At 38.6% G+C, this 72089-nt stretch overlaps 4 protein-coding genes across 5 annotated transcripts; 2 read left to right on the forward strand and 2 right to left on the reverse strand.

Annotated features, from left to right (window-relative positions):
* Positions 1–1134: 1134 nt before the first annotated feature.
* On the forward strand, positions 1135–9055 carry LOC119798627. 2 transcript variants are annotated; one of them, XM_038308181.1, is made up of 6 exons: positions 1135–1409; positions 2795–3130; positions 4064–4159; positions 6120–6446; positions 6563–6892; positions 7498–9055. In XM_038308181.1, the coding sequence occupies exons 1-6, from the start codon at positions 1337–1339 to the stop codon at positions 7566–7568; spliced, it is 1233 nt and encodes a 410-aa protein (XP_038164109.1). In that variant the 5' UTR covers positions 1135–1336; the 3' UTR covers positions 7569–9055. The 2 variants fall into 2 exon arrangements, with proteins under 2 accessions (XP_038164109.1, XP_038164108.1); XM_038308180.1 differs by having other exon boundaries at positions 1137–1409; positions 7495–9055.
* A 5015-nt stretch (positions 9056–14070) lies between these two features.
* On the reverse strand, positions 14071–19086 carry LOC119798630 (low affinity immunoglobulin gamma Fc region receptor II-like). The gene is made up of 7 exons (XM_038308184.1): positions 19051–19086; positions 15675–15710; positions 15178–15441; positions 14853–15098; positions 14617–14778; positions 14439–14513; positions 14071–14185 (listed from the first exon to the last, which is right to left on the reverse strand). The coding sequence occupies exons 1-7, from the start codon at positions 19070–19072 to the stop codon at positions 14142–14144; spliced, it is 849 nt and encodes a 282-aa protein (XP_038164112.1). The 5' UTR covers positions 19073–19086; the 3' UTR covers positions 14071–14141.
* A 943-nt stretch (positions 19087–20029) lies between these two features.
* On the forward strand, positions 20030–26410 carry LOC119798639 (programmed cell death 1 ligand 1-like). Its single transcript, XM_038308192.1, has 3 exons — positions 20030–20272; positions 25445–25813; positions 25954–26410. Exons 1-3 carry the CDS (start codon positions 20239–20241, stop codon positions 26064–26066), a joined length of 516 nt encoding a protein of 171 aa, XP_038164120.1. The 5' UTR covers positions 20030–20238; the 3' UTR covers positions 26067–26410.
* Positions 26411–52793: 26383 nt separating this feature from the next.
* Positions 52794–58167, reverse strand: LOC119798645 (coxsackievirus and adenovirus receptor-like). The gene is made up of 3 exons (XM_038308202.1): positions 58161–58167; positions 53966–54313; positions 52794–53788 (listed from the first exon to the last, which is right to left on the reverse strand). The coding sequence occupies exons 1-3, from the start codon at positions 58165–58167 to the stop codon at positions 53637–53639; spliced, it is 507 nt and encodes a 168-aa protein (XP_038164130.1). The 3' UTR covers positions 52794–53636.
* Positions 58168–72089: the final 13922 nt, after the last annotated feature.

Consider the following 72089-nt stretch of genomic DNA (forward strand, 5'->3'; position numbering starts at 1 on the left):
TATTGTCTACTGTCATTTTTACACACAGGGTGAAGAAAGTTTTAGTAGCTTTTCACACAGTAAACAAATTTTTAAAGTAGACTCTTGGTGTCAGGGTTCCTGTGTGTGAGTTCTGCATCTCCTCAGGAGAGGATCTTTGTGGTGAACCTGGTTAGTCTACCAGATGGATCTCATCAGCCTCATCAGCGCTGGGATTTAAAGAGCAGCAGAGCCTTCACTCAGTGCTGGTTTCTTGTTGTTTTCTTGCTTCCTCGTCTCTTGCTCCTCTGACTTTTATTGGATTTTGTTTTGTTCAATATTTTTCATGGATTTTTGCCTCAGTTGCTTGTGAGACTTTATAAAATCAGTAAAACTCAAAGCTTCTACCAAATCTGACACTTTGGTTTCATTTAAGCACTTTCTTTACGGCCTGTTGGCATTAAGAACAAATAAAAACCATCAAAATAATTTGCTTCATCTGGACAATTTCTTTATCTGGAACACGTTGTTGGCCACATACAGAAATAAATAGTTTTTTTAAGTTGATGCAAAGTTACCATTAGTTATTAAACTAGGAAAAACAAGTATAATGCAGATATGATACAGAATTGTAGAAAAATGTTCCTTAATTAGGGTAGAGCAGTAACCAGCATGAGGTTTAAAGCATCTATTTAACATTTTTTCCTGCATTACTTTAACTTTAATGCTTTAAGTAGTTTTAAACTAGACTAAAAAGCTTAAGTTGACTCTCAAACTTACAAAAAGGTGTTTTTAGAAAGTAGGATTTCTACTACTGGAGGAATAAACATGGAAACATTTGACACCTCTCCTGTTTACTGGATGTTTATCTGATATTAGTTCAAATTACAGAGAAAAGTCAGAGATTTTACTCAAGCAGGAGAAGCGAGACTTAACAAGAATATTACTCAAGTAAAAATCAAAACTATGGAACAGTAGAAGTACTCCTAATGTTTTATGTATTTATTATTTTCAAAATGTTATTGAAGTAACTGACTTAATGTAATCAGTAATTATCCACCTCTGTCCTTATTCTCTCTTATCCTCTGTGGTTTATAGGTGTGTTCACATTACCTGCATCAGATGTCAGGATTTCAAATCAGTCTATTTCCAGTTTCCCTTCAGCTGATGGTGTAAAAATAGAAACAGACTCAGAGGAGCTCCACCTTTTTCAGCTCTTATTCTGCTGAAGCTCGCAGTGAAACACAGATCCGCTCCTTTGGGTCTGATCCGATTCAGCTCGGAGGTTTTAATTCAACTTTAATGATTTTTCTTTATGTTTTCTCTGTTGTGGATGTTTGAATGAAGCTTCAGAGAAACAGATCGGCTCAAAGCGGAAATGAATCCCTTACTGACTGCTTCATTGTGGGCTCTGCTGTCTGCCGCCTGCTTCTTCCAGGCTGCTTCTACAGGTGAGACTCAGACAGGTCAACTGTTCACAGTTATTTACAGACAGGAAGAATGTTTGCCTTAAAATGACTTTATTCTGTCGATAACAACCATTTACCACGATCCCGCCGCCATATTGCGAGTGGCACGCGTAACCTTCCTGAAAAACAAACCCTGTCTCTCTGCTGGCCACCTGATGAGAAACTGTCTAAATCTATAAATCCTTAATAAATGAAACCTGAACCTCACGCTTCTGTTTCTTTAGTCTTTTCTTTTTTCCAAAATTTTTTACTCTTTACAAGAGTGACATCTTTAGAAATTATTATTGTTTTACTCTTCAAAGGAGGTAAATATAACATAAAGCGTCCTGGATTCTCATATTTTGTCCTACTTTCAATGTTATTATAACAATTATATGCATCATTCAAACCAGTTCAGTTCAAAAATGCTTTATCAATTTCAGAGGGAAATTAATCAACTTAAGAATGATCAATTAAATATTGATATCCACTCAGTATCAATAAAATATATATTTAGAGTAAAACTTTATGCTATATAAAGTGGTTTATATAATATTGCATATGATACATTCTGTCAAATTAATTGATTAATGGAACTTTTATGATCAATCGCTACGATTCATTGTAGATCTGTTTAAAAAAAAAATATATATAGTCACATATGTATGTATTTATATTTTTATCTTTATTGTGGAAAGTTGTTTTTATGATCAATAGCTACGATTCATTTGTTTTCTTTTTTGTTTTTTTAGATCTTTAAAAAAAAAGAAAATATATATATATATATATATATATATATATATATATATATATATATATATATATACACATATATATATGTATATATATATATATATATATATATATATATATATATATATATATATATATATATATATATATATATATATATATATATATGTCTTTGTGTTGTATTTTATTTCTTTAGATGATGAACGTGTGTATTATGTAGTTTGTATATCTGGAGCGTGTAGCGAAGATAATGTCCCTCTGGGATCATTAAAGTATTTCTGATTCGGATTTAATGCTGCAGTTTTGAACCCCGGAGCTGTAAAATGAGAATAAGTGCAGAGAATATGCAAAAGAAGAGGGAGACCCCTTTTTTTAACCTTCTGCTTTGTTTTACTGGCTATAATTTTCTGCAGTTTATTGAACTTTTCTATTGGTCAAAATGCAGAATTGGATGAGCTGCAGGGATGAGAGGCAATGTGTTGACCTCAGGGATATTTTAGTCAGTTAAGATCCTCTAAAGGTTTCAGTTTTTGCTGATGTGTCGTTTTCACATTGACCTAGCTTTGGTCAGGAAGCAGAGCGGTCCACTTTGACCTCTTGTATCTTTCTGCTCTGTGTTGTTTTCTCTACTGCAGATCAGAGAACCATCAAAATCACAGCTGAACTTGGAAAGAACATCATTCTGCCATGTAGAGCTCATGGGAACAGGAGCATCATAGCCGTGGAGTGGAGCAGAGTGGATCTGGGCTCAGAATATATCCTGGTGTACAAACATGATCGGATTGATCCACAAAGCCAGCGTTGTTACTTTAAGAACGGAGTAGCTCTGCAGGAGAGAAAGATTACAGATGGAGACGTTTCTCTGGTTCTGAAGAACGTGAGGACTGATGACAGAGGAACGTACCAGTGCAGAATAGCTAAAGAAAAACTTGTCCACACCGTCCAGCTAGATGTAGCTCCTCCTCCTCCAGGTGAGTCTGTTTACGTTTGGGTCAGACCCTCCATCAGCTTCCTGGTTCTTGATGTGACAGATAAACATCTCAGATTAGAGTTGAGAGGATAATGTGGGACAGAACCGAGCTGGTACCAGTTTAGACCTCAAAAACTGACCAAGTTCTCATGGTATCGAATTTACAATGTCGTGGAAACCTTTAAATTAAATTAGAATTAAAGAGTTTCAGGTGTTCTATTTATTATGGATTGGTTCGATAAAATGACATTTTTAATGTGCCATAATGTTACTGATCTGATTCATCTACTGTAGTTAGTGTAGCGCACAGTGTCATTGGGACCTTTATGATAGCCTTTAGAAAAAAGTTTAATATTTTATGGTTAATATGAATTAAATGCATGTTCCTGTTGGGAACATGCATTTAATTCCAGTTGCCCAGGTGACCCTGCTGTTCCCTCCCTGTGCTGTTTTCCTGGATCTAGTCGGCTGTGTGTGGTTGGACCGCAGTTATGTCTGCAACCTGTCAATAATATCAGGGTTTCTGAGAACATCAGTCAAGGGGAGTTTTCAGAAGAAACTTGAATTAATCCAGATGGATGGAATCATTTCCACTAATCAGATCAGATTATAGCATCTGAAAATATTGAATCCACCAGGTCAGTTAATGAGACCGTTCTTCTGAAACATCAAGATCTGGAAGCAGAAGAGAAATTATTTAGCATCTGTCCATTCATTCATTCAATTATTCATTCATTCCGTAAAAGTAAAAAAAAATAGCGAAAAAAATAGCGAGGTAGTGAAACGTCTTCAAATCTTGGAAACCAAGTCCAGTGAATTTTTTTTTTAACTTTTACAGAATGACTATGACCTGGATGACTGAGAATCTTCATCAGCATATTCATTCATTCATACATCCATCTATCCATCCATTTTTCTTCTTTTGTCTCCACAGATCTTTTTGCATCCTGGGCTGTAGCTCTGCTGGTTTTCCTTGGTCTAAGTTCAATTGCACTTCTCTTATATCATTTTCGGCACTATTACTTGTCCGGTGAGTCTGAAAAACTACATTACCCATAATACTCATGATCATAGCCTGATGTTCTGTCTTTACCTTAATCGTCTCCATCAGGATCTTAGGCTCTATAGTTCATCTCTTTATTTCTGAAGAACCTTTTGCTGGATCTCAGTAGATCCATATATCTTCGTCTGGTTGAGGACACAAAGAAACTAACTTAATTAACTTCAGTTTGTTAAAATCACAGAAAATCACATCAAATGTCTTCACAGGTCAGTTTACAGAGATCATTCAATGGAGTCATACAGCCAGACTGGTTAGAAATGTTCTAACTATGGAAAACCAGTGGATTACATCCAGTCATTGACTTTACAACATTTGTTCCTCCTGGATGAGCATGTGGAGCAGGTAGATATCAGTTTGGCGGAAGCAGACATATAATAGGAACATAGGAGCACCGTTCAATAAACAGTTTCTATGTTAGAAAAAATAACACTAAATTAGATCTGAAAAATAAACCTTTAAGCAGATGATCTCTTACCCAGGTTTGAGGTCAAAGAGATTAAAAGAGAACAGAGTTAGTCACAGACAAAGACGATCCTATGGCTACTTCTAGTAGAGAAACAGGACTAAACTCTGAAACACAGGTCAGATTCCATTATCCATGGTTGAAGTTGTTGATCACAGCAGCTCAATTAATATTTTTCTCCAGGATGGAGTCACAGCCAAACAGGAAAAGACCAGATGAAGCTACTATGATGAGAAAAAGCAGATGTCTTACTATCATTTAAGGCTATATGTGATTAATTTTTATTTTTACATCAGGTTGATGATGTAATCCAAACAAATAAAGTGATGCTTTAATGTATTTAGCTGAGTTTTAGTACTTTGTTGTTTCTTATATTGCAATCAAAAAAGTTTGAATAATTGTAGTATATCTTTACAGCTGGTCTTAAGTATGCCTGAATTACCCGCTTTCTTTCTGAGCGTATGAATCCTTTCTATCATAAAACAGGACCAATGGGCCCAGTATTCAGGCGAGTCAGACAGTGGGAAGTTTCAAAATGTTTAATGACAATAAACCTGTTAAATGATAACACAAAATAGAAACGGAACGCAGAGCTGTGAATCAGGGGACATGCAGCGACTGCGAGTGGCGCAGGGCACAATCCATCACTGGCACTCTGGTTCAGGGAGAAACACAGGTAAGGGACCACAATAATCTGACAGAAGATGATTATTGGTGTGAGTCACTCACCTGGTTTAACAGTTCAGTTCATCCTCTTGGGAGAGGCAGGATCCAGCCAATGTACTGCCAACGAGATGCGGCGCTGAGCCATCCAGAGTGTCCCTAATGAAGCAAACCCAGTGGACAAGCAGAGGACCGATCCAGGTCAGGGAAACAGTTCAGAACAGGACCATTCTGAGATCCAGGAGTCCGTAGCCTGAACCAGGGGTTCCAAAACAAACAGGAACAGACAGATCCATGGCTCCAGTAATTCGCAGAGCGTGAAAGCAGGTTCAGAGTTCCAATGAGTCCAGCAGCTAGCTCAGATGGAAATAGGCAGGCCCAGTGGTGGAGAGGGACAGAGACAAGACATGGCACCAGGATAATTGCAGAACTTTAAACAGTACTCCTCCTAGAAGCCAGGATTATGGGAATTTAAAGGGAGTTCCCCCGCACTCCGAGCTAAAACCAGAGGGCTATGTGGAGCAGAGCTGGGACACGAACATGAGACAGGAGACAAACACTAACACCCTCTCGACACGCGGGCACCCAAGAGTCAGGACATGGAACAACAAACAAACATAAAAAACTAACATGAAAAATTGAGAATAATGATCTGTCCCCCATAGCTGGGCTGAGTCCTGTATAAAGCACCTGGAGCTGGTGAATAAGATGAATGATAATTAGAGCGTGGGAACACCAACATGAGACAGAGACATGTATGTGACCATCAGAGCTTCTGTCTGTCCTTTTTTCTCCTCTCAGAATACAGGGTGGTGGTGGATTCAAAGGAGGAGTCTATCCTGCTGCCCTGTAAGACCAGACCATTACTGCCTGCAGACGCTAGAGTGGAGTGGATAGACGGAAGCAACACCAAGGTCCATGTGTATGAGAATGGATCTGATCAGCTTGAAGAACAGTACTGCCTCTACAGAACCAGAACCAAGATGAATAAAGACCCACTGAGAACCGGAGACCTCAGTCTGACTCTGAGACACCCCACAGATGGAGACAGCTGGACCTACAGCTGCAGCGTCTACAGCAGGGAGGGAAGCATCCTGATGGAGAAACAGATCCATCTCCACGTCAAAGGTCAGAGAGTCTGTCATGGAGTTTGGTTCGGCAGCAGATAAACTAAAGATGACAAAACCAAAGGATCCAGGCTCTGATTCCTCACCTTGCCTCATCTTCTTTTGTCGTTCTCTCAGTCCATCAGGTGGTGGTGAAGGAGGGGGCGGAGTATGTTCAGCTGCCATTCATAACAACGCCTGGGCTGCCAGGAGATGCTGAAGTGATTTGGTTGGACAAAGAGAGCAGGATTGCCCATGTGTATAAGAATGGTTCTGATCAACCTGGAGAACAGCATGATTTCTACAGGAGAAGAAACAAAACCAAGATGAATAACGACCCACTAAGAACCGGAGACCTGAGTCTGACATTGAAACGTCCCACAATGAGAGACTGTGGAGAGTATGGATGTTCAGTCACAAAGGATTTATACGTCCTGAGAGTTAAAAAAGTCCAACTTATTGTCAAAGGTTTCTTTGTTCATAGTTGGAGTATTAGATGGTACAGATTTGAAAAAATGTTTTAAAAAATGTATACAAATCAGGAAACTGCTGAAGGCGAAAAATAGGTTTTGAGGGTTTTCAGTGACCTATGCCAGACATTTAGACTTTGGTTTTTGGGTCCATCATAGTTGATTTAGTCCAGAAATAGTTGTTCTAAATTGAACTGTGTTTAATCAGTCTGATTTCGTCCCATTTTAGTCCAAAAAAAGTCATTGACACCAAAAAAACAGGCCTGACTCTGTCGTCTATAAACAAAGGTGTTGGTGGCAGCAGCACAGCTGATATTTCTCTCCAGGATGGAGTCACAGCCAAACAGGAACAGATCAGATGAAGCTACTGCATAATTTGAAAATAGAGATAGAATGAAGCAGAATGGTGAAAAATGGGTCCCTATGTCCTCCAGCAGCCTAAGCCTATAGCAGCACAACTATAGATATAGCTGAGTCACTCTAACTATAAGCTTTATCAAAAAGGAAAGTTTTAAACCTAGCCTTAAAATGTGACACTCGATAAAATGAAGTCTTTCCAAAGCCCTAAGCTCTAACATCTTCTGTATTCTGTCTCCTCAGCAGGGACAGCTCAGTCCAGGACCAACCAGAGGACATCAGGACCAGAAGCATCTCCATTGATCGATGTCATATGATAGCTGATCAGTTTGTTGATCTGTCTTTGATTAATGATCCAATCTGAGTTTTGGATGAAGAGAGGACAATGGATCCAGACTGCAGACTCTTTATTAATCAGTACCAATAAAGAGGATTCAAAGCATTTTCAGTCAGAAGGATCAGACCAGAAATTTTAATGGGTAAAAACTGTCCCCGCTTATAAAGACACCATCATTAGGTCATACTGCCTCGGCTCCACTTTAACAGACAATTCTGCTGCCTTTATGGAAACTGAGACTTTAATGTTTCTAAACCTTGGGATTGTAGAAGCAATTTATAGGGAAGATGCATTTATGGTTAAACCAACAGTAGAAACTCTTCAGTTTCCCCCCAAAAACTGAAGAGTTGCTTAAACGGGGTCTGAGTTTACCAACCAAAAGCTCCTGTTTCTGCTGGAGTGGAACAACCATCACATTCTTTAGTCATCTGTGAGAAACCTCTGCAATTCACTGGAATTTCACTGGACTCTGTGGTTCTGAGTTTTAAGCTGATGATTCAGATGAAGAAGAACCCAAGTTCTTCCACATGGTCCAACACATACCTGCCCTCAGCTTCCACATGGACACACAGCTGCAGATGAACCTGAGGCTGTCTGTGGAGAACAGAACTCGGCCAGCTGAAGGTCTAATGTGTTTATGTTCCAAAAAAAACCTAGGGAATTATTAGCACTGCATTAAGAACAGATTCACTATCTGAGCCCAATGGGACCCAGAACCAATCTTCACCTCCTGAGGAACAACCATCATTATTTTATCAGCAACTGAAATCCAGATGCATAAAAATATGAACACTTTTATCAGTTCATTTTTAAAGATTCAGATCTTTAGAGTGCCTTACACTCTACAAGAACACTAAACCGGTAAAAACCTGCGTTTTCAGGCTGTAAGCTGATGTTCTTCCAGGTCATGTTTAAGGGACGAGCCTTCGAGGACGTCCTTGGAACCCCTGGGGTTCCTCTATATTAAAACCCTGTTTTCGAAGTCAAAGGCCTCTTTTTCCAGAGACTCCACATAGGTCTGAATAATGTCTGACCCTGCAGGCAACAGATGACATTCTTCCAGTCTGATCGAGCTGATCAACAGCAGCTCACATCTTCAATCATCAGTCAGCCATTAGCCAGACTCTGAAGTGTTTCCTTATCAGGGCATTTAGATTTGTTTACGATCTTGGAGTTTTCTGATATTATTTTTCCACATTGCTTTTGGAGTTTTTGTTAAAACAACTCACTGTTTTATGCCGATGTCCGGATCTGATATTGATATCTGCCATTAAAAAAAAGACTGGATTATAATGGTCCGCAATTTAAATTCACTGCGAATGTATTAGTTTTAGGTATAAATAATGATCCATTGATTATTCCTTGCTGACCGGACTTTTCCTTTAAAACCACATTTCTATAGTGATTTTTCAAACCTGTGATGGTTTTAATGGAGAAAATAAAATGTGATGAATGTTGGAACATTAAGGAGCAGCTCTTCAAAGGAAGATCCACCATCTAACCTATCCTACAGAATAATATCTGCAGACTGAGTGTGTTTTTCACGCTCCTCCTGACATCACGATGTCATCCAGATGAACAGGTTTGTTTGGTCTCTGTGGGTCAAAGTTGACTCACAGCTTTCTTAAAATGCTCTCCTTCAAAACAGTGAAGTGACTGCTGGACCGGTTCTAAACAAACAAAAGCTGATCCCTTCGTCACAATAATCCTGAAGTTTAGAGCAGTCGTTTAAAGACTTTATCTGTCAAGGAAGGTAAGGACCTCAAACAGATAAAACACTGTTTGAAACCAACTTTGGTTTATGTAGAAGTTTCTGTAATTAACAGAAAGTCAAGAATATACCATTCATAGGCCTTATTAAGCAGACACTCTGTCTAATTTTAATGCAACCCTGAAAACTCTCCTTTTTTTTTATAAAGCTTATAGTTAAAGTGGATTTCAATCCTTAGAGAGTCACAGTGGCCAGCTTTACCCTCCAGACCAGGTTAGCTCTACCCCCACTCCCTGAGCGCCTTCCATCTTTGTTTTTCTGTTTTATTTGTGGCATCACTTTCTCCTAAACACTGGCTTAATCAGACGCAGGTTCTGATGCTTTTATTTGATCCAGAAGAAGTTTGCTTGAGCTTTTAGCTAGATGTTGTATTGTTTTATTTATTAATAATGATTATTCTAATTTCCTATATTCAATCTCTAAAACTGTCCTATGTAAAAAATAATTTACTATTTATCTCATTTAAAGATGTTTTTCTTCTATTTAGTTCTGGGTGCAGTACTGAGCTGCTCAACAAACCAAGGTTGGTGACCGTCCCTTTCTTTGGGAATCTGTCAGCATCACCATGTTAATATTCTTTTACATTCCCAAGTATCAAGTCACCCTTAGTCACAGATTTACAAGGGAATCACATGCTTTATTTGCCTCGTTAACATTGGGTATGGGTGTGATGGATCCATCCATCCATCCATCCATCCATCCATCCATCCATCCATCCATCCATCCATCCATCCATCCATCCATCCATCCATCCATCCATCCATTTTCTTCTGCTTATCCAGGGCCGGGTCGTGGAAGCAGCAGTCTAAGGAGAAATGCCTAGACAATAGTCCCTCCAGCGTGTCCTGGGCCTCCCGCGAGGCCTCCTCCCTATAGGACATCCTCCCGGGTAACTGAGCTCCTCACCCGATCTCGAAGGATGCACCCAGCCACTCTGGGAAGGAAACTCATTTGGACTGTTTGTATTCGTGATCTTGTCCCTTCGGTCATTACCCAGATCTCATGACTATAGGTGAGGGTGGGAACATAGATTATTAAAGATTAAAGAAGCCAAACCAAGACTAATAACCAGGGGCCACAGAAGCTCCTTCTGTTGTGGCCCTCAGCTCTGAAACAGGCTGGCTTTAGAGTTTACACCCAGTCAGGCAGCTGATCAATTGAAGTTTCTCTTTTATCTCAATGTTCCTAGCCTTTTCTTATGCAGGACATCCATGTGTGTATATTGCTACAGTCGGCCTCTTTAGTGTTTCTGTAGATATCTATAAGGAGTGTTAATTACATGCTGAACAGTTTATAAGGCATCATGTTTCTGTATATGATGGAATCCTGCAGCTGCTTCATGGTATGAAAAATTCACTCATCTGTGATTAACTGCATCATTTGCAGCTTTAATCCATACGGTAGTAAAGTTTTTATTTTCAGAACTGATTAAAGTCTCCCTCTCTGCTGAGAGCTGTCGGACCCTTTCGGTCGTATTCAGTTATTGGCTCTGAGGTCAGCATTTGTTTCCTGTTTCAGATGGAGGCATGGTGCTAAACTAAAGAATGATGCTAAGAGCAGGTGTGTGGATCATGTTTTGTTGTTGCATTTCGGTTGGTGATTCTCTTTGTTTCAGTTTGGGTTTCTGTTTCTGAAAAACATCCAGCAATTATATTGTTGCACCAAAACCTCCAACAGCTTGAATGCTCCAGATAACATTTCTCATAACATAGTTTAAAAAGTGACCACTCCTTTTTTTTGGAGATGTAAACGTTTACATGTTCTCAGTCTGATCGCAGCTGTTAAAAGGCCCACATGATAAGACCACAGGTCATGTTCCTGCTCAGTGATGACCTATTGTCTGCTTTATGTGTACAAAATTTATCTGCATTCAAAAGAGTTTACGATGTCATGCACATCAGAGTTGTCTGAGGATTAGAAATAAGCCCACAGCACCATGGATCCTCCACTGCTATTTGGGCCTGACGTATTTTTTTGCTAAAAGTTTTACTTGAAATCTTTGCTTTGAGAGCTCGGATGTCAGCTGACTCACTCCATCAATCTTGTTCTAATAAACTGAGTGGCTAATTTAAAGGTGGCTCAGTTATCTGATCTCTTGAATGTATTAAATAGTAAAAATAAAGCTTTTATTCTTTTTCATTTTCAACATACAAATCTCACAAACAGGTCAGCTCATTTTGAAGTATTTCTCCATGAATAAGTTGACCTCTCTGTATTTGTCTATTTAATGACCCCCTGAACATCCAGGGCTGTTAAAACTGAGAATATGTGGAGTTTATGAAGCTGCTGCTCCTTCTATCACCAGGAGGAGGAATAATGGATGCATGTGCCTCTAAACCAACGTTTTGCTGCCAGCTAGTGGTGGAAATGTGACATTACAACACAATATACATATGTTTGGGGGAGGCTTTGACCTTTTCCTTTAGTTTTAGAGGTGCAGATAGGACGATGAGGGGACTAGAGAGAAAGAAATAGAGCCAGAAAATGGTAGGAGAGAAGATAGAGAAAACAAAGTGGTGGTGAAGCACTTTTAACATCATCAATGTTAATCAGGAGAGTTAAATATTTGCTAGAGGAATCCCTCACATTTAAGAGCAGAAAAAAAGTCTTATATGGGTTTCACCTTTAATGAAAACCACTAACCCTTCTGAGCCACTAATTTGCAAAGGAGGAATAGATATAAATTTAATAATGTGTTTGGAGGAAATCCTACACTGCAAAAAATCTGAATCTAGATACCGGTAAGTCATTTTTTCTTAAAATAAGTGCATTTGTTCTTGGATTGAGGAGGTAAAAGAGACATTTTGCCAATGGAACAAGACAATTTACACTTAAAATAAGAAAACACAATTGCATTGTCTTATTTCAAGTGCATATTATCTAATTTTCTTATTTTAAGAGTAAAATTACTCATTCCATATCTATCTCATGTACCTACACAAATTAAGGGTGAATACACTTAATTTAAGAAATTTTTACTTATTTATAGATAGTTTTTGCAGTGTATGAATGGGCTCTATGCACAACTCCACTAGTTCCTGAACTTAATGCAGCTCTTTTGTTTCCTGCCTTTCATTACTAGATGAACTGATTAATCCAGAGTGTTGCCATGGTTACTGAGGTCAGGCTCACCAGGATTAATCAGTTATTCCAGTAGAAAAAAGACAGGAAACAAAAGAGCTGCCTTACTTACAGGAAGTAGCGGAGCTGTGCAAAGAACCCACTTAATAGTTCTTCATGTATTTACCTGTTTTAAACACTAGATGGCCTCAGCTGTTTCCCTAACCCCACTCCCTCCTCTGATTGACCTCAGGCAACATTTTTTTTCTCTTTGTTTCTCCTCTTCAGACTGAATTTTATCTGAAACTTCTGCCCTGATCTGGTTCTTATTGTCTTGACTAAAATAAATGGATCAATCATTTCTGTTGTGGGGATTCTTTAACTTACAGCAGCTTTGTCTTTCCTCTTTAAACCTGGTGGACTTTTACAAAAAGAGACCCTCTGCTTTTTTCACATGTTGTTTGACAATTACACTGGGAGTTTGAGCTGGAAAAATGTCATGATCACTCTGGTTGAATTTTTTTTAATTATTTACCTAGCAAAACAATACGTTAAAATGTACAAGATGATTCATACCTATACACAGAAAACTGAAAACTTCCCCTCTTTAACAGACATTTAAACAGGAAATGTCATCAGAAGATCAAAGTTTGGTTACCGTTAACCTGTGGGTGTGGTGTGCTGTTGACAAGGACAACAACACAGAAGTGGGTGACATCATTCACACAATTGTTCCAATAACAACCACACATGAGACTTGCGCAACAATCTGTCAGTTGGGGTCTGGGTCACTGACAGAAATCCTACTGTGTTTATAATCAGCACAACAATTGCACAGGACTGAGGATACATCCCTGTGGAGTTCCCATGCCCAGTTAGATGTTGGATGTGGATGTCAAGTCTTGAGACAATACATTACATGTATGTTCCTAACAGAGCACTTCGCTCTCAATCTGCAGGTTTACTAGTGGTTCCTAGAATTTCTAAAAGTAGAATGGGAGGCAGATCTTTTAGTTCTCAGGCTCCTCTCCTGTGGAACCAACTACCAGTTTTAGTCCGTGAGGTAGACACCCTGTCTACTTTTAAGGCTAGGCTTAAAACTTTCCTTTTTGATAAAGCTTCTAGTTAGAGTGGCTCAGGTTATCCTGAGCTATCTCTATAGTTATGCTGCTATAGCCTTAGAGTGCTGGAGGACATAGGGACCCCTTTTCATCATCCTTTTTGGCTATGACAGCATCATGGAGAGAAATATCCTCCTAATAAAGCTCCTTGAAATGACTTGTGATTTGGCACTATGTTGGAACTGATTGAACTGGATGGATGGATGGATGGATGGATGGATGGATGGATGGATGGATGGATGGATGGATGGATGGATGGATGGATGGTTTGGTGACTAAACCCTTGTGTTTCAACTCAGACAGGTCGACCTTCTCATGTCTAGAAAATAGAACAGCCTCTCTTCTCTTCTTCCTGTTGGGAAATCTTTGGCCTGGTTAAACTTCCTGTAGACTGATGACTTCTCACTGTTTTTTTTTCAATCTGAAGCTTCTTTTTTCTGACTCTTGTATTTTTATCTAAGTATATATATATATATACATCATGACATAGACTTAAACAGATTAAAGCATTAAAAGGATCAAAGTCTTGTTTAGCCACTGTTTACATAATGTGTTGCACTGGTTGGACCATCAGCTGGACATATGTGGTTTGATTAGCGAACTATCTCGGTGAGGAGTAGATGACTTCTGGTTCAGATTGACGATCTGTAAAACAAACAGATCAGGAGAAAAGATGCATTATTATTATTTTTAAATTGTTATCTTAAACATGTATTTCTGGACACAAACAATGTTAAAATACTGAAAGCTTCATCCAGGAAAAAATAGAAGAAGAATAAACGTTCTTTATATTATGAAGAAAAGACTAAAACTCATCTAATAAAATAATGTTTGAACTTTAGTCTGATTTGATACAGTGGCTGAACCTTATGAAGATAAAATATCAAATATTACATACATCCACTGCAGCTCACAGGTTGTTGTCGACCATGGAAAACGCTGACCACACTATACAAAATATCACCTGCAGGATCTACAGTAAACATAAAGAATCAGTTACTGCATTTGAATCAAGACAGAAAAACGTTCATAATAATGAAGAGAAGTGAGAATCCTTCCATGAAGGAATATTTTACCTTCATGTTTCCTCTGGATTTGTCGTCTCACCACTATAACCAGTAACAGCAGCATAAGTACAAAGAGCACAGCTGCAAGGCTAGGGAAGATAATGGCAGAAAGAGACGATGTAGGACTAATAGAAGAGTAGAGTGGAGGTGTAGGAGTGGTGGTGGCTTTCCCTAAAATAAACCAAACATATTAGTTTAGTTTTTGTCTCATTATGAAGGTTGAAGCAGAGAGAGAAGCTGCTGACCTTCAACAGAGATCCAGCTGGATGGAGACTCTCCATGACCACTGATGTTACACCTGTAGAGGCCTTCATCAGAGCTGGTCACATGGTGGAGGGTCATGTGACCTTTGGGCTCAGTCCTGATGAGGGAGCCATCTTTATAGAAAGCAGCTGGGAGGTTGGAGGGAGTGGTCTTTGTTAGACAGCTCAGAGTGACGTCATCTCCCTCCATCACAGGGAGGACAGGACTCTGCAGGATCACTGATCCACCTCAACACAGAGACAAACTACAGCATTTCATCCATTTCCACACAGCTTCATCAACACTAACTCCACAGTCTGATCTTACCAGTGACAGTGAGCTGGATGCTGCTGCTGGCTGCTCCCTCTCTGGACCAACACCAGTAAACTCCAGTATCCAACAGGAACATCAAGCTGATGTTACAGGTAGATCCAGCTCGTCTCCCCCATTCCTTTCCACACTGAGTCCTGGTTTCTCTGGTTGTGTTCCTCCATACAGTCCATCCAGCAGAGCTGTTGTTCTCCTCACAGCTCAGAGACACAGACTCTAACTGAAAGAACTGGGATCTGCTGGGACTCACAGTCAGAGCAGCTAGGGGGAATTATGAATTAAAAGGAATAAGGCTTTATTTTTGTTATTATATATTGTTACATATAATCTAAGTTTCAGGGCTAATGGAACATTTATATCTTACTGTTACTCTGTAGGTAACATTTCCATTTTTTTGTTTTGGCCAATGACTTAATTTTGTGAGGTTCTATATCAAAGCATATATATTCTGTAGAAATTTGTCAAAGTTTTAATCCCAAACAAAATGCACTAACCTTGATTTGTTAGACTCCACAACAGAGAGTTGAGAACTGCAGAGAAAACAGACATCTGGTGAAGAATAGAAGATTACCAAACAGGTTAAAGCTCTCATTGACCAGTGCTTATGCCATGGAGTTAGTAATGTAAAGTATAATCTGCTATCATAAACTGAATTTTTTAAAAACATGCTGGGTTAGAGGTGAAAGAAAGGCCCATTCCCCCATCCATCAATGGATCATGAAAGTCCTTTAGATTTTGGTACTTTTTTTGAAAACAACAAATAGAACAACAGTTATTCATCAAAAAAACAAATAATGTAAAGTAAAACACACTTCTGCTGAACAATTATAACTTAAATTTAATATCCATTTAAAACATCAAACCCCTAACTCCATATTGACAAGGGTTCAGGGGTGGATGAGATCCACCATGAGAACCTTAGATCTCTGGATGTTGTCAGGCTGTCATGGCTGACACACCTCTTAAACATCTGGTGAAGTTTGGGGACAGTGCCTCTGGACTGGCAGGCCGGGAGTGTTGGACTAGATCACACTTCTTGGCCTTCATAGGAGGGCCCATACCAGGGTGCTAGGGAGTAAAGTCTGGTTGGTTGTCAAACCTCAGCTTCAGGAGCAGAGTACTTTTTGTCCTGGTAGTGGAACAGTGGACCAGCTTTGCACTATCTGCATGGTGGTAGAGGGTTTAATGGAAATTTACCCAATCATTCCACATGTGGTTTGTGGACCTGGAGGTTAAATTATGTCTTTCCTGCCGATACAGGAGTACGGATTCAGGGGCCCTTTACAAGGCACCATCAGGTTGCTGAACAAGCCAAGTGAGAGTTTGTTCTGCATTGCCAGCATTATGTCAGACATGTTCCTGGTACATTTTAGACTCTGGCAGGGCTACCTGCTATGAACAGGATTTCTAGGTGCAGCCAAGGGCCAGAAGAGTTCGAAGACCAACAGATTTAGCCCTGATATCACATCCCTGCAACTGAGTGTCCTTAAGCAGCCAACTCCATTCAACTGTCTCTTGCCTGTGGCTCTTGGGCCTTGAAAGGATAGACACAAGCCGGTTTTCAGCTAAGGCTATGCCATACCCACCAAAACCCCTCCATTGAAGCGTCTATGTTCACTGGCCAAATCAGACTGCATCTTGCCTACAATTAACAAGGACCTGAACGTAGTGAGTTTGTTCTTCCTGCGTGCCATTCAGATTGAACACAGGGTTTTGTGAACCTGCCTGATAAAGCAGGTGGGAAACTCTTCAGGTCTGGTCTACACAAAGAACAGTCAGGCCCAATTGTTGTTCTGACAAGGAGCAAAATATGCTGCCATAGCTGCAGCTTAGTATTTAGTATTAGCACGTACCCGTGAACACTTGAAACCAAACTCCTGTGGTATGTATGCATGAGCATGCTTATAAGGATTTAGAAAGCTTCTTGAAAAGTAAAATATGCTCAATAGCAGGTGTGAGCGGCCCCAGAGTCGCCCGAAAGGGCCCAGGATGAAAACACGAAAGATATCCAAAGGCAACCCTATCACTGGGACACAAGTAGGGCCATATGGAGCACTGCAGCCACTACGGAAAGGCTAAGGAGAGCACCTAGAGCCCGGCCCCCGAGGAGCCAAATCCCAAAGGGGCAAAGTCCCTGAGGAGCCTGACCTCAGAAGCCATAGTACCGAGGTTCCATGGGGCTGTGGCAGCGAGACCATTGGACCTTTTCATTATAGCCATGGGACATCAGCCTACAAGTCTGATACCTGGGGGTGCATCACCCCCTAGTAGAGACCCCATAGTGCCAGGAGGCGCAGGCCCAACCTGACAGCAACCAGGAAAGAGGCAGCTCCCAACCAGGCCCCAATGCCGTATCTAGACAGCCATCAGCGTGGCAGCAGTTTAACCGATTTTATTACATACCTTTCTGTTCTTTTTTGAAATTCTCCCTTTGTCTAAAAGCAGAATGATTGATGCATATTAGATAAATTATGATGTTTTTGTTGCTGAGAAATCTGCAGCTATTTTTTTTTTTACCACTAACATTTCTCTGGTTACTCTTCAATGACTTTTATGGTAAAATGTTCTGCTGGTAAGGTAATCAATTACTTAACCATAAGTATTACGAAATTTGCTAGCCAAAATGTTCTGTTAGCAACAGTCTGTTAGATCTGCTGCCTTGTTCAGATGCACAAGCAAAGATGTCGCATGCATTGAATGCGTGAGATTAAACCACCATTTTAACTGCAAACCACCACAAAACATAACACTTCAATCTAATCATATTAAGAATATTCTTCTCACTTATTTGGTTAGAAAACAACCTGGAACTTTACAGATCTAGATGGGAGTGCAAATCTAATCAGTGTTGAAATAATGGTCATGAAACAAAAACAAATCCACTTCAACTGTTTGAACTATGTTTTGATTTTGAATCAATATGTTTCATACACCAACATTATTTTAACAACATTCATGTTTAACTCAAATGCCTTTTAGCTGAATTTCAAATAGGACATCAGGAGGAGTTTGAACATTAGACATGGCACAGACTGTTCAATATTTCTGAACATGTTGATTGGTTTTAATGATGATCACACAAAACTGTCTACTAAGAACACGGAGCAGCAGCATTGTGGACAGTAATGGGTTCTGGTGTTCTTGATCAGAGCACAATGGACAGACTGGTTCAGGATAAAACAATAAGTCATATAACATCTGGTTGCAACCACAGAAGGATGAACATCATCTCTGAAGTGGAACCTTGAGGTAATTTGGGCCACAGCAGCTAATCACCACTACTACTCTCAGAAAAGAACAAGAAAATTAACTTATAATGTCCAAATGCTAATTAAAACTGGACAATAGAATAATGGAGCAACCTTAAATAGTCAAATTAATTTCCATCTAAGCTCCAATGTTCAGATGGTCGTGTCAGAATTTGGGAGCGCATGGATCCATGTCAGGCTGCTGCTGCCCTACATGTCCCTCTATGACCCCTGGGACACTACTGTGCTATTCTGGGGATTCAGACTTGGTGAATTTATACTACAATTAAGACAATAAATGGATTTCTTTAGATAAGAAAGTTCATAACAGTATTAAGGGTAGTAAGATGAAACAAACTGGTTGAGTTTTTATCCTAATTAGAAACTAGAAAACTTATTTTAAATGCTGTTAATAGAAAATTATAAACATATGATCACATTTTCATGTAGTTATTAAGATTAATATAATGGTATTAATGGATCATGGTATAATCTGCTGCTTTTCTCTCACTGTTAATCCTGACCTAGCTGGAGTTTAAACCTGTTTCTGCTTCCTTAGATAAAATCCAATCAGAAAGTAAAAGAATAAAAAAGGTAAAGTTTGAACCGAGTTCCTACTCACAGAGCAGACCCTGCAGAGACATTTCCTTCTTCTGTGGTCTTAATGATTGTCTGAGTGACTGTTGATGCTCTGAACCCTCCCACTCTGCATCAATGCAGCTCACTTCTTTTTCCTGCTTCCTTGTTTGAACTTTTAAAAACTTATTTGCACAAATATAAATCTTAAATCCATCATCCAGTTTTACTCAGACACATCACTGATTAATTGTTGATTTACAAATAATTTATTTTTTTTAGGGGGAAAAAAGAAAACAAAAAAACATTTGCTTGCGTCTTTGTACATGGTGTATGACATCTTACCACTAGAGGGGGGTGTTGTGAATCTAATCATGATTATATCTCCCTGATGAGGAGGGTTTTATTATTATATATTAAAGGTGAAAATATATTATTTTTTTCCCTTAACAGAAGCAGCAGAGGCTGTGTTCATAAACCAACTTTCTTTAATATTGGCACAAAAATAGGAAAAACTTTTTTTTTCTGTTTGTTTTGTTCTAAAATCTGCAAAACATAAGACATTAAAACAACTAATTAATTATATATGTGTATAGTTTGCATTAAATGCTTTTCAATTTAATTTCTCACATATTTTGTTGTTTTTATTAATTTTAGTTCCTCAGAGTGTATATATACAACACCCTGAAATGTTGTAACTGTAACTATACAGTTGTATGTTTACATCTATTTTGCACTTAAAAAAAAAAAAAACTCTAGAGAGCTGTACTAAACGAAATTTCTTTTTGTATACAGTTATGTGTACAAAATTACAAAATAAAATCTCGCTAAGTCTAGTTTGAAATATGCAAAAAACTTTCTTTCTGCTCATTGGTTTTGTTCACAGCCAGTCAAAAATGATGCCAGTTGGTAGAAACTGGCAGTTTTATATGAAATAGATTCCTAAAAATGGGGAACAGCAGTTTATAGCAAAGGAGGAGTCATAGTGTTTAGTCATGATCAAGTAAAAACCAGCTTCCTCTCAGGGAAGGACTCACTGTACTGTAGAGCTGTTAGTCATCCTGGGAGAACAAAGGAGGAATCGGCACACATGCCTTACTTAACAGTGAGCTAAAACATGAGGATCTTCTTAGTTTCACAGATTTAGAGGATTTTCTATTTAGATTATATCTGTAGCAGCAGCTTTCAGAGTTCACAATGATGCCTGATGCTGTGATTTTATCACTTTTTGCTGATGAAAACCGTCTTCTGCTCGTCTGTCTCTGAAAGTAAGTTTCTCATCAATCTATTCCTGTTATTACTGATCTTATCACTCTAGCTTTGTTATCAGCTGGCAATAATTTATTGGAATCATTTAGGAGCAAACTGTGAGATACTGTATAAGATAGGGAGATAGAAAAACACAACTAGAAACCCTCTACAGGTGATTTATTGAAAACAATGGAGGAGCTGCAGGGGAACTGAAACCCCCTGGAATCTGTTTGAACCCCCCCCCCTCTGGACATTTGACCTGTTAAAGCACCAGATCACTACTTGTTGCTATGCAGAGATGTAAAAATTACACAAAGAAATCACAGAATTAAATGTTCATTGATTTAGATCAAATTTACTTAAATACATAAGACGTTAACAGTGCAAAATTGATTTAAATAAAAGTAAAAACAAAAAACAAAAAACAAAAAAACAAACGCAAAGTGTAACATAAATAAAAGTAACCTTTGTAATACATGTATCTTGTTCATAAAGTAAAAAAAAGGAGATAGTGACTGTAAATAGTTAATTAGACAAGAAATTAAAATCACGAAAAAAGTTGCAAAAAGCTAATTTTGGCTCGTTTGGTAAAATGGTTAATTGTCTGTACTGTTGCAGCACTTTATAAGCTTCTCTGTATTTTAGGTATATTTAATCAACCTTTAATAAACAGATTCACACACCAACATATGCAAATTTTAATTTTAGATTCTAAATCAAAGCAAATAAAACAAATCCAAGAGGCTGATTGGCTCCTGGACCCAATAATGAACGCTTCAGGTTTTTTGATTGTTGAGCTTTTATTCTAACTTGGCTTCTTTGAGCCGATTAGTTACCTGCCTCTATGGATGGGAATCAAATACTGGTTCCTGTTCAGAACCGGTTCTGTGCGTTCCAATTCCATGGCACCGTTTGGCAGTTCGCTTAACGATTCTCTTTACGGTTCCAGGCAGCACCAGAGCCGCTCTGGGCAGCAAATTACGCACACGACATTCAGTAAGAAAACACGACGTGACCAGGCATAAGTCTAGAAAAGCAAAACAAAAAAATGGCGTCCCATCGGGGTAAACCGATCGAAAGTTTGGCTTCATTTTAAGGAAGAGCACGATTGCAACAAGGCGCTTTGCAATCATTTCAAAGAGGCAATTATATCTGCGAGAGGAAACATATCCATGCAGAAACACCTGCGCACACAACATGGCATACAGTTTAACGATTGCCTTGTTTTTGATGCTTCTGGAAAGAAGCTAAAGTTACAACCAACATGGAAAGCTCGTTTTCTATCACTGGCTGCGCTTAATGTGGTTCCTAGTAAATCAGATGCCATTTCTGGAAATAAACCCATTTCCTACCTGTCTTTGGGGTTATTAAGGGAGTGTGCCTTTCTCGTTAATCCAGCCTTTCATTGCTAGCATGTTTAATAAGAACTACTGGTAGCTGGAATTATTACATGACTCTAGCTATTGCAATGGATGTAACAAAATGATGCTACAAAGTTGCTCCCTATTTCAGGGAGCCAAAGAAAGGTAACGCTCATTTATTTCAATCAGGAGGAGATGAGTTTATTGTACAGTAATGCTTTTTTTATTAAACGGAATCGATTAGAGAATCGGTAAGTAATCGAATCGTTTCACAGAATCGATTAGTGAATCTTATCCATTCCCAACCCTACCTGGCTCCCATGTCAGCATTTTAGCCAATTAGAAGCAGCAATAGCAGGTTGATTTGTTTCATATCTTAACAAATCTAGTCAGGAGGAATGCAAAAAAATCTCATCCACAATTGCAAAAAAAACAACTTAGTTTTACTCCATCCATCAATCTATCCATTTTCTGACATGCTTTATCCCGAGTGGGGGTCGTGAGGGGTTCGGGTGCCTATCTCCAACTGTCTACGGGCAAGAGGCGGGGTTCACCCTTGACAGGTCGGCACTCCATCACAGGGCAACACAGAGACAAACAAGACAAACAACACTCACACCTAGTCATGTTTTTGTGGTAGGAAGCCGGACCAACCTCGCACGCTCAGGCAAACTTCATGCAGATAGACCCCAGGCCGGGAATCAAAGCCACAACCTTCTCACTGCAAGGCAGCAGTGCTACCCACTGAGCAGCCACGTGCGTCGTTTTACTGTTTTTCCAAATAGAAATAGAGTCTTTTTTTAAGTTGACACCGGTGCAGCCATGTTTGTTTTGCTTCTGCCTTCCACCTCAGGTGTTGAGGTCAAACCCATCCCTCCATTTCATTGGTCTGAAACATTTCTCTATTGAGGCCAAACGTATCTGCAGGCTCCTGGAAGATCTAATTTAACAGAGTTTGCAAAATTCAATTCATCTTGCTTGCAAGGTAACAGTTATTGATCAGAAGCTCTCAAGAAGAGGCCAATAGTAATGTTGCAGACTTCAAGTTAAAACTAAACAATTTTTACATTCTTTAACAAAAAAGAACTCCAATTAAGTATTAAGAAAAACATTATTTTCATGTCTATGGACCCCCTGAGATAATCTTTTTCCCCCCTCTTCATAATAGCATGAAAATGGTTGTACTTACAACAATAAGTAAAGTGAACTTTTTGTTGTACTCACTAAAGCTTTCTTTGTAGACTTTACTATTACATCAGAAACATTGCTACAAACTGCACCACCCACTGTTTGCTCATCTGTTGAAGTTGACACAAAGTTAACTTACTAAAAGCAAGGAAACCAGTTGCACCTAAAGCAAGAGTTAAATGTCTCAAGTATGTGTACATAAATCAGGTTCCAACCTTTAAAAAATGCCCTGGATTACAATGAGCAAACATTTCTTCATCCGATTTATTAGCGGTTAATAAATAACTTTTAGGTGTTCATTACTCTGAATGGGAGCAGAGAGGGAGAGACTCATTGTTACCAGTTAGATTCACTCTAAATGTAGAAATGTTTACTTTATATTTCAGGTTTTATACATTTTTTACAACAAATTGAGCATTACTTCACAAACATTAGTGATAAGTACATATTGCTACTAACCTAAGTTTTAATATTGTGGAGGACAGAGTTATTATTTCACAGCAGAATGTAAGTTTTTGTTATGAAGCAGAGGACAGTGAAAATTAAAAAGTAAAAAAGACCTGCGTTATGAGAGTTTTTGCTCTGTCAGGTTGGTTGGCTCAGATTAAGAGAGAATCAGTATATTTTTGTCTCTATTTACACTGACTTCCACAGCTTTGCCATTAATCCAAAATATATGAGAGTTAATTCATAATCTTATGATAAGATGTATTTTTGTTGAGAACAAAGCTCCCATTGTTCTAAGGTGAAGCAAACTGCCTCCTCAGCCTGATTCAGCATATTTACGGAGGCTGAGGGAAGACGGCTTTTTAATAGACTTCACATAACACTTCCTCTTTATTCTTTATTATCAACATTTTTTTTCTCAATTTTAAGACTTTATTCTGGTAACATCATAACAAATGCTTACAGACTTTCACATCTTAAAAGGTAACAGATTTAAAATTAATTAATAAAAAAATAGATGATCATAGATGATCTGAATGAACCAGAGGTTTAACTCAGTGAAAAGTGCTAATACTCTTAAAGATGGCTTCTGTTTTTGCTTTTGGTTCCAGTTAAGTTTTAGGTCATCAGGCTAATTTTATCATGGGATAAAAATGACCCAACTAAATCAAAACAAGATTCAAATGATGATTTGTCTTTCAGAAAGTTGAACCAAAAGCTGCTTTTTACATGATCTGTGGATAATAAATGATTTAACCATAAAATCTATGAAAAGCTGAAATATCAAAAAGCAATAAACTGTCCAAGAGGAAAAAGAAAAGAAGATACAGAGTCACTGGGATTAAAAAAAGTATTTTTAGTTGAACTGGATTTAACTAGTATCAGCCTTAAATGATCAGACTTCAACATGGAAACTATGAAAACAATGATCCACACCAGGACGAAACATGCCTCACCTTCCCAACAGAATGAAAAGCTCCAAGAGCTTCAGCACAGAAGAATATCTGAGGTCCTGCAGGCATCACTGTCTTACATGAGGTCAAAGGTCAAGATTTAACAATTAAAAAAATATTAGTCTGGACAAAAACATCCTCAGTGGGAGAGTTCTAAGGCTGGAACCAATGCTGACCCATGAGAACAAAACAGATCCTCTCAAATTTACCAGAAACCAGGAAGATCTTAATGATAATCATAATATATGAGAGAGGCAGACCTTTTAGGAGGCGATTTAAATAGCTGAGAGATTAAAATATAGACAATTATATCAACAGTTAAGCATGGTAGAGATGGTGTAGTGGTCTGGGACTAATTCATTTCCTCACCACCTGGAAAATCTCCCTGTGTTAACTGGATCAAATGTTGGTGACGGATCAAATCATCCAGGTTTAAGGGTATAGTGGAGGATTTTCGTGAATTTTTGAGGAGACACATTGTCAGGTCTAAGCACCTAAAACATCATACATACATGCAGGGAAAGAAAGAAGGCACAGAGACAATTAATTTAGTTTAACTCGCGAGGAGAGCAAGAAGGAGACTGCAGAGTTTACAAATCTCCACCTCACTCTGCAGTCCCAGCATTCTGCTCGCTATTTATTAGAAATCAGGGGTCCCTTGTTACAACAGTGAGACTGCTCTAGAGATCAGAAACAACATGAAAAATTCAGACTTGCAGTCTCAGTAAACATCCTATAAATCTCAGGGTTCAGTCAAAGTTTAAGCTGTTGAAGCTGTTCACCAAAGTTTAGCAGGTTGAGTGCTGCTCGTAAATCAACCACAACCTCTCCAAAAGTTCACAAATCAAAGTATACTTCAGAAAAGGTGGCTGCGAAAACATGCACATAGCACACAGCTTTATGCATGATAACACTACACAGATACATTTATATACAATTATTCTAACACACATGCACATTTAGGTCTTTTCAAAAGAGGGATGCACATGCACAGCCCTGTACCTGCTCCCGAGAGGCAACAGCTTTTAAAGGCGTGCAAGAGCGTGCACAAGGCCATTTCTCCTCGTGCCCGTTAAGTGACGACCTTATCACCAAAATGATTGACAATTAGAAGGACCACTTATTTTGATGATTCCCCTGGAAAAAGAGAATTCTCCACTATACCTTTGGATGTTTTATTCAAGAACCGTGTAACTCTAATGTTCTCTACCAGTTCTTATTGGTGTTGTTTTCTCTGCAGATCAGAAGCTCCTCTCAGTAGAACCTGGGCAGAACATCCTTCTGCCATGCCGAGCTCCTGACGGCAGACCCGTCCTCGCTGTAGAGTGGACCAGAACTGATCTGGACCCAGAATACGTGTTTCTGTTCAGAGACGAGCAGACGGTCCCCTCCTACCAGCATCCATCTTTCAGGGACCGGGTGGACCTACAGGACCGTCAGATGAAGAATGGAGACATATCTTTGATTCTGACCAACGTGAGGAGTGAGGACAGAGGAACGTATGAGTGTCGAGTTTTCCAGGCAGTAAATAAGATCAGGAAGAGAGCTAACCTGGAGTCTGAGCCCATCAGCATCATCACCCTGGATGTAGCTCCTCGTCTTCATCCAGGTGAGTCTTTTTGGATCCGAACTTCCAGGAGCTTCTTGACTGATGCTGGAATGAATCATCTCAGATCAGATGTTGGTGTTTCTCTAAGATGATGAGTCTCTGTTGATTTCTCCAGATTAACATCTGATTCTCCTCCTTAGATGTCATCAGCAGGACCTGGGGTGATGCTTTCAGGAACCGGGGTGGATCTGTTGGACCTTCTGTTGGTCTGTTACTTGTTCTAACGTCAGTCTTACAGCTCTGGGTTTGGTGACACATAAATAGCCACTCCTTCATGTCAGAGGACACCTGATCTTCCCGTAAGACAGCAACATTAGAAGATGTCCGAGTCCAAAACATCTGAACTGATGACCTCTGAACGTCTTGTTGGCTCTCAGTACAATTTCATCAAAGCAAGAAGAGATACTCAAAGAAAAAAGGAAAAAGGACCCAAGACAGAGTCAGAGCATCCTGACCTGGTTGCTATAGAAACTGTCCTTACTGAGACCAGAGGGACATCAGTTAGGTCACAGGAAAAGGACTTTAAATGGTCACTGTCCTTCAAAGCCTTATCATTATCTTAAAAGGACGTTTTTACATGATGATCGTAAAAAAAAAGAAAAACAGGACCCAACCTGCTGAAGATGTGACCCTGATAGGTGATTCCTGTTCTGCTAAATCAAACAGCGATTTCTGAAAAGGGGATTATCAACTATAGAAGATGAGAAATCATCTTAAATTAAATTAATTTATTTCTGTTTTTCAAATATAATTAATCAATAAGCATTAGAAGAAAATCAGTTTACTGTAAAAAGTCGGGAAATGTTTACAGCTTATTTAGAAGCTTTTTTTGTCGGATTTGACCAAGACTTTGTTTTCAAGTTTCAAGATGTGTCGCTTCCCATCCAGGAAACTTTCTCAATTCAAAATGTCTGGATTAGCGTTGAGTTCAAAGCTTTATAGGGAAGCCCAAACAAAGCCTTGTTATAGCTTAGAATATATGAAATTTGAACCAAACCTGTAAAAGCCTTCAAACTTGGAAACAAAGTCCAGTGGATTCATTTTAAGTTTTTTGGACTGAGCTGAATGTCTGCGAATCGTCACCATCACTGGACCCAGAGTTCAACAAAATTTCTGCACCAAAACGATCACAGCTTCAGATCAGAGTCTGCTTTTTGCACATTTCCATTTGTTTATTGATGATGTTTTTGTTTTTTTGGTCATTCCTGCTTTTTTTAATATAAAAGTTATCAAACATAATGTGAAAAAACAGCACTACGATGTTTAGATTGAGGTCTGGTTGACTGCTTATTTGGTGGTTATTTGATTTTTAGATCTTATGTGTGAGAATGAGACAGAATGAACTGATTATGTTAAACAAGTAGTTTGAACTAATGAGATGTAACAGATAAATCTGATCATGAGGAAATCAAACACTCTGTGCCGTTATTAACCCATCCATAAGGTTAGAATCAAACATGTCCTGCATTAATAAAGTCCAACTTTTATAAAGAGGATATCAGCTCTTTCTAACAGGGAGGATCTATAGATCCTCTGACTCAGAGCAGAAAAGATGTTATTCTAACCAGCTGGAACCGGTTCCAAAAGTTTAAACACTCCAATTTCTGCTGCTTAACATTTTCTTTTAATTTAAGGTATTGCCATACAGTAAAGTTTTTGATTATAGATATCTGTTTAATCATAAAGGTTGGTCTCCAAGGGAGCAGTAGGTGGAGATTTCATCATTTGAGATGATTCATTGTTGTTCCTGTGATTCACCTCATTTCTAAAGGAGGGAACTTTCTGAACATGTTAGTTCACGATTAAATATGTAACAGAAAGAGACACAGCAGATGAACTGATATCCATGCACTGAAAACATTAATTGTCTAATTAAATAAAATCATAATTATTATGTTAGAAAATGTTTGGTATTGTCATAAATTTAAAAGTCTGAGTTTATTCACAGATGGTGAAATGAAGTGTGAAGTTAAAATTGTGTGTTCAACTTCTATCTTTCTTTTTAAGCAAGCAGTATATTTGTTGAAGGTCACCAGGGTGTAAGATGACCTTGCAGAAGCGTAGCAGAGTTTCTTAACTGGATAAACTTCTGTGCAGAAGCTGGGAACAGTCAGTTTGAAATAGGTGTTTTGTAAGAGCAGTTATTGGTAAAACAGTTACTATGAAACAGGTCAGTTCTGTGGAAACCATTGTGTTGTGCAAAAGTTCTGTTAATGTAACCTCTTTTACGTGCAAAAGTGATCTACATGTAGATCTATATGTCAGAGCTGTGTGTAACTGAGAGCTCTCCACTTGCAAGTGTCTAAATTAAAAGGAGGTTTCTTGCAGGCTGTTGTGTCTCAGTCTCCAATTTCTAACAGACTTTACATAAGTTAAGGATAGAATCTGCTGGGATTTCCTTTAATATGTCCTCACATGAACCCAAATGGTCATTCATCTATTAATAAACTTTACGACACTCCTACAGGACTTCCATTGTTCTTAACGTAGCTTTTTATTGTTTTGCGACTTGAAGGTTTGGTAAAGGAGGTTTTACTGGATGTCCAGGTGTTGACTCCCTCTGGGAGGAGCTGTTTGACTGGAAGACGTTCAGAGTTTCCCTGCAGAGGATTTCCCAGTGAGTTCACTTCAAGTGCAACAATAAAAATGACAACAACAATAATAAAAAAAAAACCTTTCAACAGATTTCCTTTTGTCGTAACATAGCAGGCAGGCGCTGATAATCAAAGGCACCGATTCACTGATAATGGTGAGTCAGGGCTGTGCTATCAAACCAGGATTAATGTTTGCTGTTGCTTTGGACCATAAATATGCTTTTCAGCATAATGTTTGACCAAAAAGACATCAGCATTAATGTTCTAGGAGCAATCACTGCTGCCCATCAATCCAGGAGGATTGATCCGATAAATGCATCTGAATTCCATATTCCTACAGAGAGAAACATTCAGAAGACGAAAGTCAAAGACTCCACATGTTTAAGTTAAACGTTAGATATTTCTCTTCATAGCAGAACAATTAGAAGAGCAGCTCCTACCAGCTGCATGCACAGAGGAGGAGGGGTGATGATGTGGGCTCATTCTGCAGCCACAGTTCCTTAGAGTCAACGCAGAGCACCTCTGTATACTGGAAAAAATAGAAATCTAGATAAGTCATTTTTTCTTAAAATAAGTACATTTATTCTTGGATTTTGCCAATGGAACAAGACAATTTACACTTAAAATAAGAAAACACAATTGCTTTGTCTTATTTCGAGTGCATATTATCTTATTTTAAGAGTAAAAATACTTATTCCATTGGCAAATCATCTCATTTACCTACTCAAATTAAGGCTAAATACACTAAATTTAAGAGATTTTTACTTATTTCTAGATCGTTTATCCAGTGTATGCCAATGTTCTGGAGTCCTTATGAGAGGATTGTCAAACTGGATCTGCTATAGATCCAGTGGGCATCATTCATAAGCGTTGCATTTGGGAAAAAATGTCACATTCACTATCTTTCCCTGATTTCTAATCTTTTCTCAGGTACAAACATATTTTACAAGGGCACTAGACTAGATGTAGGAGTCTTCTACAATCAGTTAGTTGTTATCTAAACCTAGATTTTCATTAAATTATCTCATTTGTTGTTACTGAGAAGGATTAGTCAATTTTATTAGCCTACATAAGTAAATATTATACCACTCTGCAATTATAACTTTCATCTTTATTGGCTAGTGATAGAACTTATGGTCGCTACACCTTCAGCTGGCATGTCAGTATCCAGAAGACTCTGATTTAATTAGTTTTTTTTTATTTGTCAAAAGAAAGAACAGTCAGTGAGCTCTTTGTGGGATCAAGCTACTATAAAAAAAAACATTTGGAACAAAAAAAGGGTGAAAGTTCAGCATTATTTTGCTGCTTGAAGCTCCTGTAACAGTCAGACTCCATGGCAGCTGCTTGGCTTTGTTTCTGCAGACAATACAGAATGTTCAGGTCTGAATGAATCACATTAGAGTTTCACCTTTAACTTTTTATGTTTGCTAGAGAGAAAGAGAGATAAGACATGGTCTAAAAGATGTGCAATAAACATGTGTTTGTATGAAAAGGAGGTTAAGCAGAACGCTGTCATGTTGGTTGACGGTGAACTTATATTAAGAATTTACATCATATGTTACACTTGCCTCCATCAGTAGTTTTTAGTGGTCATTTTTAGATCAGATCATTTTTATTTATAAAATTAAGTTAATTTTATTTTTACTTCTGTAACAGCATTACCACATCATTTACAGCTCTTGTCATTTAGTCCTCACTGCTTTGCTTCTACTGGTCCTTTATTTCTACTGCTCTGCTTTCAGTCAGCAGAACCTCGACCTACAAACCTTTAAGGATTTTCTTCGTCTTCTTCAAAGTTATTTCTATGAATAAAAACTTTCTGACAAGCGAGGGAAGCTGTGCCCTTATCTGGCATTATTGGGGTTGTAACGTATATTTACATTTCTCATGAATGATCACTGACTGAAGATAAGAGTGTTTGCTGAATCTGATGTGGCACAAGAATTAAAAAATGTTTTTGCATGAGGCCCAATGATGCAGAAAAATAACAGAAATAAAATCAATCAGTATGTTAAAACGGCCTAGTCAAAGTCCAAACCTAAAGATAAATTAAATAATGAACATTTTTCTGGACCAGAGTCTGGTGGACAGGTAAGAGAAGCTGAAGGATTGGAACCTCTGATCAAACCAGACTCATTTATGCTGCTAAAAAGGTTCTAATCAGATATTTTTGATAGTTTGCATCAATATGCAGATAACTAAATCAAAACAGGGACACTTTTTATTTCTGATGATGGGACATTCTTTTTGTTCAGGAGTGTTTGGGAACTCTTCTTTCGCCGACATGGAAGAAGAGTTCCTTTTCTTAAGCTTTTTTTTATCTGCAGCGCTCTGAAATGTCTTGTTACTGAGAATAAATATATTTATATATATTTAATATATTTCTTAAATAAATCCACAACCAACCAAGGAGTGTTTTTTTTTCCTACTTGCTTTGATTCTGTTTTATTTTCCTATATTTTATTCATGTAAAGCACTTTGCATTGTCTTTGTACTGAATTGTGCAATAAAGATAAATTAGCCTTGCCTTATTCCACTATCAGTGTTAGCTAACTGTCTATTCTTGCAAAGTCACTCATTGCAAAGTCACAGTTGAGCATCACTCCATGACAGGAAAGACTAAAACAAACATCTCCTGAGTGAAGGAAGGCTTTGTCTGCTGATAGTTTGCTAATCCAGCTGTAAACAGTGAGGATGACTCTGCAGGTCAATGTTTCTTTAATGAATCAGCTCAGATTAACGGCTGCTGGCTTCACCTTTCACGCTGTAAAACAGGAGAGGTTAGCAGAACTGAAAACTTAAAGGTGAAAAGCTGAAAAAAAGCTTCAGAAAAATCTTTATTTAAAGCGTTAAGGTGAAGAAATAAAGTATTTACTGTATATAGTTTCTGTTGAACTTTGTCATATTATCGTAACTTTCAATTCTAGTTTTTTTTCCCTAATAAATGAAAACAGTGACGCTTTAGAAAATGTATTATAAAAAAGTTTTAGTAAAAATCATACGTTATATTTATTTCCTATTTTCTTTTGATGGAGCGACAATAACAGTCTGAGTTTAATATCAGTGACTCTGCAGCCTTTCTAAGAACTAAAAGACTCTGACTAATGGGGACTTAACTATAAGCTACATTGCACCAACTTTAAAACTTTTATAATTATAATACTTTATATATGATTATAACTATCTCGTCTAGACTAGATAATTGCTCCTATTTAATCAAATGTATTTTTTTTTTAGGTTTTCACAAATAAAATGTTTTAATCAGTCCAAGAAAAAGAGGCTTGTTTTCTTTTTTTTACAGTGAATGACTAAAGGGGAAAATCTCCCTGAGCAAACAGACCATACACTGAATCAGTGAGAGCCACCTTCATCATAATGACTAAGGTTTTCTGACTCCACTCTGAGTGTTAAACAGGAAGTCAGTGACCTTAAATCCATTGACCACACAGTTACAGTCAGGAATCAACACTGAAACTCTGCTAGACCTAAAGATTTATCAATACATCCATTTTCCTTCATCCTAATCCCTAGTGGGGTTGCGAGGGGTGCTGGTGCCCATCTCCAGCTGTTAATGGTTGAGAGGCGGGGTACACCCTGGACAGGTTGCCAATCCATCGCAGGGTAACCTAACAGTCATGTTTTTGGACTGTGGGAGGAAGCCGGAGTACCCGGAGAGAACCCTGCTCCATAGAGCAGCCTCTAAAGATTTATATTTAATGAAATTATTAATGGAGAGAAAACATCATATTTCTCTCCCAAAGACTCTCTGACTTGATGCATCACACAGTTTTTGACCCAAAGCGACTCTGACAGCGGTTCTGGTCCACAGGCTGCCTAAAGGTCTGGTTTATATCAGCAGAAAAAAGAGTTCTCGAAATAAAATATTTTATAATATATTTATAATTTATAATATATCAAATATAATATTTCATGCAATAAACGTGGTTTAATCTAAGGGGAGTGGTGGCCTAGTGGTTAGAACATTATGCTTGGCTTTTAGTGTTGCTCAGTTCAAGATTCAAGAGATTCAAGAGACTTTATTGTCATTCACATCACGTGTTACATGAGGTAGAACGAAATTGAGAGTCACGGCCCCAGTTACATCCGAATATAAAAAAATAAATTATAAAAACTAGCTACAAGATCAAATTGTGCTAGCTACAAGATCAAATTATATAAATAGAAAAAATATTTACTGGTATATAAAAACAAGAAGCAGATAAATAAAATGTATATTAATAGGAATGTACAGGCTGGATGAAGTATGAGTATTGTAGCAGCATGGGAAGATAAATTTAGCAGTGCAACATTTTAAAGTGTCCGAGTGTAAACTGCAAATACAGTGTCATTGGGGGGGTTAGGGGTTGAAGTGACCAAGTTATTGTTAGGAACAGTGCAGTGAGAGAGACTGAGAGGAGTTTGAGAGTCTCACAGCTTCTGGTATGAAGCTGTTTCTCAGTCTGGTTGTCCTGCATTTGATGCTCCGCAGCCTCCTGCCTGAGGCTAGCGGGACAAAAAGTGAGTGTGCTGGGTGAGTGGGGTCCTTCATGATGCAGGAGGCCCTTTTCCTGCATCTGGAGGTGTAGATGTCTGTGGTGGTGGGGAGGTTGACTCCAACAGTCCTCTGTGCAGCCTTCACTACTCTCTGCAGAGCTTTCCTGTCTGCAGCAGAGCAGCTACCGTACCACAACGCTGATGCTGGAGCACAGCACGCTCTCCACCAAACATCTGTAGAAGGAGATGAGGACTGAGCTCCCCAGTCCTGCACGCTTCAGCCGCCTGAGGAAGTAAAGCCGCTGATTCGCCTTCTTGACCAGAGCGGAAGTGTTGTTGCTCCAGGTGAACCTCCATGCACTGCCACTCTGGGTCCCTGAGCAAGACCCTTAACCCCACACTGCTCCTGGGGCACCGTGCAGTGGCGGCCCACTGCTCCCCAAAGAGATGAGTTAAATGCAGAGAGTGAATTTCCCCATTGTGGGACAATAAAGGATTTATTTTTAAGTTATGTTTAACAAAAGTTAACTCTGTTCTATCACTAGGGGGCAGCAGAGCGCTGTGTAGATAACTCTGCCTGCTCCTAACTGATCTAATCATTGTGGAATGTTTTAAATTTCCCTTAGATTTACTGAAGCAGAACTTCGGACCCAAATAGACCAGATCCTATTTAATCTACTTCATTTGTTTAATTCTTTAAACCCGTTAGCTTCCCATTTTTGATTCTCTTTGTTCACCTTTTAATGTTGTTTAATTATTTAATTAATATTTCCGATTTTAGTGAATCAAAAGTAGAATTAAAGATGAGGGAAAGTTTAATCTCTTTACTTTAAACCAAATGATTCAGTGCATAGAAGAGATTTTTATTCATCTAAGCTTTATTTAACTTGCAAATATTAGTTTAAATGATTATCATAACTCTTTAACATTCCTGCGGTGTTACAGGATAAATTATCTAAGGAGACCAAAGACAGATTAGGGTCCAGGTTGACTCACTGGGGGTGTTTCAACAATTCCCACTTCCTGCTGCCTTCCAGAAAATCACCTGATCTGCAGTAAAGAGAAAATATTTTTCTTACTTCCTGGTAAATGAAGGGACTTACCAGGATCTCTGCCACAGACAAAAGGATTTCATCCCAGACACATTTTTACCTCAGCATGTTCTTCACTCTAACGTCCTGCTTCAAATTTGCTCTGAATCTAAAGTCTGTCTTTTTCATGTAGATTGAAACCAGTGTGTCTACATGTAGCAGTTCTATAAAGCAGATGGTCAACCTGCAGAGCCTCATTATTTCTCCTGTGGTGCAGATTAAAGGTTCTGCTTCCATTTCTCTAACTCTAAGATTATCAAGAGACAACCGGAGGAGCTCTGCTGGTAAAAATAAAGAAAATAAAAATCTGAAACATCCCCAGTTAACAAGGAGGCCTAAAACTCCTGTGATTTCCAGCCTTAAGGTTCTGATTGGTTCTATGTTTGGTGTTACAGTCAGTGGGTTTATTGGACATAATGATCGTAAACTAACATTTGGTTAATGGTTGTTCAGACAGAGACGACGAAGCAAATGGTTCAGTTCATTGTTAGACCAGCTTTGTAATCCAACACAGAGCAGAAGCAACACAGCTCAGACAGTTGGAGAGTGTTGTGGGAAAAAAGTATTCAACTATTCACCCCAGTTAAATAAACAGAGATCAATTGATTTCACTCAGTCAGCACTTTATCTTATCTTTGCAAAGAGAGAACAGTTCATCATACGGCCCTCACGGTAATCAGCCCTGTTCTGATCTAGGAAGCGTTCGTTCCCTGTTACTTATAATAATGGAAAGTTGTTAATGTCAAAACAAATTACAGACACTTTGGTTAAAGATTAACATGTTATGAATAAACCTTGAGAAAGAATCTGGTTTATTGTGGGAATAAAGTACGACTTCTATGCAAACACTCCTCGCTCAGGCATTGTGCAGAGAGCAAAGTTGACGTTGGAGTGAAGAACATGTTGAGGTTAAAAATGTGTCTAACATGAAATTTTATAACAGATCCTTTTGTCTGTGGCAGAGATCCTGGTAAGTCCCTTCATTTACCAGAAAGAAAGTAAAATACTTTCTTTTTACTGTAGATCAGGTGGTTTTCTGGAAGGCAAAACTGTTTCACAACAAGTGAGATCACCCATTGTTTCTGCTGCTCTCCCATAAATGGAGAAGTGGTTTCTGATCAAAAGCCGACCTGCTGATGCCCAACAAGTCATGATGAGCCAAACTTTAACTCAACACATCTGAGATCAAGTTCTTCCTCAATTCTTGTTGCTTAGACCAGTTGGAGTGAAAATCTTAGTAAAACATTTTGGTTCTGGAAATACCAGCCTAAATCCACAGTGGGGCCACAACTGGCCCCCAGACTGATTTTAGGACCTGGGTTAAGCAATGAAGCGTCGTTGGAATCAGCTGGTTTTCCTTTGAATCAATCTCACTGTATAATGTGGTTGAACTGTCTCTGTAAAGTGCCTTGAGATGACATATGTTGTAAATTGGCGCTATATAAATAAATAGACAGAATTGAATAGAAGTGAATATAGGTTAATCAGAACCAGACAATAACAGAAACAGAAAAATGTGTCCGGGTCCAATTAGTCTTGGTTTCAGGATATTTAAAAGCCACAGCCAACATCTGAGTATTGTTTCTAATTGGTCTTTTATTACAAATGTAGATGCTAAAAAATAGCCACACACGATAGACAATTAATGAATAAAAAACACCTCAATGGGAACATGAGTTTGAGATCAATTTTTATTTATTAACACTTTAGAAACAGTTTAAAAAAAATTTATAAAGACAAACAGCAAAACTTAAATAAAGAAATATTGAAGAATTGAACGGATTTACATGCTTTATCAAGTCAGACAAGAAAATGCTTGTATGTTTTACAGTAATTACCTTAATCTGAACAGGAATTAATCAATGATAATGCAGGACTAATACATGTGGGCCATATGCTGAGCTAAATGTGTCCTTCTTTAACCATATCATTTTAAAGCAGCACCAATGCGTATAGCTTAGAGTATTGACAACAGAAAAGCCAGTAGCCCAGAAATAAAGTGCCTTTTTCAAACCAGCCAATTGGTAATGAATACATGAATCACAGTTAAATTGCTTCCAGATGTTTATTTGGAAGGGGCGGACCTCCCTGGGAAATGCTAAACATAGAAAGGTAAAACTAAAGGTCATCTGCATAACTGGAGACCAACTTTTATACTTTGTGTGTCAGCTAACAGTATTTTATTTTCAGCTTCCTATAAGAAAACGATGCAATTAATTAATTCTGGTAAACTGTTCAATTCTTTTAAACAGTTTACAGTTTTATTCATCCTCTCAGCAACACGACCAAACCAAGTTTGGTCGTGTTGCTGAGAGGATGAATAAAACTATTTGATATGTTTTAGCTAAAATTCTTTAGTGTTAATATCTTGAGTTTTAGTGTTTGATTTCTGTTGCTAAAACATTGCAGGATGGATGGATGGATGGATGGATGGATGGATGGATGGATGGATGGATGGATGGATGGATGGATCAGGAAACGGCTCAGATAATCAGGGCTGTAAATCTCACTCAGGCTCCCACCTTCAGATACTGAATTAACTACAGGAGGATAATACTTGATTTTTTGAAAGGTTTCTATGGAACAAATCTCTATGACGGAATGCCAGAGGCTCTATGATGGAATTATAGTCAGAACGCTAGAGTCTCCATGTTGGAATGCTAGAAGATCTATGATTTTTTTTTTGTTTTGTTTTTAACAAAGTAGCTCAATTTGTTCAAAAGTTTTGGGTAACAGTTTTGGAACAGGACCAGACCCAAAGCAGGACAAAGATAATAGGATGAAAACGTCAGAGCAGTCAACCTTTCATGCCCAATCAAGAAAAATGGGCACATTTCAGTCACTAACCAGGCAAAGGCCTAGCAAACAAATGAAGAGAGCAGTCAATAATACAGCAGCAGCTATCAGTCCATGACGTAGACGACTGGTTCCAAGTTTCCCATTTCCTTTATTTTCACCTGAAGAACAGAACCAGGGGTTAGTCTGATCATCAGGTAGCAGATGAATGAAGAACATCATCTACCTCCTTTCTACAGAGTATTATCAACAACATGGAAACACAAACATCTTATCTGATACACTTATCTGGAGGTTCTGATCCAGAGACAAGCAGACTCACCTGAAGAAGGAGAAGCTACATCCAGCTGGATGATGCTGAAGGTTTCCATTTTATCAAGGCCTTTGTGAAAGACACGGCATTCGTATCTTCCCGTATCGTTGGTGGTCCCGTTCTTCAGAACCAGAGATACATCTCCGCCCTTCATCTCTCTGTCCTTCAAAGCAACTCGGTTCTTAAAAAAACGATGCTGCCTTTCATCGTCAATCTGATCGTCTCTGAAGAGAAGAACATATTCCTTTCCCAGATCAGTTCTCTCCCACCTAACAACAGTTAAAGCTTGGTTCCCAGCAGCTCTGCATTGCAGGGTGACGTCCTTTCCAAGGACTGCTGTGATGTTTCGCTGATCTGCAAGAGAAAGAAGATCAGAACCAGAAAGGTTAAAGAGACTGAGGCCAAAGTAAAGTAAGAGACTCCTTAACCCAGTATGTTCATGAAGGATATGGACATATGTGACCTAAATACCGACCCCTGGGGGTCCAAGGAGGTACTGCAAGGGGGTCGCAGACGTTTTGGTTGATTAGACTTTTTTTTTTATATTCCCCCTGCAATTTTTCCACTAATTGAAATGTCTTGTAGAATATAAATATCTGGCTGGCTTGCCAAATATGGAAGCAGTTGTACTGTATTATGTTGTCCTGTTTCTGACCTTATGCTCACTTAGCAACACAGAGAATGCAGCATGTTAACAGGTAGTCTACATACTGGGAGTCACGTACAAATCTTGTCAAAAACAGGGTTCTTACTGGCTGACTCGCACGCAATCAGGTCATAAGCTAAGAGATTTCCAGGAAGAGCGTCCAGTCGTGCAAGTGCATCCACACAGTGCAATGTGGAAACTATAAATGCCACCTAAGGTAAACTGAAGGTTGGGGGATAACTGAATGTGACGATGCAATGCTGAATGTATGAAGTGCTTAAGACAGCTGTGTGAAATCGGTTTTGTAATTAAATGTGTCCCCCCTCCGGATGATAAAACGGTGTGAATCGTGGCCTTCTTTCTGTCACAAGGGAATTTTACCAATGAGCTTCCAGAGTCTTTAAATCCACATTAACATGAATTCAACACACTGTATTAAACAGATAAGTGGAGGCAGAAGATGTCTTTCAGTCATCAATGCTCACATTCAGAGACACACAGGAGCTCTTTCAAGCTGGGCACCGTTTCATTCACAACACCTGTCTCATCAACCAGGAATCAGAATCAGAAATACTTTAATAATCCCAGGGAGAAATTACCTTCATTACATTACTCCATCTTTAATAGAGGGTCATCTCAGTAAGGCATTGGTAGAAAACGAAAATGAAAGGATGTATGAAGAAATTGTATGAAGACTAAGTCTCTAAACCCACTTTGCAGTAAACAGCTACATGTTTGGATTAAAAGGGTCCAATCCTGTGCTCACTCTGGTTACAAAGGAAGATGCTCTGGTTAAAACCTGTTGACCAAGCATGTCGTCCTGCAGCATTCATAACTTAACTTAAATCAATAAATCTAAAATGGTAACTTGGTTCGGTCGTGTTGCTGAGGGGATCAAAATCTTCTCCAGAAATTACTCATTAATTAAACATTTTTCTATCCTTGTTTTTCTGCTGATATGAAGGGAAGGAACTTTACTCTGCTTCCAAAATGTGTCTTATAGAAAAGTTGAGTCTGAAGGCTGAAAATTCAGGTGGAATGAGCTGGATTATTGAAATAATTCACTGATCTGAAACAAACTCCCAGAAGACTGGAAAAAAGCCTGAATTCTTTGAAGTCAACGTTAGAAACCCATTAGTTTAGAGCTGCCTTTGACTGATGGAGTTAAACTGTTAACTGAGGTTTTTTTAGTATAAGGTTGTGGTCAAACTGTTTTATTTGTTTTACTGCCTGCTTTTATCATGTTTTTATCTTTACTTGCCTTTATTCTGCTTTTATTTTCTTTTATGTTGTTATTTAATTCATGTAAAGCCCTTTGAATTGTCTTTCTCTTGTCCTGTAAATAAATCTGCCTTGTGACACAGGGGAACAGATTATTTCAGGGGAACATAGATTGATAAATCACCTAAGATCAAAGTAGGAACTTCACTGAAATGGTGAACATCTTATATATATATGTCTGATTTAGAAGAACTTTATATTTTATTTATCTGAATAAACTGGAAAAAATCATTAGTAGAAACATAAGAGCCTTTAGGCCCTGCTCCAATGCTCTAAAGCTCTACACCCTACAGCTCTACACTCTACAGCGCTACACCCTATAGCGTGCAAACATTAGAGACGTTGAGAATGAATGAGAATTATTGACAACGATTTTTTTTTTTATTCACACGTGTAAAATGTAGAAGAATATGAATTAATTCAACCATTATTTTCTACAGATTTATTATTGTAGCACAGGCTATGAATATTATTTTTCATTTTATTCACAAATAAACAGGCGAAATTCAAACAAGGATATGAAGGGAATGAATGTAGCTGCATCACAAATGTTGGAGGGAAAATGAAAATAAAGATGTTTTTTAGAATAAAAATTATTCAAACAAGTCATTATATATTTTTGCTTCTAGTGTTTTTTCATGTTTCTGATGTTTTGATAGAAATGAAGCTCTAAAGATCACTCCAATCCTACCCAAATACTTTCTATTTGCTGTAATGATCCTTTCAATATTAAAAGGAATAAATTACAATGTAAATGTATTCAAAATTATGAATTACTGGAACTTTACAAAATTCATAATCATGTGTTATTTAAAATGTATAAAATAATATATTGTTTGCTTTTTAATTGGGTTCATTTAATTATTGGAGGAATGGACCATTTAATAAGTGGCTGGAGGCGACTATTGAGGAGCATTCTGTTCCTAAATGTTGTCTATATATATATATATATATATATATATATATATATATATATATATATATATATATATATATATATATATATATATATATATATATATATATATATATATATATATATATATTTGTTATTTGTAGCCCTAGTGGTCCGTGAGTGCATAGCAAGGGGTACAAAGGGTAATATTTTTTATTATTTATTAGGTAGTAAAAGTACTCATGGTAGACAAAATGGCCAGAGGGAAACACAATTCAAAAAAGTTTGGGAAACACTGCATCATTTTTTTTCCATTAAAAAATGGCTTTAATTGCTAATTGCTGATGTTGCCGCTATTTTAAAATATCAATTACTGTAAAAATATCCATATTTGTATATTGGTTATCTATTCTACAGGTGGACAGTATTTATATTGCTAAAAAATTTGACAGTATTTTATTGTTCACATATTCTATTCTATTCTATTCTATTCTATTCTATTCTAATTAAAGAAAATTGGCTTTTTATTGCTAATTATCTTCCAGTTATTTCATAAAACAGAAGCTAGTAGAGAAGAATTATTGATGTATCTAATTTTAGAGGATAATGAGAATCCTTTGTGGATGAATTAAAGGGAATTGTATGTTTATCAATATTTATTTGTGAGGAACAGGAGGTTGAACATCATCATATTTCCAACTTTTAGCTTAAAATGTCAGAAACAGCAATAAATTATGGGTATTATTCTTTAATAGATTATTGGCTCAGATGTGCGCTTCACCAAAGTGTGGATCGAGGGCTCATAGGGAGAGGGGCAAATGACTGCTGCACAAAACTGGCATCCCATCCACGTGAAAGTGTGTTACTGTTTTCCACTTTTAACATGGTTGACTTCAACTTTGTTCCTTAATAAACATTTAAAGAAACAGAATGACTTTCTTTAAAGAAATGATCACTAGATGGGAATTTCATCCTATATTGACTGTATACTTTTATTCTCCCAAATAAGAAGAGAAAATAAAAATCGAGTCTTCATTTTTTTTTCTCAATGTCTAAATCCGAAACAAAGACTGATTTAAATTACTTTCTTTGTGTTTTCCAAAAATGGATGTTCTTCCAAAGATAAATCAGCATTTGCTCTTAGAGAGTAACTTAGCAGCAGTCTGTAATTTTAGGTTTCACTAATGCTTTTATTGTGAAATAACACATTTCATATAACTATTTTTGTTTATAAAATGTTACTGTGATGCTCCTGCTCTGTTTATATGACTAAATGAATAATATCAAACTTTTACTTTTACCAACAATTAAACTGGTGACAGGAATGTAGGAGGACATAACGACATGCTTCATCTCTACTACTCCTTTAGAGCAGGTGTGGCCCCTGTTATGGCCCTGCTACCGAAGAAATAATGTAAAATAATTCTATGATAAATAAATATTTACTGGAAAAGACTAACTTTTTTTTTAGTTTTATTTTATGATTTAAAAATGAAGTTGTTGAACTTTCAGCTTCAGACACAGTTTTCATCTAGATCTGAGTTTTCCAGAGCTGCACATTGTTCTTTGTTTCACATTATATATCTTGTGATAATTTTTTTTACTTATTTTTTAGTTTCATTATTTTATTTGGTGCCCAGATGAAAAAATAAAATAAAATCCCTGGCCTCACTGGGATATTTGGTCTAAAGGTTAAAATAGCAGCACTCTGGTCAGATGGTGATGTCATCGGCCTTAATCAAAATGATGGATATCTTAAGAGAAAAGCAGAATGAGTTTTACAGCCGGACTAATAAAGAACTAACCGTTTGGTCTATTTGCTGTGCTTTTTTTTTTATGTGGGTTCATTTTTAATTTTTTTATTGAACAAAAAAAAATTACATTTTCATTTGGGAATCACAACTTTTCTTTCTTACACACACACAAAAAAGAGAAGACAACCTATATTATAAACTGAAATATTGCAAGGCAACAGAGATAATAAATAAGCAGGCAGTAATGTGTCATATTCACGCAGCCTGCTTTAGAGAAGTGGGAATGACGGTGGAAGCGAAAGGCCGCATTTATAATTTCATTGATAATCTGTTTCCTTCTAAACTTTGGTCCAGTCCAGGTTTCTAACTTAAAGGAAGGCAAAGCTGTGGTAAAACAGACTAGAAAATGTTTTGTTGACTTGATCGAAATCTACGACAGAGTATTACAGCCAAAATAAATAAAAAATAGTCTAATGAATAAAGTCCTTATATTACTTTATTCTGGTGAAATTACTAGAAAGAAAATCGTAATATTGCGATATTAAAGTAGTTTGTTCCAGTAATAAAGTTGTAATGTTTTGGGAACAAAGTCACGATAGAATAAAATCATCAGATTAACAAACTACCGTTTGTAAAGATAACAACAATAGTTTATTTGTAAAATCTGACAACGTAAGCTTCATTAAAAAGTACTGACTTTTTACTCGTAATGTTATATTCTTATCTTTATGACTTAATTCTAAATCAAAAAACCCTAATTGAGTTTTAAAAACCGGAAAACATTGTGCAAACAAAAAACAACATGGTTATTTTTTCCGATTTTAAAAACGGAACAAAAAAAAGAAAGAAACACAGATTCTGAAAAAATCTAATAGTGGGATTATTAAAAATGCAGAGGCGGTAGTCTTCCATAGTACAACAGAGACCTGAAGCTTATAGGAGTTCACTAACATTTCAGAGTTAAAGCATTGATATCCTCACCTTGACAACAGACTAAAGAAAGAGTCAGCAGTAAGGAAAGGGAGAAAAATCTTCCTCGGTCCATTTGATCACAGCCTGGATATTCTAAATCTGCTTATTAAATATCTCTTTAGAGTATAAAGGCTGTCAGCTTCTAGTATCCTTCTGCTCACAGATCTGCAGCCTGCTCCCAGCAAGGCAGCAGCAGACTGAAGCAGAGTGGCTCCACATTTCCCTGAGACTGAGTAACAGACAGAGGACAGAAACAGAAACAGAAACAGACTGAGAAACTTTCAGCAGCAACTGGGCACTGAGCAATGCTGTATATATAGCTATGTTACTAAACTCCACCCTCTTCCCTCAGACTGCCTCCTGCCCCTCAAACACCAGACGTCATTCAGACTGTTTTTAATCTAAACTTGCTCGCTCCGCCATAATCTCATTTTAGCCCAGAAATAATTGTTCAAAATTGGGATGACGTGCTTTCAACCTATTGTTGCCGGGTGGGCTCCTCTGAAAGGCTCCAGAAATTGTTTAATGTCCAGATTCTTTGTGGACTCTATGCTCTGTGGCCTAAAATGGCCAAGCTCCATCTGATATCAGAGATCTGATTGTTCCTTATGTTCCTAACAGAGCACTTCGCTCTCAATCTGCAGGTTTACTAGTGGTTCCTAGAATTTCTAAAAGTAGAATGGGAGGCAGATCTTTTAGTTCTCAGGCTCCTCTCCTGTGGAACCAACTACCAGTTTTAGTCCGTGAGGCAGACACCCTGTCTACTTTTAAGGCTAGGCTTAAAACTTTCCTTTTTGATAAAGCTTCTAGTTAGAGTGGCTCAGGTTAACCTGAGATATCTCTATAGTTATGCTGCTATAGGCTTAGACTGCTGGAGGACATAGGGACCCCTTTTTCATCATTCTGCTTCATTCTATCTCCATTCACCTGTTCTACAGAATCTGTTAGTTCAATCTCTAACGTTCTGCTTCCTCTGCTTTTTCTCATAGTAGCTTCATCAGGTCTGTTCCTGTTTGGCTGTGACTCCATCCTGGAGAGAAATATCACCTGTGCTGCTGCCATCAACACCTTTGTTTATAGATATTGGAGAGCGGCTTGTTTTTCAGTGTAATCCTGTTTCTTTGACTGTGCCTGGCTGGATGCTTTCTTCATCCTCTGATAGGGACTGGCTCAGAGCTCGTCTGCCTGGTTGTGTGTTTCCATGACGCCTGTGGAGTTGGTTTTCAGTTTCCTTTTGTATCTATGCTTCTTTTTCTATCTCTGCTTCTGTCTCCTTGAACCCCAGTGGGCCTCAGCAGATGGCCGCTCACACTGAGCCTGGTTCTGCTGGAGGTTTCTTCCTGTTAAAAGGGAGTTTTTCCTCTCCACTTTCGCTACAAGCATGCTTAGAGTGAGGGATTGCTGAAGAGTCAATGAGTCGATGCAATCAGCTGGTTTTTCTTAGATAGAAAACTTTGAATCAATCTGACTGGATGATCCGGTGAACTGCAAAGCGCCTCGAGATGACATGAGTTGTGAATTGGCTCCATAGAAATAAACTGAATTTAATTGAATTATGCTGCTTCCGCCTGAAGATACACTAAGTATCATTTCTAGCAAGCTGAAATATTTTTTCAAAATAAAGTATTGGTCAAAGTTTATGTGCTTATATAACAAAATGTGATTTATGTCAATTCCTAAAGCAATGCAGTGTTTCCACTTCTAAATGTGTTTATTAAAAAAAGACATAGGCAGCTCCAGCTGCCGTGTAGCTGCTGTTCTTTAAACAAAAATAAAACCATAAGGTTTGTAGATAATGTTTTTATTTCCACAAAACATACTGGAAACAGGTCAGGGTTAATACCTGAATGTCTGCACCTCCTCAGCTACTGAAATCAACAAACAGCATTTCAATAAAAAGACACCTGAAAGCCAGAGATCTCCATTAGCTGCAGTCTTTGTTGGTCAAAGTGGACTAGAGGAGAAACCCAGTGACCTGAAGTTAAACTAACTTTTTCTGATTTGATCAGTTTAATATTTCAGCGGTTGATCCAGAGGTAAAGTTAAAGGCTTTTTTATCAGGAATGTGAAACCCTCTGTAGAAATATGAGCTGCTCCTGTGTTCAGCTGTTCAACAAATCCAACATCTCAGCCTAGTGAACCCCAGCAGCCTGCAGGGACCTTTATCTGTATTTTGGTTAATAATCAACCACTCTATGTTATAATTCACTAATATAGCATCAATTCACAACACGCCCCCTCAGTTTAACCAGATCATACAGTCAGATTGGACCAAGGGTTGAAAAAGTGAAGATAAATACCTTTGTCCTCTAAATGTGTTTATATGCTGTACATTATATAACCAGCATATAGTTTAAACTCATTAAAATTGAAACTTCAAAAAAATGAATAAAAAAAACAACTTTTTATTTCTGTCTAAATAATGCAGACCTAAATGTCTTTATGGTGTCTTACTGATGCAGACTTAAGGACATGGCCCCTGTAAGGGACAATGGTTTACTGTTCATTAATGTTCAGTAATGAAATCTTTTAGATAGATTCAAACTTGAACTCTTCTGATTTTTACAGTTTTTGACTTTTAATCACATTTTATTCAGCTTTTCCTGCTGCTGTAACTCAGGATATCTGGTCAACTTTTCCTTTGTTTACTGCAAATCCATCCATAGATTCACTTTGTGATCAAATCTTAATTGTTCCTCCTGAGATATGAGGATGGGGTCAGGTTCCTCCAGCAGGTGGCATTTGGCTTTAAAAGGTAATGCAAGTAATGATACAATTAGTAAATCTTTACAGTTTTCGACAAAGTGGCTCTAACTGGTTCTGGTCCCACTACGTCCTCAGCAGTCACCAGTTCCTGCAGGTCCTGTTCATCATCTTTGCAGATGCAGGAAAACACTTCAGAGGGTCCAGAGCAGCAGGGCTGAGAAACTAGACTTCAAAATCAGTTTCATCTGAATGTGTTTTTTCAAATAGCCAACAGTCAGCAAATTCACCCTGAGGTTCAGTCCTTTAAACAGCTTCTCCTTTCTGCATTTTACTGAAATAGAAGATCAAAATTCAGAGCAGATAACAGATTAAATGTTTTTATTCATTTACCGTAAGCTCAATTCATGCAGCAGAAGCTGATATTTCAGATTACTAATCTAACCTTCAACAATAAGACAAGCCTTCCTCTAAAACAGAAAGGAGCGACTGGGAGCTCAGGATGACTCACTGGATGACTCACTCACTTTTTAGTGTTCAGCCACCTGATTTACAGTAAATGGGAACTGGTTTTGTTTCCCTGTAATCTGGGGGACTTTCTGCTGTGTTAGGTAAGAATCGGATCCAGACACACCTTTATTTCTTGGCATTCCTCACCCTGAGATCCTGGTTGAATCCTTTCTACTTGCTCTGATTCTTTATTCTTGTTTATACAGATTGAATCCAGACGGACTCATTTGCTTTAATGAAACAAAGCAAAAGGTCAACCTGCAGAGCTTCATTACTGCTCCTCTGGTCAGCTTCCATTTCTGTTACTCTGAGATTATTCAGATTATTGAGATTATTCAAAAGGATCTCTGCTGGTAAAAGGATATAATAAAATGTTTTCCCAGTTATGGAACAGGCCCAAACCACCAGTAACATCCATGATTGGTGATACAGATATGGGCAGTTAATGGTTGATGTTTAATGTTTCTCCTGAAAGTCTTTCCTTTAAAAACCTTGTAATCCATGAGTAAAGATTTGCTCTGATTTGAACCAGAATCAGCATCTAAAACCTGGGCTGATTGGCTCAGTTATTTTCCATAAGTTAAATGGGGTCACAGGATCAGTCCGAGGGCCGATTGTGGCCCCGCCCCACATTATGGGTTTAGATGAAGTAGGAGCCTCTAGGTTTGTTTCCCAGAAGCAGCAAAACAAACATATTATGGTTTTCCTTTTTTAAATTCAGTTGATCTGGTTAAAGCATGATCTGAGTGTGTCGTGGCCGTAGCTTCCTCTTCTTTCTCTGAACTGCTGGTGCTGTCCTGTAGAACCATTTCATTTATCAACTCTTTCACTTTAAAAGTCAAACTTTGGACAAAGCATGTGACATCTGACACAGTTCCACTGTATTTCTATGGCTGCAGTGTCTGAAAGCATAAACGATGTTAGGGAAGAGGCTGTCTGAGGGGTCTGTTATCAGAAATGAACGGATGCCTGAACCGTCCGACTGTTGCTTTCAAGAAGTTTGTTCATTTCCGATTACGGACACTTCAAAATGTTTTATCCCACCTGTTCCATTGTCACAATGATACGTTTTTCACATGAAGCTTCTGATTGCTATTAAATATTTGGGTAATTTTGTTATTCGGTATCTTCACAGTCCCCAGTGCCATAAATAGCCCTATTTTTACATAAAATTGTGTATTTCTACTTGGTTTAACATTTATGTGTCCTTTTTATTTTTGTTTCCAAAATCAAGTTAAAATAAAAAATAACATGAATTAAATTTTAAAGTTTAGTAATTCATATTACAGTTTGTGGCAGTTATAAATTAATGATTTTATATCAAAATAAATAAAAAAAACCTTAAAGCTAGAATTACTAAAAACAAACTGAGATTTATGAGCTAACTGCTCAGCATTTTACCCTAAAATACCGAAGTTACTGTTTTGGGAAAACATGAGTAATAATGTTCAATTAAATGTTTTCTGTGCTTTATAACCATTTATGTGATAAAGCATAACATGTCGTACATCATTTATAGTGAAAATTCAACTTTTTTAGTTTTAAAAAGTAATGCTAGCAAACATTCAAAGTCTGCTAGTTTGTTTTAGATGAAATAATTAGCAATTTATGAGTTTAGCAGAAAAGCTCCTCCTGTTGCAGTTTGCTGCTCAGTGGCACAGTGGGTAGCACTGCTGCTTTGCAGCAAGAAGGTCCCCGGTTTGATTCCTGGCCCGGGGTCTTTCTGCATGGAGTTTGCATGTTCTCTCTGAGCATGCATGGGTTCTCTCCAGGTACTCCGGCTTCCTCCCATAGTCCCAAAAAAACATGACTGTTAATTGGTTTCTCTAAATCCTCCTTAGGTGTGAGTGTGAATGGTTGTTTGTCTCTGTGTTGCGCTGCAATGGACTGAAGACCTGGCCAGGGTGAACCCGGCCCCTCGCCCGTAGATAGCTGGAGATTGGCACCAGCAACCCTCATGACCCCAGCAGCGTGACAAAAAATAGATGAAAGGACTTAAAATGGCCTGAATAGTTTGCATTTCCTCCATTATCTCTTATTTAAACCAATCCATGAGGGATTGTTTATGTATTTGCAATTTTCGATAAGATTAATCAAGAAACATGAATGTACAGTAATTGTCAGGGAATGTATTCTGCAATAACGAAAATGTGCAACTGGACTTGTGATGCAGACCCTGAAGACAAAAGGAATATAGGAGAAGACACTTTCAGACCTCCATGAAAAACAGGAGAGAGAAGAATGATTTTTTTTTTTGGAAAAGAAGATAAAACAGGAGAGAGAATAAAGAGAAATCTTTATTTTTGAGGTGGACAACCTTGGATGGTGAGTTTTCATGTAGACACATTTTATTATCTGGATGATAACTGTTTTACTGAAAATAGAAAGGATTCCCTGATGGTGTTGACCTTAGTGACCCTGCTTTGTTCTGAGAATATTGACTTTATATAAATAAAATGAATCAATGAATGAAAAATCAATCAAAAGTTGATCTAAGGCTACGTTCACACTGCAGGCCTTGAGGCTCAAAACCTGATTTTTTTGTGAAATCCATTTTTTTTTGCCTTGCCTTTCACATTTCCAAATATATGTGACTTGTATGTGATCTCCTGTGTGAACTGCAGTCATACAACGCAAGTGTCCCACATGCTCAGTTGAGGAGGCGATGACGTCACAGGCCAGCTTGCTCTATGTTTACAGAAGTAAACATGGATGGTAGTGCCGACGCCCATCTAGCGTTCTTTCCCAACAATTAAAACTCAATCTTTTCAATATGGTTCAACATAAATACTGCTCTCCGCATCATTGCCCGCCATGTTTGTTGTTTTTCTTGCCGCTTCTTCATAGCAAGACCCAGAATAGTGACCTTTGTCGGGTATTAATGGCGTTCAGGGCGGATGAATGCGACCTGGCCGTTCAGACACAGGACGCATTTCAAAAGATCCGATTCGTATCGGATTCAGGACCACATAGCCAAGCAGCCTGGGTCGCATTGGAAAAAATCGGATTTGTGTTGTTTAGACTGTCATGAAAAGAACAGATACAGATCCCATATCCCACCTGAGAAACTAGACTTAAACATAGGTTTCCTCTTGAATGTGTTTTTTCAAACAGCCAACAGTCAGCAAATTCACCCTGAGGCCCTTTGGAGGTCAGATCTGGATCGCTCAGGTTCAGTCCTTTAAACAGCTTCTCCTTTCTGCATTTTACTGAAACAGAACATCAGAATTCAGAGCAGATAACTGATTAAATGTTTTTATTCATTTAAGCTCAATTCATGCAGCAGAAGCTGATATTTCAGATTACTAATCTAACCTTCAACAATAAGACAAGCCTTCTTCTAAAACAGAAAGGAGCGACTGGGGCCTCATGATGACTCACTGGGTTTTTTTTAGTGCCCATTCAGCCACCTGATTTACAGTAAATGGGAACTGGTTTTGTTTTCCTGTAAACTGGGGGACCTTCTGCTGTGTTAGATAAGAATCGAATCCAGACACACCTTTATTTCATGGCATTCCTCACCCTGAGATCCTGGTTGAACTTTCTACTTGCTCTGATTCTTTGCTTTTCTTTATACAGATTAAATTCAGACCGACTAATGTGCTTTAATGAAACAAAGCAAAAGGTCACCCTGCAGAGCTTCATTATTGCTCCTCTGGTGCAGAAGGAAGGTCAGCTTCCATTTCTGTTACTCTGAGATTATTAAGATTATTCAAAAGGATCTCTGCTGGTAAAAGGATATAATAAAATGTTTTCCCAGTAATGGAACAGGCCCAAACCACCAGTAACATCCATGATCAGTGATACAGTTATGGGTGTCATGGTCTTGGTTCTGCTGTTCTTTTCTTTGCTCCTTGTTTTCTAGATTTATTGGTTTAATTCCAGTTTTGTTGTATTTCTAGATTTATATTAGTTCTCATGTTTTTCTGTTGTCCTCTTTTGCCCTCTTGTGTGTGTATGTTCCTTTCTCCTTGGCTCCCTCGTTGTCTCCTCTCACACCTGTTCCTTGCCAGCTCGTTAGCCCTCCCTTTGTCTCTCTCTCCTATATATGCTCTCCCTCTGCTCTCACTCTTTGTTGGTTCCTTGTCTTGCTGTCCTCCCATGCTGTTGTCCACGTTCCTCATCTCTCCCTGGCTCCTCGTCTTTGGTTTTCCCCAGATGTCTTCTCAGTTCTGGTTTGCCTTTCATTATTAGTTGGATTTTTTGGATTCCTGCCTTTGTTTACTGTTTTGCCCCATTAAAACTCCCAGAAATCTCCTCAGCCTCTGCCTCTGCATTTGGGTCCTCCGAACCACAACCAAACCCTGACAATGGGCAATTAATAGTTGATGTTTAATGTTTCTCCTGAAAGTCTTTCCTTTACAAACCTTGTAATCGATGAGTAAAGATTTGCTCTGATTTAAACCAGAATCAGCATCTAAAACCTGGGCTGATTGGCTCAGTTATTTTCCATTAGTTAAATGGGGTCACAGGATCAGTCCAAGGGCCGATTGTGGCCCCGCCCCACATCATGGGCAAAAAAGTGGGATTTGGGTTAATGCAGGTTGCGGTGCAAACGTAGCCTTAATTTCCTGCAACCGGCTGGATATCTTGACTTCTGCAGAGAATTTGATAAAAATCCTAATCTTCACCAATGTCCTTTTTAAAGATAGTTTAACAAGTTCTTCTTTGTTCAAATGGCACCCAGTGGTAGGAATGACCCATCTGTTATTGTGGCGGGTCACCAAGCTTCTGGCCACAGAACCTTCACCTCAGTCTGCCTCAGCTGTTTTATTAGGCCTTATCTGTGGTTTCTTTGTGCTTACCTCATCTTCAACATCCTCTAAATAGTCAACTCTTTGTGTCGCAACTCCTTCTTCTCATAATGTCTCTTTCTTTTCCTTTTTCTGAATCAGAAAACAGGCTGATATTGGAAGGCAGTCTTTTAAATGAACAGATTAAACTAAACTATAGAATCCTCGTCTACTGTCCTGCAGAACCTCTTTAATAGACACCCTGCAGCCAATCAGAACATTGACTCAGAATATTTCTTGAAATAAATTCAAAGTAAAGAAATTTCTCTAATCTTGTAAATTGTCTTCTTTTCCAAACTGAGAAGTTATAACCTAATTAAGTCAGAACTTTTATTTTTACAGAAGTTAGTGACAGTTGTTTGTCTGGTGATTTTAATACGAGTTAGAAAGAACCACTTTGGTGATTCGAGTTATGGTGTAAGCATGATTATAAACATGTTTAGTTATTAGGCTTGAAATCAACATCATTGATAAAAAGGAACAAGAGGTCCCTGAAGTGGAGCTATCTTCGCTGTTCCACCAACGTTCCTCTGGTGTGAACAGATGCTTCTATGAATGTTAAAAACCAGGAGTCAGTCTCTGGTTTAAAAACAATTAGGATATGAAGTGTCTTTTCTTTAGCAGTTTTGTATACTCTCTGTTGTTTCAACACACAGACCAGATCTGACTTCACTATAGAAATTCCTGGGACTTTACATGAGTCAGACTGTCACAGACAGATCAGTGGTGACTCAGGTCACCACTTTGAGGTTTCCCTTCACTAGTTTATGCAGACTTTGTTGAATTATAAAGTAGATAATAGGAAGTTTACCAAGAGAGTTTTGGTTTCATAGACAAAACCAAGACTTGATAATTGAAGATATATAGTAGGTGCTATATTTTAGGTAACTATAAAGTAAAAACTCTGCAAGCATAATGGTGCAGAAATCTTCGGTTTAAACAGATCTTCATTTCTATGAAATATTTGAATGAATCTAAAAGATGAAACAACAGAATGTAAAATTCAGTCCAGTTGATTTTTAATACGACACAGGAAACAATGAGAAAAAAATGTTTCACAAAAAATACAAAAAATTAACAAACAGAACTCAAAAAATGTACACCATTTGAAATAAACAGGTAGCGATCCTGCACGATTCACAAAGCTCAGTCTTGAATGAAAAATAAAAAAAACTGTTTTAAAACGTCTAGTTTGGCTGAAAAAGGACATGTGTCTTTATTTACTGGTATGAGTTCAATGTACAGTAGTAGCAGCCATTTGGACCCCAGAAGAACTAAAGTACCACGTTGTGGACCAGAGTCAAAATGTGGATTTGCATTTTTATGACCAGCAGGCAGAATTGTAAATGTTTTACACAGAAAAGTCAGATTATTGCTTTATGTGCCTAATGCTTTAGACAAAGATTATGTCAGGGCTCCTGTCTGTGTGTTTGTTTTAGTGTTTGTCTCCCTTCCACCAACAGGAGGCGCCTGGTTCCGGTTCGCCTCCTCACACACCTGCCGACGGTTACCTCATTTACGGAGTGCTTTTAAGCTGCTGATTGACACTACCTCGACCCCAGAGTGTTTGTCAGTTTTTGGTACTCTAGCCAAGCTGAGTTTTCACTGAGTAAGACTGAGTTTTTGTCTCCTTGAGTTTTAACTTTGTTTTTTTGTCTTTGCCTCTCGGCAGGAGTCTTCCTGCAAACTGGACCTTTTTGGACCTCCTCTCCCAGGAGGCATCAACTGAGCCTTAAACTGAGCCGGGGATTCAAACAGAAGGTTTGGATCCAGTCTCCTTTGAGGATGTTGAAATTACTATCTGAGCAAGGGAATCATCTTCACCACGACCCGTTCAAGTACAGCAGGAAATCTGAGTGGCAATCAGTGTTTCTGTTCCCCTACACCGTCCGAGTTCTGGGTAAACCCTGTTCCGCCCTCCACCGAGTCAGACAAACTTTGGAAAACCAACATACAGATTGGAGTCAAGGATCCTTCACTTCTCTGGAAACGTGAGTCAACAACCAGATCCTCTTCTTCAAATTCACGAATCAAATTTCCCACTGAGCCTGAACTAATAGTCTGTCTTCCCCTCATCTTCCAGTTCCGGCTGAGCAGAGTTCAGAGCGACTTTGCACCGAGCTGAACATCTTCAGTAAAATCTGTCAAACTTTTCATGTGGGTCCGAGCCTTAGATAAAATCATGACAGATTATTGAGTGACAAATTATATAACACAGCATACTGTACATTAGTGAATTGTTTTTTTCTGCTACAATGGATAGATGGTGATTTTGTAAACAGATTAAAAAGAAGATAACTCTCAGCAGGTCAACAGTGCAGATTTTTTAGCTCCTTCACTTCTTTAATTGGATGCTGGTCATACCTCATCCTTTATAAACTTGGTAGTTTGTCTTCTGTTTAAGATATGAGTCTTTTGTTCCATGATCAACCGAACCTGAATACTGAGGCCTCCTTGTTGGGGTGGAAAGCTTAAGTCTTGCAGGAATGAATTATAAAGGAAGCTACTGTGTTATGGCTAACATTTAAATAAGAAATTATTAATGCTTTGCCTGGTAACATTAAATCACTGTTTTCATTAAGTCCACATCACAGCTCTCCATAGATCACAGTGAAAGGTGTTGAGGTTTAACCTTTCCATCTAATTCAGCTTTCCCTTTGTTCACTAACACTGAAAGAACATTATAAGATCATTAAAGCTTGTTTTATTATACTGGTTCAGATGTTCTTTTAGCACATGTGACATGATCCATCTTTCCCTAAAACCTCTATTGGTCAAAGTAGCACCAATTATTCTACATTTTGAGGCATGTGATCTCAGCAGACGTCATTTGAGGAAAAGGATTAGAGTACCAATTAATAGACCCCAAACACCAGAAGCAATCTGAGAAACATAACCCCAAGCTTTAAGTTGACCAGTGATACAAGTAGGAACTTAAAGCCAGCAGAGCAGCAGCTGGTAGAGAATCAATTCCAGATGTGTCAGTGCTTACACACATTTGATGTGTTTAACACCATCTTTTTTTTCTTACAAAGACAAACCAGGCAAAGTACACTAAAGAACAAGACGGTTACAGGTATCAGCACAAAATGTTGGCGGCTAGTTCCATCTTCTTTGCTTCCATCCTTCTCCCCTGTAGAAGAGAACCAGATGTTAGTTTGACTAAGATGATGGAAGATCACCTACTGCTCCAAGACCAGCTGCTTTCTACAGAGGCACACCAACAGCATTTATACGAAACACCGACATTGGATCTGAGCCATTTCCCTTAAGCTGCTGGAGGTTTTGATCCAAAGACGGAAAGACTCACCTGCAGCAGAAGGAGTAGCTACAACCAACTGGATGGTGCGGAGGAGATCCAGTTGAGGTTTTCCTCCCTGAGCAACCAAACACTGATACAGTCCTTCATCATCAGCCGTCACATTCTCCAGCACCAAAGACAGGTCTCCATTCTTCATCTGTCTGTCCTTCAGATGAACACGGTTCTTTAAAGATGGATGCTGGTTCTCCTCGTCAAACTGCTCGTCTCTGTACCTCAGAACATATTCGGACGCCTGATCGGTTCTTCTCCACTCTCCAACATGGACTGGGTGGTTCTCGGCAGCTCTGCATGGGAGAGTGATGATCTCTCCAGGTTCTGCTGTGACGTTGCTCTGATCTACAGGAGATGAACAGAACCAGACAGGTTCAAGAGATTAAGGTCTAAACAACAAAAATAGATATTGAACCTATCTATGATACCTGAAAAATGAAAGAACTCTTTTCCCTTTTAAAAAAACATGCTAAATGTTAAATACCCTGTACTTATATGGTGGTGGAAAGCAAAAAAGCTGTTTTTCTTTCTTCCACTGGACCTAATGCAGTTTGGAGGAAGAACTAATCAAAGCCAGAATAAGTCGGGCTGCACACCCCTCTGGTTGATTTTATAGATAAGATTGTTGGAGGTACCAGTTCAAATTTGGGATTGTGAGTAAATAATGTATGATATAAAGAAAATAAGATGTTGAAAAGGTGAAATCTGAGGCAGCCATTTTGGAGGATCTAAAACTAAAGCTCGAAGTTTTTAGCAGTTGTAGTTGAAATTATCTTAGGGGAACTTCAGGTTCTGAGTGACTCAGGCTAGATGCAGAATAAGAAGTTTGGTGCTGCTCAGATGTTTTAGGGGAACCCTTAAACAAATTTAGGATTCAGGGAAATCTCTCAGGGCTCATTGTTCAGAGTCTAGCACGATTTCGGAGAACTTAAGACTGAACGATGGTCTCTGGGGATTTAATCTGACCACAGTCATCTACAAGAGGCCTAAATTTGTTATGATTTTTGTAAATTATCTAGAAAAATGTCCAATAAGAGAAAATTAGTCAAATAAAACTTTTATGACAAGCAGCTTTTAGTCTCTTTATGATTTAAAGCAAAAGTTTTCAAGATTAAAGAAAATAGGAAAGAGTAGAAGAGATGGTAAACGGCCTGTAATTTACCTATATAGAGCTAAGAGATACTATATTATGCTAATTATAGAATGAAGTCAGGACCTGTATTATATTTCACTTTACTAATGAAGAGTTTTGCCATATTAACATCAACTAACTAAATTTGGAGCTGTGGACTGTGAACATTATTCCATTCGTTTTTATCTGACTGACCTGAATTAGGTTTAAAATCTCATTGCAGTAACTGAGTCTAAGGGCCTAGCCTCTTACTAATACTGAAACCTTTCTGTGGGAGATGTTATCCCAGTGCATGTTTGAAACTACGGAAGGATGTCTAAAATAATCTATGATGGGGGCTTTGATTGAAAGTTGATGCCTTCTGTGTCATTCAGCAGGGTGTTTTTAGTGACAAGAGGACAGGAAGTGGAGGTAGGTTAGAAGAGAAGGGGCTTTTTCTGAAGTCATTTAAATCAAATATGACCAATTTTCAATAATATATATATATATACACACACATATATATATATATATATATATATATATATATATATATATATATATATATATATGTGTGTAGACTATTGCTTCATGGGAGCAAACTTTCATAATTTTTACTTCAGCCTTAAGTAAACCAGAACATGCTTCCCTTTTTTATCTGTTAACTTCAGTTTTCAAATCTATTAATCTAAATGGAAATATGAAGCCTAGCAGGGAGTTCAACTGAAGAAACTGATGGCTCTCCCCCTGCGACATACAATCAGCTTTGATCCACAAAAGCCTGACGTCTACAGACTCACCAACTTCATGTATCTCCACTCCACCCTTAGCAGCCCTGTTCTTTACTACTGTCCATGCATATCTATCAAAATTCAGCCCTATGTTTCCTGCTGAGATCTGAGCGCCAAAGACCAAGTAATTGTATCAATAAATTTCTCCTAATTACCTTTTCTCTTCATGTGAGTTTTTCAGATTATAAGCCATAATTTTTAGATTGTTTATTAATGGACTAAAATTAAACTGATCAAACTCAGCCCAGTTTTCAACAACTGTTTTTCCTGATTAAATCAAGACTATGACAGACCGACCAGATTTAAAATAAAAACCAACAGCTGATGTTTGGAGGGTTATTTATTATTTGGCTTGTAAAGTTTCACACTTTAAAAAATAATTTTCTAGTCTCTCTTTAATGACAGAAAACTTCCTGAAGCTGACCTTCTTCTGACTTTAGTAAAGTTATTTGAACGTTGGTAAGGACCTGATAAAAGCTCTATCTTGGATCTTTACACCTTACTGATTTATTTTCATGCGCCGGCGGCTGTTTTATCCACATGCATCTACTCAACCAATTATATAAACAAGTACAAATGTTATAGTTATATATTGTTAAAGCTAAAAACATCTTAAATAAGGAGCCTGAAAAGAAAACATATATACCTTTATAGTAAATAACTTAAATGTAAAAAAAATTTATAATAATGTAAACCTCACCTTGACATTCGGAGGGGAAAATTAAAGATAAAGTCAAAAGAAGGAGGAAAACCTCTATCTCTTTCTTGTCATCCATTTTTTTTTCTCTCAGGTGGCGTTCTCGAGGTCTATTTGAAATAAATATTTTCACACACTATGTATCTGCTCTCCTGTTCTCTGACAGCTCCCTTTAAATATCCAAGTGAAAATGGGAGCTTGGAGCTGGGATGTGCTTCCACTGAAGCTCAGGAGGAATGACTGCGACTCATTGCTTAATGTCTTCATCTGGGCTCAGAGAGACAGAAAGCGGAATTCAAAGGAAGGACTGGACTGGCACAGGGTGCAGGATCTCTGTAGATACTGTATATATAGCCTAGAGTGAGGAGCAGGATCCACCTCCAGCCTCAGGATCCACGTGATGAAAACTTTCTAAGTGCAGCTTTCACTCTTTTTACTCTTTGTTAACCCAGCAAGGATCTTTATTGAACAGAAACCAAACATCTTTCAGCAGAGTTGGACTCTTGGCTGTTGCAGAGAGGAGACGGGATTCAGAATCCATCCTAACTTAAACTGCAAGACATTCATGAAGACTTTCCATCTGATAAAATGTTGATTACAGATCTGATGATATGATTATAAGCAAACCAACACAGTCAATGAAAGTAATTATTTCTGAATAACATCAGTGATTTGTATTAGAAACAAAGCCTCAACAGCTGTGTTCTTGTTCCTGTAATAAAAGAGATGCTCTGTTTGCTTCAGCTGATCTAGAAACAGTAACTGGATAGGTCTGTCTGAGACTAATCGGCCCATTTATCCACAAACACCATCAATGCATTGGAAATATCTCTGTTTAAAAGAAAACTAGACACTAAAGTTTAGTGTTTGTGTTTTTAGTCATTGCCATTTCTCAAAGTGGATCAAATCCGCCATCTAGTGACGAGAAGTGATGTTGACTCAACATGAGGAGGATGTTTTATACATTTTTTTTTACCATGTTATGTATATGTTTATATATAAATATATATATATTTTTTTTAAATCTAGATTCATTTCTCTGTAATCTTGGAAGTAATCTATGTTAATCTAGATTAACATCACTCATATGTGTGTGCTACCTACAGAATTTAAAATAAAAGGTTTACTTTTTTATGTTTGCAAAATCTCATAGTTTCGTCTTCTTACTTACTAAATACATTATTGCTTGTTTGTTACCTTCTTTTTGCTGCAAAAATGTGTGTGTCCCACTTTAACAACATTGTGTCTCCAAAAATCTGACACACACGTCACCTCGACCACCTTCTCATATTTCGCAGCTTTCTCCGTGGCATGCTGGTCATGTATCTCCTCATGATAGTTCAGGTAGTTTGTAAGATGGGTCACCTGTGGCCACCTGGACAACAAGCTGCCAGCCCATCAGCCACGCTGATGGACCTAAATATGCATACATACTGTGTGGTAAAATACATAACTGATGCATATTTTAGCATTGACTAAAGTCAATGTATAGTTATCACAGAGATAAGTACAGATAAAATAGAGAATTTCAATCTGTGTGAATTTAAAGTTCATTAAGCCTATATAGTATCTGTTGACTCTAATTAATGTTACCTTCCATGTGACCCTCTTTTGGTCTATTTGTGACCTTCTAGAACAGTATTGCTCCATTGTGGCCCTCAGGGTCCGGTTTCCTGCAACTGTCACCTGTGTCTCTAACACATTGAATTCCAGGGCTAGTGTCACCTTCTCTGCATGCAGTCAAGTTCTCCAAGTCATGTTCATGACCTGATAATTTGACTCAGGTGACACATTTGAAAGCGTCAGAACACTGACCTGGCACTGAGGTCCCCTGCTTTAAAAGATAATATCATTCAGTGATTGAATTAAACTTTGCCAGAGAAATCAAAACAACATAACTTCTTTTACTGTTTCTGCAGTTTATGTCCTCAAGGGTATTAAGTTCAAAACAATCTTATAACCAGTCAGTAGGTGGCGCCTTGTAGTTAATTTACATCAGGATAGTAAACCCAGACAATGTGAAGTTTTCCTCTACATGAGAGAAATTGCCGGTCATTTAACCAGATGTGGATTCCCATGGTTACTTAGAGGATGAAATGTGTTAATGATTGGTGTTAATCATTCCCAGGTTTAATTAGGAAAGGTTCAGTCTTTGCTTCTTTTCTGAGTTGACATAGAACAATTAACAGGATCAATGCTGCTGCAACAATCAATACAATTCAGTTTATTTATTTAGACCCAATTGACAATACATGTCATCTCAAGGCACTTTACAAAAACAGTTCATAAAATCATATAGTTAGATTGGTTAAAGGTTTTCTACTTAAGGAAACTTAGCTGACTGCTTTGAGCCATTTCTTAATGACTTTTTGTATGGGGTTCCGTTAGTGCCAAAAATATGTTTATGTGTCTTCTGGTATGTTTATGTGTCTTCTGGTGTGTCCATGTGTCTATGTAAGGTGTGCATGTATCGTGCCCTATGTAATGGAAGCTGTATATGTAGTGGTTTAAAGTCTATATGTCAGATTCATATGTTGTGTCTATATGCTGTGAGCATATGTATCGTGTCTACATGAGGGATAACGTGCATTGCATTATTCTTCCCTTTATGTTGTTTGACCATGTTGTTGAACCCGTCAGCATGTGATCTCATTTTGCTGTTGTTTCCTTTGCTGTTGCAGCCTGTCGTTCTCCCCTGTCGTCTCCCTCTGCTGTTATACCTGTCATTGTCCAGTCATCTCCCTCTGCTGATACAACCTGGCGTTACAACCTGCCATCTCCTCTATTGTTAAAACCTGTCGTCTCTTCTGCTGTTATAGCCTGTCCATGGTAATGCTCATTGAAGCTCAATTTTACAGCAGAGGCGTTTGTGTCATTGACTCTTATTTTGAAATCTAAGGTGTTTACCAGAGCTAATATGTGTGAACAGTCAGATTTGAAGGGAGTTATTACTGTTGTGACATTAAAGATTAAAACAATATAGATAAAATAGCCAACCACTCGCAAATGGAACCAGGTAACGGCACACGACGGCAGCAGCAACCCACCATTGTAAAAGCAGTGCAACGCCCCGTTAACGGGGACAATGACAAGTATAACGGAGACAAGTTGTAACGACACAGCAGACGACAGAGTTGATGACAGGTTGTAACGACACAGAAGACAACAGAGGACAATGACAGGTTGTAACGCCAGGTTGTACCAGCAGTAACTTCAATTACATAAGCACAATACATGGACACACCAGAAGACACATAAACATGTTTTTGGCACTAACAGAACCCCATATTTTTGAGACTTTTCTGCAACAATCCTACCGAAAAAGGTGTTTTACATTTCCTAAATGTATCTAATGTCACCATTTAAGCTTTAAAATTAGCTGCTAATACAATTTGTTCCCTTGACTGGAGCATCTTTCTACTTTCATAAACGGTTCCGCCATTAGCTACAGAAAAGTATGCTAATTCTATCAACATTTGCCAGATTTGTCATTCCCCACACTTCAAACCTTTCTTTCACACACACACACACACACACACACACACACACACACACACACACACACACACACACACACACACACACACACACAAACACATGTTGTGTCACAATATCCTTGTGGGGACCTTCCATTGACTTCCATTCATTTCCCACTAATTTATATGGCCTAACCATGACCCTTGCCCTTACCCTAACCATTGCCGACACATACCTATCCCTAAACCTAACCTAAACTCAATTCACACTTTAGTCCTAAATCTAACCCCCACCCCAAGAAGAGAAACTTTCCTTATGGGGACCAGTTGTTGGTCCCCACAAGTATCTATGAGTCCCCAAAATGTAGCATATTCCTAGGAAATTGTCCCCACACACACAAACACACACACACAGCTGTGTTTTCATGACATGTGGGGACATTTCATTGACTTACATTTATTTTATATGGACTAACCCAGACCCTTACTCTAACCCTAACTATTACTGACCGATGCCCAACCCTAACCCTAACCTACACCTAACCCTAACCCATAACCTAGCCCTGACCGTGGCCTTGACCCTAAACCCAGCTCTGACCTTTGCCCTAAACCTAACTCTGACCCTTGACCTGACCCTAAAACCTAGCCCTGACCCTAACTCTGACCCTAAAACCTAGCCCTTACTCTAACCCTAACCCTAATTCTCCAAGTTCTACAAACTGGCCTCGCTATGGATCTGAGAGATACCAACAAACGTGCGCCGGCCCGTGCAATGAACAGTTGAATGCCCCCATCTGTACCTGTTAGTCCCCACATGTAGGGTATTTCACAAAATACTTCCTCCACATTGTGTAGGTAAAACAGGATTTGTATGACATCCATTTGAAGGAACAATAAGGTTGTTTCCATCATGTCAATTCTCTACTTGTCCATTTACTGCTGGACAATCAGCCTTCCAGAACTTGTAGCAGTTCCCTTTGCAGCAGGCTGTCTGCACAGAGGAACCAGGGTTGGACGCAAGCGTTTCAATATTTTCCTCCCAGTCATAGGTTTTCTATACCCTACCGCAAAAAATAAACTTGACTTTGTTAACTGAGTGTTAACAGCTGTTGTCAAACATTTTCAGCAAAATTTCAAATAGGAAGGTCCCCCAGTTCAGCTTCTCTAGGTGTTGAATTTTCCAGAATCTCTTCCACTGCTAATGTTTTTGACTGGAAAGTTGCCTTTTCTTTCCAAAATACTATAATCCACGCTAGATTAAAAATGATCAGTCAGGGATTAGGAAAATAATAATAATAACTGTATGCGCACAGTGTAAATATTTCTATCATATGGCAGTCTTCTGTACAGTGATGCAGGTCATACATTAAAAAATGATCATTACATTTTTTTCTCTTAGACATTGGAGTGGTGCATTTAAATGCTATAGAGCTAAACATGTTAAATTGGTGAGTAGTAGTAGTGTAAGTTTTTCACCTTTCAGGTTTTTTTTAGATTTTTAACATTACAATTTATATTTTTCCAAGCACACAACAGTTTAAAGCAAAGTTTAGTTTGAAAAGAATGTGCAGGAAGGATTGAAAAGAATGTTAACACGGTAATGTAGGCTTGAGTTCATTATCTGACGCATGCAGATACACACCAGGAACCTGAACAGTTAAAAAATACTGAATTACAAAAAAACATTTAAAAAACAAACATGTTTCATTGATATATATACAAAAATTATTGTTAGGAACTATATTTATCAAACATTATACTGGGCAAGTAAAAATTGTTTCTGGGCAAATGAAATGTGAAAGCCACATGCCCAAAGGGCAAGTGGTAAAAATCCTTAATGTCAACCCCTGCTGAGCCAAGACAGGACTTGATCAAGAATGGGTGTGGGGCACTTTCTCATTCAGTGCAGGTGGAGGGAAATGAAGAAGGAACCTACCACTATTTCTTCAACATATTCCAGTTTTCTAGGAGCTCTGCTGATGTTTACCTGCACTGCAACTTCAACTGTGAGTCAAAGAGGGGCACACCTGCAAACCAGTACAGTTCATCAAAAATATTCCCAAACTGATTATTGCTTACATAAAGGTTTAAAGACACAGAAAGCTTTTTGATGTCATTGAGGAAGCCTCATTTTACAAGAGATTAACAAAGGCGTTTTTATTTTTTTCATTTAGTTGGTTCATAGTTTCAAGGGCTCATAATGTACAAAAAGTTTGTTTAACAATAAACAACCTGATAATGGAAATAAATTAAAGACACTGAAATGAACAATATGTAAATATGAAGCTGTACATCCAATATTTGTTTTAAGGCGTTTTGGAAGTGCAAATATGCTTATTTTGTTTGCAGAGAAGATAACTACATAGGCCTGCATGTTTGTGCTCAGGTCAGAGAGACAGCCTGGGATAAGAAACTGTTTCTGTGGAAGCAGATTAAAACAATGAATGCATTGTTTTATATGAAGAAAACTTTGAATGAAAGAAATAAAATATCTTACTTAAGTATTAGCTCACCTGCCTTGACTCGCATATGAGCTTAAGTTATTTCCCACCCGTAACATATAGGGGTTCAATATGGTGATGTCATCCTTCAACTCTTCTGGGAAGAATGTTTACAAGGTTTAGGAGTGTTTATGGGGATTTTTGACCACTCTTCCTGAAGCGCATTTGTGTGGTCACACACTGATTTTGGACAAGAAGGCCTGGTTCTCAGCCTGTGCTCTAAAGCTTGGTTTATGCTTTATGTGTCCATCTGGCCAAATTATGTCATTGGGGATTCCATGCCCCTCTGTGCAGAATCAGTGAAGACAGAAGTTTCCCACTTAAGAAAAATTGTAACTGGCCCAATGATCCACACTGAAAACATGGCGGGCTAGCAGCAGCTCCTGCTGGCGAGGGTTCCCAAATGTAAACATCTAGAGACATCCTCTAACTTAGCCCATAAATATCACCACTTTCAACACATAGTAGAAAACTCCAGAAAATAAATCTGAACAGCTGTGTTTCTGCTTCTTCGTGTATTGTGGTGTTGTTAGCTTGCTGTTTGTTTTGAACACGCCCCCCCAGAGCTGGCCAGAGCAGAAAGTCGCACCGATTATAAATAATGCAGATGCTGTGACGGGCGGCACATGTTGTTCGTGGAATGTCAGTGCATCTAGTATATTTAACCCTTTATCCATCCCAAAGGTTTCCCATTGGTTTTAGCTAATGTTGCGGCAATGCCATTGTTTTGGCCCCAATACCGATACCTGGCTGTGCAGTATTGGCATTGGTATAATACAGATACCATACCAATACCATCTGTTTGAAATTGATGTGTGTGTGTATATACACTATATTGCCAAAAGTATTTGCTCACCCATCCAAATTATTGGAATCAGGTGTTCCAATCACTTCCATGGCCACAGGTGTATAAATTCAAGCACCTAGGCATGCAGACTGTTTTTACAAACATTTGTGAAAGAATGGGTCGCTCTCAGGAGCTCAGTGAATTCCAGCGTGGAACTGTGATAGGATGCCACCTGTGCAACAAATCCAGTCGTGAAATTTCCTCGCTCCTAAATATTCCACAGTCAACTGTCAGCTGTATTATAAGAAAATGGAAGTGTTTGGGAACGACAGCAACTCAGCCACGAAGTGGTAGGCCACGTAAACTGACGGAGCGGGGTCAGCGGATGCTGAAGCGCATAGTGCGAAGAGGTCGCCAACTTTCTGCAGAGTCAATCACTACAGACCTCCAAACTTCATGTGGCCTTCAGATTAGCTCAAGAACAGTGCGCAGAGAGCTTCATGGAATGGGTTTCCATGGTCGAGCAGCTGCATCCAAGCCATACATCACCAAGTGCAATGCAAAGCGTCGGATGCGGTGGTGTAAAGCACGCCGCCACTGGACTCTAGAGCAGTGGAGACGCGTTCTCTGGAGTGACGAATCGCGCTTCTCCATCTGGCAATCTGATGGACGGGTCTGGGTTTGGCGGTTGCCAGGAGAACGGTACTTGTCTGACTGCATTGTGCCAAGTGTAAAGTTTGGTGGAGGGGGGATTATGGTGTGAGGTTGTTTTTCAGGAGCTGGGCTTGGCCCCTTAGTTCCAGTGAAAGGAACTCTGAATGCTTCAGCATACCAAGACATTTTGGACAATTCCATGCTCCCAACTTTGTGGGAACAGTTTGGAGCTGGCCCCTTCCTCTTCCAACATGACTGTGCACCAGTGCACAAAGCAAGGTCCATAAAGACATGGATGACAGAGTCTGGTGTGGATGAACTTGACTGGCCTGCACAGAGTCCTGACCTCAACCCGATAGAACACCTTTGGGATGAATTAGAGCGGAGACTGAGAGCCAGGCCTTCTCGTCCAACATCAGTGTGCGACCTCACAAATGCGCTTCTGGAAGAATGGTCAAAAATTCCCATAAACACACTCCTAAACCTTGTGGACAGCCTTCCCAGAAGAGTTGAAGCTGTTCTAGCTGCAAAGGGTGGACCGACGTCATATTGAACCCTATGGATTAGGAACGGGATGTCACTTAAGCTCATATGTGAGTCAAGGCAGGTGAGCAAATACTTTTGGCAATATAGTGTATGAAGAACTGCATACTGCTTGGATGTAAAATAATTGCCATCATGGCTTTGTCAAGCTGCTGCCTACCTTTATGAAGCAGGAAAAAGACTAATACAAAGTGAATACAGTAGAACTTTTTTTTATTTACTGGAATGGGTGACAATAATTAGATACATTTTAGCTCTCAAAATGGTATCGGTGCCCTATTTGTTGGTACTCGCCGATACAGATACTGATACCACCATTTTAGTGCTGGATCGGGGCCCTGCCCGATACTGTTATCAGTATCGGTAAAACGCTAGTTTTAGGTCAGGAATCTGTGTGGAACAGTCAGGTTCAGTCATACCAGACTCTGCCATTCATGTCTTTATGGACCGTAGTTTGTGCTCTGGTGCCACTGATCTCTATTTATTCACTGGATTGCTGACAGGTTGTTGATAGTAGAGGGTGGAGTGAGGCTACCGTGCGTAATGTTGGTACTCCTTAGTTAGACCGGTTGCAATGTAATTTCAGACTTTTAATATAAAGTTAAATTCGTCACTTGGACATACACTTGCTTTTCATAGCATAAGTAGATTACTGTAATTTATGATAAAAAAGATAAGCACATCACATTGCAAAGTCATTTTGAAGTCAATGAAGTCTATAAACTATGTAATATAACACATTATACAAATCACTCACAATAAAATTAATATGCGCAGTAATACAGATGTGCAAAAAGTGCAAAATCGATAATGTACATGTAATATACATGTATTGATTACATTGTTATGGCAATTACATATTACATATAATTTCAATGGGACGTTGTGGGTGGGTGGGCGGAATACTTCGAACACCTCCTCAATCCCACCAACATGCCTTCCCTGGAGGAAGCTGGGCCTGGGGACTCTGGACTGGGCTCTCCAATCTCTGTGGGCGAGGTCGCCGAGGTGGTTAAAAAGCTCCTCGGTGGCAGGGCCCCGGGGGTGGATGAGATCTGCCCGGAGTTTCTCAAGGTCCTGGATGTTGTAGGGTTGTGTTGGCTGACAAGACTCTGCAACATTGCATGGACATCGGGGGCAGTCCCCCTGGATTGGCAGACTGGGGTGGTGGTCCCCGTATTCAAAAAGGGGGACCGGAGGGTGTGCTCCAATTACAGGGGAGTCACACTCTTAAGCCTCCCCGGCAAGGTCTATTCGGGGATGCTGGAGAGGAGGGTCCGTTGGATAGTCGAACCTCGGATTCAGGAAGAGCAGTGTGGTTTTTGTCCTGGTCGTGGAACGCTGGACCAGCTCTACACCCTCAGCAGGGTGTAGAGCATGGTCTTGGATTTGGAGGCACTGATCCTCATCCCGGCCACTTCACACTCAGCTGCGAACCGCTTCAGCGACAGCTGTAGATCATGCCCTAATAGAGCCAACAGAACCATATCATCTGCAAATAACAGAGATGCAATCCTAAGGACCCCAAGACAGAACCCCTCAATACCTTGGCTGCGCCTAAAAATTCTATCCATAAAAGTTATGAACAGAATAGTTACAAAGGTCAACCTTGGCGGAGTCCAACCCTCACCGGAAACAAGTCCGACTTACTGCCGGCAAAGCGGACCAGGCTCTGACACTGGTCATACTGAGACCTAACAGCTCCTATTGAAGGGCCTGGTACTCCACACTCCCAGAGTACCCCCTACAGGACCCCCCAAGGGACATGGTCGACTGCCTTCTCCAGATTCACAAAACACATGTAGACTGGTTGGGCAAACTCCCATGCAGCCTCCAGAATACTGCTGAGGGTATAGAGTTGATCCAGTGTTCTACAGCCAAGACGAAAACCACACTGCTCTTCCTGAATTCAAGGTTCGACTATCCGACGGACCCTCCTTTCCAGAACCCCGGAGGCTTAACAGTGTGATTCCTCTGTAGTTGGAACACACCCTCCGGTCCCCTTTTTTAAATAGAGGGACCACCACCCCAGTCTGCCAATCCAGGGGAACTGCCCCTGATGTCCACACAATGTTGCAGAGCCACGTTAACCAACACAGCCCCACAACATCCAGAGCCCTAAGGTACTCAAGGCAAATCTCATTCACACCAGTAGCCTTGCCACCAAGGAGCTTTTTAACCACTTCAGTGACTTCAGCAACAGAGATGGGAGGACCCAAGCCGGAGCCCTCAGGCTCTGCTTCCTCTATGGAAGAAGTGTTGGTGGGATTAAGGAGGTCTTAGAAGTACTCCACCCACCGACATACAACGTCCCGAGTCGAGGTCAGCAGCACACCATCCCCACTATAAATAGTGTTAGTACTGCACTGCTTCCCCTCCTGTGACGCCAAATTGTGGACCAGAATCGCTTAGAAGCCATACGGAAGTCTTTCTCCATGGCCTCTCCGAACTCTTCCCACGCCCGAGTTTTTGCCTCAGCGACCAGCCGAGCCACCTGTCGCTTTGACTGCCGGTACATATCAGCTGCTTCTGGAGTCCCACAGGTCATTTAAAAGATTTGTACTCCAAATCAGAAAACATTAAATACCGATACCTTTCAATGCCTGGCAGTTGAAAGTAATCTATAATAGAATGTATTCATCCCCAACATCCTATGGATGCTTCAGCTCCTTATTTTGTGTATATAAGCTAAAATCACTGCAACTAATATGGAATTATCTCATTTACGTAAGGATTTAAACTGAAGCTGTAAAGAAACATGTAAATATTTAGAAAGCATTTAAACCTGTTTTACACTTTTTAACATTCAATTCATGGATAACCTAAACAAAATATTAAAACTATTTATAATCTGAAGCCTACAGCTCATCACAGCATAGTAACCTTAGTTTCTTCTAAACTTTAATTTGCATTTTTCGTTTACTCTCATTCTCTCCCCATTGAAAGGGATTAAAGTTCTTTAATATGTAAGAACAACCAGCTTGGTGCTAATTCCCCTTTAAAATTCCCTCGTCAGGCTTAGTAGCTTTGAATGTCAGTGTAAGAAATAACGTAATTAGCATGTGGACCCTTGTGTGTCCTACGTGTCTGAACCCGTGTGTGTGCACCCCAGTAAGTGAATGGGTGTGTGTGCATGAATCTATGTGAGCAGATCTATATATGGGAAACTGGTCAGGACCCATCCAGCGACTGGTCTTGTAAAAAGAAAAGTGTATCTTGGAGCATTGATCCTCTCTAACATGCAAAACAGTTCAATTTTAGGACAAGTCCATCAGGTTACCCTCTTTTACCACAGCAGCTTTGAACCATAAGAGTCTTGGGGCCCAGGTGTCCCCATACCTCCTGAAGGATAAGTCTTTTTATGTGTCATCAGCAGTATCACATAGAGGCAGAAAGAAACAGGATGTCAAATAGGGGTTCCTCCCTTCAAGAGGAAATGTCATATTGAATTGTTCATCTGCTCAAAGCACAGGATTGTACTGGTGCATTCCCAAAACTCTGCAATTCACAGTTCCTGAAAATGCTGAATTCGACTGCACCTCCTCTATGCAAACTGTCCAGCTATAGTCCATTGAAAATATCTCCATAAAAAATTTCCCCAAAGAAGAATACTAAAAGAAAAAAGAAAAACAAAACAAAAACAGTGACTGGCCAGTTGAAAAACTCACACTAAATAGAAATACATGTTGTGCAAAAGGGATAGGCTTCCTCTTTTAAAGGTTTTTTCACAAAAAAATCCCAAAGAGAAAAAAAAATTTTTAACTGGTATCCCTCTTCAGCCCTGCTTATTTCGTTTCCCATAAGTGAAAAACAGGAAAAATCTTAAACCTTATGTTGGCTGCTATCAGACAGCTCCACTTCTTTTCGTCTCTCTGTAAGGGAGAAACAGGAAAATGGAAAAGGGGGAGTGATGTTACTGGTTTGGTTCGTTGGAGTGAAGGCCTTTGGCTTGGTCCCGTGTTCTGCAGGGCCCGTCTTCGGTCCTGTCCATTAATCGTTCAGCTAAAAGAGATTTGGATGATTATGATGCAATAACTCTAGCCGATTTTGCAAGGGGTTAACTTTATGACTCACGTTAGCATGGGATGTCTCCCTCTTAGCTACATTAGTTAGTGAACAGTAATTGGGGGGCTTTTTAATCGGCAGTTCGATTTAGGCGGGCAAATCTGGATTAGCTCAAAAGCATCTATCAGAATCTTTCCAGTTTTGTTGAACACCATAGCAGTTCTACTGCATTTTTTTTCCCGCTTTTGATTGCTCTTTTAATTTTATTGACTATTTATATGATGTTAGAGCAGTTAGTTCAGAGGTGTTTTTACTTGAAAAGAATAGTGCTGAGATACAGCAGGGACAGAATATTATCTGTATTTTAATCGGCTAAACCTTTGTCTGATTGCAAAAAGATGCGGTAAATTCTTTGCTTATACTTGTGCTAATTTGTAATCAAATATAATCTATGTGAATCAAGGGTTGAAAATTTAAATATTAGTAAAATGTATAAAAGCGTGAAGCACCAACACAGCCATGCTTCTATTTCTGTCATTAAATAATTGTATTGAATTTTCCTCTGAAGTAAAAACCTAACCAAAATGCTTAATCATAATTGCTTGTAACTGAATCTAAACCTAAAGACAAAAATTACATCCAGTCATATGAGAACTGGAACAAGGTGTGTATATTCGTAGAAGGTGCTAAAGCAAACAGTGCATCATATCTGATTGTAATTCAAGGAAAACAAATAGGTACTTCCCGGTAATACAAGAGTTGTTAGATGTTATGTTTAAACTTCTTTCTTGACACAGATTGCTCTCCAAATTGTGGGTTTTACTTTGTAGATCTCAGGTAAACACAGATTAATAAGGGAGTCTATAGCAATAGCTTTGTATATCACTTCATTCAGATGAACCCGTTTCCACCCACCTCCAGCCCCTCCTCCACCTTTGCACCTAAAGCTTCATCAGGGTTTCATTCCTCCCGGACTCTTACTGCATTCCGTGTCTCATCTTAACTGGTCCGGCAGAAGACCGCAATGTTGAGCCTGGTTCTGCCAGAGGTTTCTTCCCAACTGGGAGTTTTTCCTCTCCACTGTCGCTTCATGCTTGCTCATCATGGACAGGTCCCTTCCTCTATCTCCACTCCACCACCATTTTCAGGCCTGGGGGGGAAACAGCCCTATTCTTTGCTCCTGTCCATGCATATCTATAAAAATTAAGCTCTATGTTTCCTGCCAAGGTCTGGGCACCAAAGACAAGTAATTGTATCAGTAAATTTCTTCTAATTTTCTTTTCTCTTCGTGTGAGTTTTTCAGATTTAAATGTAGTTGTAAATCATGATATGGACACAACGAGTCACAAAAAAACTAAGATTCATTTAGCAAAAAGTATAAATATCTCATTAGAAGAGATGGGAATGATAGATTTACAGTATTACACTGGTGTACATTCAAGAATAGATTATTTTTTAATAAAGGTAGAAGACAAACACAGAGTGAAGGAATGCAGGATAGGGGTGCTCGTAACTTGAGCTTCAGTCCAGAAGCATCAAAAACACAGCATTCGTTAAAATGCATGCCATGTTGTGTGCGCAGGTGTTTCTGCATGTTGCATGTATTTCCTCCAACGGATGTAATTGTCACTTTACATCCAAACTTTCGATCTGTTTACCTGATGGTCACGTCGTACTTGCTTACTGAATGCCGTGTGCGTAAAAAACGTGAAGTAACTTACATAGAAAACGTGACCTAAATCATGCTGCCCAGCGCGCTTGGCTCTGCTGCTGCCTTTTAAACCGTTAAAAGAACCGTTAAGTGAGCTGCCAAACGGCGCCATAAAATTGGAACACACGGAACCGGTTCAGAACAGGAACCGGTTTTCGATTCCCATCCCTAAACAAGATGTGTTTGTGTTTAATAAGTGTTTATTCACATAAACATGAATTCTGAAGCTGTAGGCCGACACAATAGATCATGATGAACTTTTTATAGTCAGTACCTTTGTGTCAGTCAGTAGACTGGAAAAAAATATTTTAACCACTTTTGGTATTTACTTAATCATATTTTTTTTTTTTTACACAATTGTTTTATGTCCTATCCTGCTAACATGAAACAATTGTGTATAATTAACTAAGTATTATTAAGTAAATGCCAAAAACCAATGCATTGTTTTTTTTTTAGTGTACAAACTCTATTTCTCCTTTTTTCCACCACTCACTCAGGCAGTCATTGTAATGTCCTCTGAGGCTGGAGAAGCGGCAAAGGCTGCAGGATAATGTTAAAATGGGAAAAAAAATTGCTATTTTACCATAGTTTTGGGTTAAAGAGGGATGTTTATGTTGGCAGTTTGTTCATGCTAAGCTAACATTATGTTCTGGAGGGTGCAGCTGTAAGTATTACTATTGGCAACATCGGAAGAATGTTTCACCAGTTGGATATAAAGGAACAGGCATTAAATTTTTTTGTTTTGTTTTGCATAATTATTTTCGAGAAGAAAAAATTTAACTGCTGCAGTTTCGGCTGTGTTTTAGTCACACTATTTTATATTTTCAGAAACTAGAAGGTGTTAGCTTTCAAATTATGTTTCAGACCTGTAATATGGGCTTACAGTTACTTAGTTATTTGCTTTTCCATGTGGTTATGTAATATTATGATTACTTAAAATTAGGTGGGTGTTAAGAGGCTATTCTATTCTATTCTATTCTATTCTATTCTATGCCTGATCAACACAGTCTATTTGAAAAAAAAAACAAAAAAACAATAGTTTGTAAAGAAATATGTGGCTTTTATTATAATTGAATGACAGTAGTGGGATTTGGGTAATGAACAATGTGGTTACTAGTTGTTTTGCAATGGAACAAGGAAGAAGGTGTGGTTGACTCAGTATATCTCTAATTAATTTGTGCAAAAGGACTACTGTTTGATTTTTGATAAGTAAAGGAATATTTGTACAGGAGCTTTTGTGTACTTCAAGCACTCAACCTTTTCTAACACTGAACCTTGCATGTATATTGCTAAATCTACATACAAATATCTATGTAAAAACACCAACTATTACTCTTGTTACAATAAAAAGAGACTAAACATATCAAGATTTACATTAATTATAAATATAAATATATATATATATATATATATATATATATATATATATATATATATATATATATATATATATATATATATATATATATATATATATATATATACACTATATTGCCAAAAGTATTTGCTCACCCATCCAAATTATTGGAATCAGGTGTTCCAATCACTTCCATGGCCACAGGTGTATAAATTCAAGCACCTAGGCATGCAGACTGTTTTTACAAACATTTGTGAAAGAATGGGTCGCTCTCAGGAGCTCAGTGAATTCCAGCGTGGAACTGTGATAGGATGCCACCTGTGCAACAAATCCAGTCGTGAAATTTCCTCGCTCCTAAATATTCCACAGTCAACTGTCAGCTGTATTATAAGAAAATGGAAGTGTTTGGGAACGACAGCAACTCAGCCACGAAGTGGTAGGCCACGTAAACTGACGGAGCGGGGTCAGCGGATGCTGACGCGCATAGT

Source organism: Cyprinodon tularosa, unplaced genomic scaffold (genome assembly GCF_016077235.1).
Source record: "Cyprinodon tularosa strain WSP-4 unplaced genomic scaffold, ASM1607723v1 ctg631, whole genome shotgun sequence".
NCBI classification, from domain to species: Eukaryota; Metazoa; Chordata; class Actinopteri; order Cyprinodontiformes; family Cyprinodontidae; genus Cyprinodon; species Cyprinodon tularosa.

Excerpts from the sequence above, each read along its gene's own strand:
- LOC119798627 (XM_038308180.1), top strand. The coding sequence starts at position 1,337 with ATGAATCCCTTACTGACTGCTTCATTGTGGGCTCTGCTGTCTGCCGCC. Across the intron at positions 3,131-4,063 it reads TGTAGCTCCTCCTCCTCCAG|ATCTTTTTGCATCCTGGGCT; the intron begins GTGAGTCTGTTT and ends TTGTCTCCACAG. Across the intron at positions 6,893-7,494 it reads AGTCCAACTTATTGTCAAAG|CAGGGACAGCTCAGTCCAGG; the intron begins GTTTCTTTGTTC and ends CTGTCTCCTCAG.
- LOC119798639 (XM_038308192.1), top strand. The coding sequence starts at position 20,239 with ATGAAAACCGTCTTCTGCTCGTCTGTCTCTGAAA. Across the intron at positions 20,273-25,444 it reads CTGCTCGTCTGTCTCTGAAA|ATCAGAAGCTCCTCTCAGTA; the intron begins GTAAGTTTCTCA and ends TTTTCTCTGCAG. Across the intron at positions 25,814-25,953 it reads AGCTCCTCGTCTTCATCCAG|ATGTCATCAGCAGGACCTGG; the intron begins GTGAGTCTTTTT and ends TCTCCTCCTTAG.
- LOC119798645 (XM_038308202.1), bottom strand. Across the intron at positions 53,789-53,965 it reads AGCTACTCCTTCTGCTGCAG|GGGAGAAGGATGGAAGCAAA; the intron begins GTGAGTCTTTCC and ends TCTCTTCTACAG.
- LOC119798630 (XM_038308184.1), bottom strand. The coding sequence starts at position 19,072 with ATGTCTCTGCAGGGTCTGCTCT. Across the intron at positions 15,711-19,050 it reads GTCTCTGCAGGGTCTGCTCT|TTCTCAACTCTCTGTTGTGG; the intron begins GTGAGTAGGAAC and ends TTTTCTCTGCAG. Across the intron at positions 15,099-15,177 it reads CATCCAGCTCACTGTCACTG|GTGGATCAGTGATCCTGCAG; the intron begins GTAAGATCAGAC and ends CTCTGTGTTGAG.